The 69,624-nt window shown below is 47.4% G+C and overlaps 6 protein-coding genes across 19 annotated transcripts in view; 1 reads left to right on the forward strand and 5 right to left on the reverse strand.

The window, feature by feature from the left end:
• The first annotated feature begins 258 nt into the window (after positions 1 to 258).
• On the forward strand, positions 259 to 10,754 carry LOC103190296 (protein FAM166B-like). Its single transcript, XM_007911027.1, has 8 exons — positions 259 to 339; positions 661 to 698; positions 7,364 to 7,581; positions 8,246 to 8,394; positions 8,792 to 8,927; positions 9,374 to 9,468; positions 9,852 to 9,963; positions 10,699 to 10,754. The coding sequence occupies exons 1-8, from the start codon at positions 259 to 261 to the stop codon at positions 10,752 to 10,754; spliced, it is 885 nt and encodes a 294-aa protein (XP_007909218.1).
• A 1,287-nt stretch (positions 10,755 to 12,041) lies between these two features.
• LOC121848011 (tubulin beta-4B chain-like) lies at positions 12,042 to 15,587 on the reverse strand. Its single transcript, XM_007911020.2, has 4 exons — positions 15,422 to 15,587; positions 14,244 to 14,352; positions 14,054 to 14,164; positions 12,042 to 13,666 (listed from the first exon to the last, which is right to left on the reverse strand). Exons 1-4 carry the CDS (start codon positions 15,476 to 15,478, stop codon positions 12,606 to 12,608), a joined length of 1,338 nt encoding a protein of 445 aa, XP_007909211.1. The 5' UTR covers positions 15,479 to 15,587; the 3' UTR covers positions 12,042 to 12,605.
• A 520-nt stretch (positions 15,588 to 16,107) lies between these two features.
• Positions 16,108 to 22,701, reverse strand: LOC103190292 (tubulin beta-4B chain-like). Its single transcript, NM_001292179.1, is given in 4 exon segments — positions 16,108 to 17,292; positions 19,586 to 19,696; positions 19,787 to 19,895; positions 22,589 to 22,701. Coding segments are annotated over 4 exon segments (1,338 nt in total). The 5' UTR covers positions 22,646 to 22,701; the 3' UTR covers positions 16,108 to 16,231.
• Positions 22,702 to 25,657: 2,956 nt separating this feature from the next.
• On the reverse strand, positions 25,658 to 29,786 carry LOC103190291 (tubulin beta chain-like). 11 transcript variants are annotated; one of them, XM_042337761.1, is made up of 5 exons: positions 29,730 to 29,786; positions 27,698 to 27,806; positions 27,333 to 27,443; positions 26,711 to 26,778; positions 25,658 to 25,852 (listed from the first exon to the last, which is right to left on the reverse strand). In XM_042337761.1, exons 1-5 carry the CDS (start codon positions 29,784 to 29,786, stop codon positions 25,721 to 25,723), a joined length of 477 nt encoding a protein of 158 aa, XP_042193695.1. In that variant the 3' UTR covers positions 25,658 to 25,720. The 11 variants fall into 11 exon arrangements, with proteins under 11 accessions (XP_042193695.1, XP_042193693.1, XP_042193694.1 ...); XM_042337759.1 differs by having other exon boundaries at positions 25,658 to 26,080; positions 26,687 to 26,778; XM_042337760.1 differs by having other exon boundaries at positions 25,658 to 25,938; positions 26,638 to 26,778.
• A 2,398-nt stretch (positions 29,787 to 32,184) lies between these two features.
• LOC103190293 (tubulin beta chain) lies at positions 32,185 to 37,091 on the reverse strand. Its single transcript, XM_042337601.1, has 4 exons — positions 36,893 to 37,091; positions 34,763 to 34,871; positions 34,557 to 34,667; positions 32,185 to 34,114 (listed from the first exon to the last, which is right to left on the reverse strand). The coding sequence occupies exons 1-4, from the start codon at positions 36,947 to 36,949 to the stop codon at positions 33,060 to 33,062; spliced, it is 1,332 nt and encodes a 443-aa protein (XP_042193535.1). The 5' UTR covers positions 36,950 to 37,091; the 3' UTR covers positions 32,185 to 33,059.
• An 18,048-nt stretch (positions 37,092 to 55,139) lies between these two features.
• The window catches only part of ddr2l (discoidin domain receptor family, member 2, like), a 16,670-nt gene continuing 2,185 nt past the window's right edge, over positions 55,140 to 69,624 (reverse strand). The window contains exons 1-17 of one of the 4 annotated variants that reach the window (XM_007911025.2): positions 68,720 to 68,924; positions 66,013 to 66,158; positions 65,607 to 65,709; positions 65,137 to 65,365; positions 64,470 to 64,617; positions 63,989 to 64,094; positions 63,136 to 63,322; positions 62,416 to 62,671; positions 61,416 to 61,628; positions 61,060 to 61,217; positions 60,384 to 60,582; positions 59,859 to 60,103; positions 59,370 to 59,494; positions 58,522 to 58,719; positions 57,701 to 57,935; positions 57,248 to 57,397; positions 55,140 to 56,706 (exon numbers count right to left, since the gene is read on the reverse strand). In XM_007911025.2, the coding sequence (XP_007909216.1) occupies positions 56,566 to 56,706; positions 57,248 to 57,397; positions 57,701 to 57,935; positions 58,522 to 58,719; positions 59,370 to 59,494; positions 59,859 to 60,103; positions 60,384 to 60,582; positions 61,060 to 61,217; positions 61,416 to 61,628; positions 62,416 to 62,671; positions 63,136 to 63,322; positions 63,989 to 64,094; positions 64,470 to 64,617; positions 65,137 to 65,365; positions 65,607 to 65,709; positions 66,013 to 66,076 (2,757 nt within the window). In that variant the 5' untranslated portion in view covers positions 66,077 to 66,158; positions 68,720 to 68,924 and the 3' untranslated portion in view covers positions 55,140 to 56,565. Of the gene's footprint in view, positions 56,707 to 57,247; positions 57,398 to 57,700; positions 57,936 to 58,521; positions 58,720 to 59,369; positions 59,495 to 59,858; positions 60,104 to 60,383; positions 60,583 to 61,059; positions 61,218 to 61,415; positions 61,629 to 62,415; positions 62,672 to 63,135; positions 63,323 to 63,988; positions 64,095 to 64,469; positions 64,618 to 65,136; positions 65,366 to 65,606; positions 65,710 to 66,012; positions 66,159 to 68,090; positions 68,255 to 68,692; positions 68,925 to 69,624 lie in introns of those variants that run through there. The other 3 variants (XM_042337506.1, XM_007911024.2, XM_007911023.2) reach the window with 3 other exon arrangements.

Raw genomic sequence — 69,624 nt, forward strand, 5'->3', positions numbered from 1 at the left:
AGTAATAATAATAATAATAATAATGATGAATAATTATCCTGGCGTTCAGATTTTCGGTACGGCGTCTTCTCACGTCGGAAGGACACCTCCCGAAGCGGCTTTGCAGGGATTAGGGAAGGCGGCTTCTCTCAGGCGGTCCCGCGGCCAACTCGTGCATGTTTATAGTTGCGTCTATCAATATTTATGTTCATCAATATTTATATTTGTGTGTTTTCGTTTGCTTGTTTACAGCAGCACTTGTCTAACCAGCCCTAAGCTATGAGGCATCTGCGGGTCTGCCGCTGGTTCCTCAGCACGGTTTTCGTGCTCCCAGGAAGACAGTGGAACAAGAGGACACAGGTTTGGAGTTGCAAATTGCAATTTCGAAACTTGACACCGGGTCACTTTTTTTTTTTACCCGGGGGGTAGTTAACGAGTGGAACAGGTTGCCAGGATGGGTGAGTTGAGACCAGGGCGCTGGACTCATTTAAAAACGGCTTGATGCAACGAGATGGAAGACGATAGAATGAGTATTTTGGAAGAATTACATCAAATGGGCGAACGTACCTTCTTCGTTCAAACCAATTTTTCGATCTTGTAGGTCAGACAGCAACTTAATTTGTGTAGCAACCTTTAATAAAGGGTATCTCAGATATCTGTTCTTGTTGCTGTTGCCTCCAGGTTGACTCAACTGTGTTACCGGTACAAACAAAGCAGAGGTGAAACTTGCCCAACCAGTGCTTTTAAAAAAAGTAATTTACCTTAATTATTAAACATGCTTTTATTCATTTTTGTAACAAACCCAACAAACCTTCTGGACTCTTGAATAAAAGTCAACAGCATTACATGCCACCTCCGGAACATACTCTCCAGACACTACCATAATGGAAAAAGGTCAGTGGACTTATTCTCCCAGCTGGTAAGGACCTTTATTGGGTAATACTTTACACAGGTGGGATTTTTACATACATCGCTCAAATGTGTGTCACTGTTATCAAAAGACAAGTCTTCTCACTCTGAGTGAACAGCTTGACAACAGCACCCTGTTGGCTCCCCTGAAAGAGAATGCACAAGGTTTTATAATAATAATAATCCTTGCTTTTGATACAGCGCCTTATCACCTAATTGAGGCATCTCAAAGTGCTTCACAGGATATCCTGTAAAGTGGATTGACTATATTTTTGGAGGCAAAACACGGCAACCAATTGCGCACAGCAGTGGTGGATTGAGTGACCAGATTTTTTTTCTGGAGGGATCATTTCCCACATAAATAGTCACTGGCAAGGGATTGCATGGTTCAAATCTAATTGTGAACCTTGCCTTATCGAGTACTGTAGCACAGTTTCTTTCAATGAGTGGAATAAACTACTCAGGGACACAACAGAGGCAGAGAATGTCAACAAATTCAAGAGAGAATTGGTGAAGTTGCTGTATTAATTGAGGGGTAAGAGGCCCCAGAGATGAATATTGCAATGGTCTTATCCAGTTCTGTACCTTCCAATGTATCTATGTGTTGGCGGAACTTCCTTTGGATAATAATTGTCACAACTATATGGGGATAATTTGTTTGCTTACCAGAGTCTCTCTCTCAGTCTTCCCTTGTTCCAATGCCTTATACCTTAAAAATCCCTGGGACCAGACAATATTGAAAAACTCCCATCATAATTGGGCCTGTCAAAAAAATGCATTTCTATTACATATGCGTGTAATATTGTGGAGTGAAAAGTGTGATAGACACAATCCATTTAGAGACATTGGGTGGTGTGGTGGGTAAAACACTGGGGTCCATAATTTGCTGATTGCAAACTTCATTTTCACATAATAATAATCCTTATCTCGTCTTCAAGACGTCTCGACACGCTTCACAGAATATACTGTAAAGTGAATTGATTGTATATTGTGTGAGTGAAACAAGTAACTCTATTTAGTTCAAAACACAAAATACTGCAGATGCTGGAAATCTGAAACAAAAACAGAGAGAGAAGAGAAAAAAGAAAGTGAGTCAACGTCTCGGGTCCACGACCCTTCATCAGACCCAAAACGTTGACTCACTTTTCTTTCTCCATAGATGCTGCCTGACCTGCTGAGTTTTCCCAGCTCTCTCTGTTTTTGTTTCAACTCTAGTTGATCACCACACAACATTCCTACTATTCAATCAGTGGGACTGGCTTGTGCAGTGGAATAGAAGCTATTCTTCCAGGATCAGGAACTTTAACGGGTCAGTGAAACCATTCAAAATTTACAGGGCAAAATGGACAGTGCAGTAAGCTACAATATGCCACAGCTAACTTGGCAGTGGCAGACAGGATGACAGAAATCTTCAAGATCTATTTGATAAACGCAGCAATACAGTACTGCTCCAATATGCGTCACGTACATCATTCATAATGACGCCTTCCCCTTGTAATAAATGGGCTGAGGAGAAATTCTACCTGCGTCTAGATTTACTTTATTTAACTAACATGTCAGAGCATCAAAAAATTGTCAAATACTTAAATGCATTCTTGATTCTGAAGCCGCCTTTCTGTGCATTTCTTTGAAAAAAATACAAGGTGTAAATTCTGAAATGCTGCCGTGTGGAATTGCTCTCCATAGATACTGTATGTCAATGGAGTTGACTTCACATTCTGGGGTGAAATATGGAGTATCTGATAATGTGCTCCTTGTAATAATACAAAGAACACATTATGAATGATGCAAATATCACTCCTTTCTCTTTCGTTTCTTCCGCTGGCACCTCACTGTTGGTCACACCAAGGATTCCATGCTTCCCTCAAAGCTTGTATCAGCAGCTGGGATTGACTGGCACTGAACCAGGATTTAATGATTCGTTTTTGAGAGAAATGTCAAATCATTTTCAATCTCAGTCGCATTTCACATATCAAAGTTCACCAATGAGCACTCGTACTACCTGCAGATAACAGGAATGCAAATTTGAATTTCCATTGGCGCAGGGTTATCACACACCTTTAAATACTTTGGCTTTAAAGTGGATAAACAGGATACCTGATGACAAACAATGGATGCAGTTTGTATTCACTGCTTGTATTTATAAAATGCTTCATTGTTTTTCAGTTATTGAAGTCCAATATGTGGGTTGGGTTAATCATGGGGAAACTAACCCAGGAGCCCTCAATTCCGTACTTAATCACTGTAAGATTACAAAATCACCTGTAATTCCTTTTATTGTTCATTACATAATGAAGGGCACCTTACAACACAGCAAAAATAACTTGCATTTAGGTAGCACCTTTCACACTTCAAATCATTTTACAAAACACAGCAACTGATTCGAAATTAAGTTTATGTTGTTACATGGGTGAACATGGGAAGTTAATCTACACCGGCTCTGTCCCGAACACAACAGTGAGATGAGCATCTAGTTAATCAATTTGGGAGTAGATTTGGATTAGGAAATGCAAATCCATGAGAGAGATTCCATGTTTCTATGAAACAGCATTGCTCTGACCTCTATTCACGAGTGTTTGCATGTGGTTAAGGCAACCTGCAAGTTTTGCAAACAAGGTCTTAACCCCAACCCGCAAATTAAATCAGATTGATGTCAGACTCATTGCGTGACAGACAAACATGCACAATTGGCCGCCGCATTTCGCCCATTAAATATACAGTCAATTCACGTTATGGTACATTCTGTGAAGTGCTTTAGATGTCTCGAAGACGCGAGAAGGCGCTATATCAAATGCAAGGGTTATTATTATTCCCCAAACTGGAATAGCTTGTTTATCAAACAATGAGACTGACATCAATGTGCAGCCAATACTCCATCCCCTTTTCCTTTATGACGCCAAAGTAGCTCCTCTGATATCACCACAGCTTCCTCACGACGTCACAAAGCGGTTCAATCACATAACTTAAATAATATTCAGACAGGCTTAATTCAGCCGCTTCACACGTCACATCTTTCTTAATGATACATTGAAGGCAGTTATGTACAATGGCGTGCTTTAATTTCGTTCTCGTGCACTTGTCCTTATTATCGATCGTGCCGAGGATTTCAGGCTTCTACCACAGTTCGTTGCAGTGGTTGAGAGGAGAGTAACTGCAATGGTATATGATATTTTCTTTCAGTGTGAGAAACTCTAACCATCAATAACTGATCTAAACTGCCCTTAACATCTGGAACTCACTCCCTCAACCCCTCTGCCTCCCACCCTCTCTATCAGTCTTCAAGTCCCACCTTAAAACTTACCTCTTCGATCACCACCTCCCCCTCTCCCTTTCACCCTATTCCCCCTTCTTACTGCTAAGCACCCGTCCAACCCAACCACTGTAAAGCGCTCCAAGTTCTTTATCAAACCGGTTTCAAAATGATTACGAGGCATTTCAGGACTCTGAATTTTAAGTGCTTTTGGGATATGTTCTTATGTCCTTTGGGAGAAATTCATCCAACGTGTGATTACCTGATAGGGTTGAATCTGAGCTCTCTGGCAGTTAAGTAGTCATTCTGTCCAATTACACTGGTTGACCATTTGTAGGAGGATTGATCACCCCTGGCAATGGAGCAGGTTTTCTATTTGAGCACTCCAACTGTCCAGTGAGTGATGATTCTGTTGCCTGGTCATTTCTTGGGCAAAGTGCTTGGATGACTTGGGAATCCAGTGATGAAAGCGTGTTAGATCCTATACAACACTGTGGGCATTGTGACCGATTTCCCTGGCAGCTGAATGCTGGGCGCAGGACACCTCCCAGAGAGCCTCGTGGGCACAGTGTCCGATTACCCTGGCAATCTTGCGACGGGCGCAGTGTAGGTCCTGGACAAATCCGTGGGCATTGACTCCAAGATACTAGGCTGCCCTGTGATGGGCGCAGTGTAGCTCCTGGACAACAACCCTGTGGGCATTGAGTTCCTTGACCATCCTGTGATGGGCGCAGGTTGGGTCCTAGACAGCTTCGGGGGCACTGGCAATACTGTGATGGCCTCAAAGTAGCCCCTGAGCATTGTAACCAATTTCCCTGGCAATCCTGAGATGGCTGAATCTTGGGTTTTGGAGAGCTTGGTGGACATTGGATTTGAGTTCTCTGGTAATCCAGTGAGAAATATGCCTTATTTCCCTGATAGCCTGGTAAGGAAGGTGTATTAGTTCCCATGTTTCCTTGAGGCAGAATCACCTTAGTTCCATGGGAGTCCAGGAGAGAATGGTTCTTAACACCCTGACTGCTTGAGGGAAGAAACGTCTTTGTTCCTGGAGGGCCTATTGGGGGAAGCGTGTTAGATCCCTGTTCATCCACTGGGAGAACCACTGTAGCTTCTTGATTGTCTTGTACTAGATTCAGCTGAGTTTCTTGTCTCTCATGTGAGTAGTCAAGTGAGGGAATTTTGCAGCCAACCAGCTGAGGGTTCACCTGAGTTCCTTGGCTATCTAATGAAGGCTGTATCTGAAATGTCTTGCTGTCTCCTGAAGGAACTGTCTGAGGTTTGGGGTATTCTGTTGAGTTAACCACCTGAGTTATGAAAAAGTCTTTTGGATAATGTGTCTGATATGTTCGGAGATCTTGTATATAGCATGGCCCAGTTCCTCGGTGATTAAGGCACAGATTAACTTGGTAGGTTTGTTCTTTACTAGTCACAGCCCTTTGTCGTTCCCGTGGGATATCAATATGAATTCCTTTGCATTCCAGTGTTAGCTGCATCTGTTTTTTCATGTTATCTCGATGGGAAAGTCTTCTACCGTTGTTGGGACTGCCACGTGAGGGAGTTCTGTACCTGTCCCGAAAGGTCTGCGGGCGAGGTCTGTGGGTGTCTTGAACACATGTCTGATTTGTCAGGTACTCCAGCAAGACTATATTCCTTCTGATAGCTACTGGTGAGACCTTTTCAATGAGGGGGGCGCTTTTTGGGATCTGATAATTGGGAAACCTAAATTTCTGTTGCTTCAGAACTGTCCAATTATTCATCCCAGAGCCTGGCCAGGAACGCCGGCAAGGCACCGATGTGCCCATCTTATTCGTTAAATGGCCTAATACCTGACTCAGCCTCTCACAGAGGGTTACAAGGTGCTGACTGGCTATGGTGCTGATGTCACGAACACTGTAACGTAACAGCATATTGGTTGCTTGGTAACTGCCTGACACTGACAGTAGGAAATTTGCTGTGCAATGATAGTCCACCAGATACAGCAGTCAGGAGCAGCCTGACGACTGACAGGATGAATGTCGGGAAGCATAGCCTCTTCACCCCAGAACCACATTACATCCCTGGGTAGGTGATGCTTTCTATGGGCGCGTATTAGGATTGGGTTTAAAACATAAAACTACAGCCTTTAATATGAATTATTGCTTTATGACTATAATAAGAATATCAATGATCTGTTGTCAATACACCCTGACAACAGAGTCTATTGACCCCAAATTCCACCTCATCTTACATTAAGACTTGATTTCGAAGCCAGAACCGAGAAAAAAATGACTTCAAAATGAATATCACCAAGTCCCTTCTTGAAGATGAACTCTATTCGGTGATTGCTGAATACATGTCACTGGCAGTGTCCAGCAGAGAGAAATATTTTACTCTGCAGAGTTCAAAGTGTTCAAATGGCTTCAGGAGAGGAGAGAAGAGAGAAAATTGATGAGAAGAGAAAAAAAGGATATTCAAACACTGTGTTTATTTGCAATAATAATAAAAATCCTTGCTTTTGATATAGCGCCTTATCACGTTGTCAAGACGTCTCAAAGCGCTTCACAGGAATCGCTATAGCGTAAGAACTGTGTATTTGTATGTAAACGTGGTAGCCAATTTGCACGCAGCAATGTCTTACAAACAGCCGTGAAATGAATAACCAATTTTATCTCGGGGGTCGTGGCCAGGAATAATAATATAGACTTGATAATGAAGAAATCTAACATGGTTAACAGCTGTGGCCTTCACACTATTATGGAACAGGGTTATGCGGAATGGTGGTTGAGACCAGGATACTGGACTCACTTAAGAAATGGCTGAATGGGAGAATGGAAGGGTGGGGATCTTGGTAGGATAAGAACTCAGCCCCCTCTTCTTCTGACCTCTCTTACGATCTTATGCTATATAAACATAAATTTCTATTTTGTGTGCATGAGACACAAATACAAAGTCACTCCATTTCACAGTAAATCCCGAAGAGCGATTTGAGACATTCTTCTGATATAAGGCGCTATATCAAATACAAGGATTATTATTATTATACTGTCACATTGATTTCAAACTTTTTTTCCAAATAACACTGGACTTTCCTGGCCAAGCAACTAACTAAATATTCCTGCAGGCTGATTGACATTGGCCCAAAATATCTGGATGTGTAACTTATATATTCCGCTGTACTTATATTGTTGTGTGGGACACTGGGTGTGGAATTGTAATATATGTATAAATACCTTTGTTCACATGTAGATATGCAGGATATTGTCCCAAATATCCACATCAAACTGGGAAGACCTTTGGCAAAACCACATTGGATCTACTGGCTTCTCATGCCAATGAAGGATCACACTCTCTTCTGGCACCTATAAATGCGCCTCAGTACTACAGTGATGATGAGAACTGCATACCCTATTCACCGGGTGTATCAGACCAGATCTTTGGAGAAAAGCTCATTCCTGGCTACACCGGTGAGTCAGATATGGTATGAGTTTTATTCTGAATAGAAAACATTCCGTTTATGATATTGCTTTTGTTTTTTTTGGTCAGCTAATTGTCCAACACATGCAGAAGCTCATCTCCAAGCTTAAGGTATCCAAACCAGATTGAACGTTCCACGTATGTGTGCCACCAAACATGTGGGGTGATCCTAGCTGGACAACCAGTGGGAAGCTTGCCAGACAGCGCTTTCAATGAGAATCTGTGACGTTTTAGCTGGTTAAACCCCAGCAGTACCCCCACTGCACACTTGGGTCCCAAACCTTCGCTTTTTTCAGCCTGCACCTAATACTCTGCAGAATTAGACATGTAGAATGCATACCTCCAGGAAGAGAGTACTCATTCCATTCTAGATACAAGAAAATTAATATCATTGTGGTAGACAAGATTGCAGAGAATAAATAGATTTTGTTTGCTAAGAACTAATGCAATCGCCAACTACTTTATCTTTCCAACTTCAAACTGGATTGCTTCCTTCCACTTCCCAAATTGCTGTCATATTCCTGTAAAGTGTTCCAAGATGCTACCCTCATGAAGGGCATTAACCCTATGTTATAATGAACCAGATCAGTATCCTTGTTCCATACTTTCATATGTCCTTATTCTATATCATCAGACTTTTCCTTTACTCATCAGGATATGTTCCTCAGAGGATGTACAAGTTTGGGAATAGCTACAATAAGGAGTCTCTTGATTGTGGAATGGAATTATTGAAGAATAAAGTGGATTACCAGAGAAAAAAGAATGAACCGATACTCCTCACCTATAGAGATGGCGGAACAAGGGTATAAATTATGAGACACAGTGGGCATGTCATGGCAAGAGAAAACAATGTAGTCAATACTCATATGAACCTATACTGTCAATGGTAGGAAAGCAGTAGGAAGGGGATGGGGTACAGCAGAGATGTCAAACAGCATAACCAGAGCTTACACTGATGGGACATATTGGTAGAGGGTGCGGGGTACAAAATATATAACGACATTCAAGTACAGCTGGGAGGAATAGAGTATTTGCCTACAAATGCAATCACTCCACTTAACAATATTTACTGTGTTTTGAGTGTTTCAACATTATCGATGCTATATCAAATGTAAGAATTATTATTCCTGATATTAATAGTAAACACTCGCACTGGCAGTATACAGATTTATGTGTTCCACCCTGGCATTTCCTTCTCAGCTGGCAACCTCTGGTGAGAACAGGCCATTGAAAGCAGTGGCTTCAAAAGTTGATCCAGTGAGTTGGACTCATCTGTACAAGCACAAGCATCTCTTTACCACACAACCTCCTGAATTACAGAGGAGAGGGATTGCAGGTATGTTTTTACTATCACATTAGAATATAGTTTGGAGTAAGATGAAAGGTTAATCAATGTTTAAAAAATCCAGTCAATCAACGCATTATTTTACGACCACACAAGTGAGCTTCAAGTTTGCTGTGAAGGAACAACTGAAAAATAGTGTTCCTTCGTTGCTTGTCTGAGGATGCAGATAAATGCTTGTCTGAGCATAACATGCACTGCAACCCACTACTGACGCCATGTGGAAGTAGTTTCAGAAGCAGTGATCACAGCATAAATGTGGTGACTCTAAATGCCCTGGCCTTGCTCCCAGTGCTCCTTTCAAAGGTCTCAATTTGTCCGGCCTGAAAACGTTGAAAGGATTACTTTCAATATTGTTACTTTAGTGAAGTACTCAGCTGAGGACAGCGCTTTCTGTGGGGAAAAAAACATTGATAATCTCCTCTCACTGTTTAGTGTAGGTTACACAGGATTTGTTCCTGAAATATCAAAGATTTACTCGCATCCTTATTCTGAACGTGTGAAACAAGCCATGGATACGTTCCAGCATAAGCAGGTATTTACAACTATTCCTGCAAAGGTTCCTACTGAGCATTTTTCAGGAAGGAAGGTTTCTTGAAAAGTGCTATTGACACGGGGCTTGAAGCCACAACCGTCTGACTCAAGAGAGAGTGGTACTACTGAACCAGGTGCTAAATCAAATGCAAAGATTATTATTATATGTATTTGTTATCTAGCACCTATTGGTAATGTATTGATGGTTGTTTTTCAGTTCTCCAAACTGTTTGCTGTTGTGTTGATATGTTGTTAGTTTCATTATTCTATCGGTATATTTTTTAAAAATGTTGATTGAAATATTGTATTTTTAAGTTATGAAATTTCACGTAATGGAAATATGCTAATCGTGCAGTTTTCATGCCACGAACATTTTCATTTCAGTATTTTTCAAGGAACAAAATCAAATCTTGCCCAAAGCCTTTTGTCTCCCAAGTTGATAATGAGATTTACCACAAAGCAGGAATGGTCCCTCATTATGGAGGTCATATGCCAGGTATGTGTATCAATCTTTAAAAACCTCTGCATTGTAGTCACTAAATACATACTGTATCCAACAATTTGCAAGGGATTAGGGAAGACTTAATTAGACCTTCAGCAATTAAGAATTTAGAAAGATTTATAAAGCTACATTGAGGAATATGAAGGTGAAAAAGCTAAAAAAAAAAACTTATTGAACTTTACATTAAAAAGATTACAGACCTAATTTGAGAGGTAACTGGTTTGTCTATTTTGTGGGTGTGTTCTGATATACCTACATTAATAGTTATAGAATGACAGAATAATTCTTTATTTCAACAAATTCATGTTTGCAGGCAGTCAATTTGGTGTTGGAAACACATTTGGTCGGAATTCTAGGAATGCCTATCAGGAAATCCATATTCCTTAAAATTCCAAAATGTCATTGCATAAAATTGTACTATCAGGAAGTTTTTGAGTGGATGACTTTGGAGTTTTTGAGATGGAAACACAGAAAGGATGAAATAATACAGAACAGAAAGTGAAAGGTCAGAAATGAGCTTTAATGTGATGAATAAACAATACAGTAGTTGGAAGTATTGAACACTGTATAGAAAATATTACTCCTCAACTTTGTAATCCTGGTATGTCGGATGCTCAGATATGTATTAACAACTGAACTGCGATCTGGAAATTAACCCATAAAGTAATGTCATGAATAGTTTCTCCATGAGCTCTTGGTGATTTATAAGAACATTTGCTTGCACCAAAGAAAAATTTTCAATGCATAATGCTGATGAGAAATTTCCTCTGGGCGTGAGGTCATAAGCATTACTTCTGGGTTGAAAATAACGCTTGACCATCAACTCACATATATGTAGTTTGACATTCTATTGCATTGATTAGAGATGCACTTTAAATTGCTGCTGGATAATGCTTGCCAGTGAAAATATTGAGCGCATAATCTAGGCTGATACTCCCATTGAATTGCTGGGGGGTGGGGTGGGGGTTGCACTGTCAGATCTTCTGTTCTCTGATTGAGATGTTAAACCAAAGCCCCATCTGCATTGCCTGTAAAACAATTACCTGTGAAGTCTTTTGAGATGTTTACATATAGGTTTTCCTGATGTGAAAGATGCTATTTACTGTAAATGTAAATTTGCTTTGTTTTGGTGCTACATCACATGCAAGGTTTATTGTGCGCTCAACCATCCTTTTCAGACACCCTCCTGGAACACAGGATTATGCCAGTTATGGAACAAGTGAGGTGCATTAAATTATTTAGTAGCTGCATTAAATAGATTGATTCAGCTACAGGAACAAATACATTCTTGTATTTGAAATAATTGCTTATCATCATCAATATTATCCCAAACCTTATCAGAGCCTTCACAATACATAGTACTTTGAAGTGTACTATATTTACATAAACAAATGTGTTTTTTTCATGAATTTTGAATGAAAAATATTGGCCAGGACACATGGGATCTTTATGCTTAAGAGATAGAATCAGGACCACTTTCCTCCACCTTATCACCTTGCCAAGGTCCACTGGCATCCCACCACATACAAATTGACTTAATGATCGTGGAGTCCTGTAGCTTATTGGTTAGAGTACTCACCTCTCTCAAGAGAGGACTTGGGTTCAATTCCCTGGCGGGGAGAAATGTTAGACAAGTTTCTTTACTCCACGTGTGTCTGTTTACCGAGCAGTAAGTAGAAACCCAGTTGTTAGTCAACTGGCGGATTGGGTTTTCAGGAGCAATAATCCCCGATTGTTTGTGGGACATTGCTATGTGCAATTGGCTGCTGTGTTTCACCCCCAAAATATACCGTCAATTCACTTTACAGTATATTCATGAGAGCTTAATAACATATAGTCTCAAAAAAATTAAGTTAACAAAATTAGCTATCTGATCTTTAGAAAATATATACCGACTTATAGATCCTTTCCTATCTTTAAGAATTCAAGAATGGCATCTTGTATAATGGTCACTAGAAGTTTACCCACAACTGAGATAATACTGTATTTGGCCTACAATGTCATTTTATTCTTCTCTTGAGCAGGGATGTAACATTCACTAACTTGGGAAAACAAAAGGCAAAACCAAAATGTTAACAGATATAACAGATTTAATTCAAGTATTTCAGACCAACATTCAATACAAAAGAGAAGATATGAAAGTAGAACAGGAAGACATGAAATTCAGAAACAGGTTTCAATGTAACAAAGAGAAAAGCAAAGTAAAGTCCATAAGAATTTTTATTAAAGTATTCTTGTTAGAAAGAGCAAACTAAATACTTTCCCTATTGCAAGAGATTCCAACAATGCTGTCCCTTGGACCCACTCCTACTCAAGGGACCATTGTAAGGAGACTGAGCGAAGAGATTTGGACTGGTCCAAGAAACGATCCAAGCCACATGACTCGGGTAAGTACAGCAAGAAAAAACAGGTGATACTATACAAGCTCTATATTTCTAATCCAGGAAGTAAAAAATCACCAACACCTTCCTGAAATTATTCAAAATGCAACAATTTAAGATACCACTGGATCAAAAGCCCAAGTATGCATATAGGAAAAGTATTGTTTTGTAACTTTTCAGCCCCCATTAAAGAGAACACTGAACACCATTTGGATTTAATTTTCCCAACAGGCTCTAAATTATATACAACACTGCCTATGCAGCCTCTTCTTCAGCCTCCTCTTCAAATTCACCTTCATCTCCAACTGTGGCATCCTGGTATTGCTGGTACTCTGACACCAGATCATTCATGTTGCTCTCAGCCTCAGTGAACTCCATCTCATCCATGCCCTCACCAGTGTACCAATGCAGGAAAGCTTTCCTCCGGAACATGGCTGTGAACTGCTCAGAGATGCGTTTAAACAGCTCCTGGATGGCTGTGCTGTTGCCAATGAAGGTGGCAGACATCTTGAGGCCTCTGGGTGGGATGTCACAGACAGCTGTCTTGACATTGTTGGGGATCCATTCCACAAAATAGGTGCTATTTTTGTTCTGCACATTTAGCATCTGCTCATCCACCTCTTTCATGGACATACGGCCTCGGAAAATAGCAGCAACAGTAAGATAGCGCCCGTGTCGTGGGTCACAGGCAGCCATCATGTTCTTAGCATCAAACATTTGTTGAGTGAGCTCAGGCACTGTGAGGGCACGGTACTGCTGGCTTCCACGGCTGGTTAGAGGAGCAAAACCAGTCATGAAGAAGTGCAGACGGGGGAAGGGCACCATATTCACAGCCAGTTTACGCAGGTCAGCGTTGAGCTGTCCAGGGAAACGCAGGCAGGTTGTCACACCACTCATGGTGGCTGACATTAGATGGTTCAAGTCACCATAAGTGGGAGTTGTCAGTTTCAGTGTGTGAAAACAAATGTCATACAGGGCCTCATTATCAATACAGAATGTCTCATCAGTGTTCTCTACAAGCTGATGGACAGACAGTGTGGCATTATAAGGCTCTACTACAGTGTCCGACACCTTTGGTGAAGGTACAACGCTAAAAGTGTTCATGATTCTGTCAGGATATTCTTCACGGATCTTGCTAATGAGAAGTGTGCCCATACCAGAGCCAGTACCACCACCCAGTGAGTGGGTGAGCTGGAAGCCCTGGAGGCAATCACAGCCCTCTGCCTCTTTCCTCACCACATCCAGAACAGAGTCGATTAGTTCAGCGCCATCAGTGTAATGTCCTTTGGCCCAATTGTTACCGGCACCACTTTGCCCTAAAAACAGCAAGCAAAAACATGCGACAATACAATTTAAATACTATACACTGAATAAATATCATCGATAAGTCCAACTCTGGTCACAGTACAGAAAAAGTCATTTTGGTAAGCCCTTCAGAGTAATACTTTCTGATACAGCAAGCAGAAGAACATGAAGGTACAGGTTCAGGGTTCTAAAGGGTAGTTTATGGACAGATAGCAGAAGTATATTTCCACTTTTTTTAATTCTGTATTGAGAAAATAGGGTAGGCATTCTGTAACAATTAGATCAAAAGGATGAAGAGCCTCCATATCTCAGCAAGTGAACGTCTGAATATAGTTCCCCCTCCCCCGTCTTAAATTACCATTTAGGTCTAGACACATGTTGGCATAAAGAGTACCTACCAAAAACAAAGTTATCAGGTCTGAAAATCTGTCCAAAGGGTCCAGATCGAACAGAGTCCATTGTACCAGGCTCCAGATCCATGAGAATTGCACGAGGCACATATTTACCACCTGTTTAAAGACATTAAATTAATGCCTTGTTTTTACACTCATAATACATACCTAAAAATATTGTCAATGTTTTCAATACCTGTAGCCTCATTGTAATAAACATTAATCCTTTCCAACTGAAGATCACTGTCCCCATGGTAGGCTCCAGTGGGATCAATGCCATGTTCATCGCTGATGACTTCCCAGAACTGAATACAAAAAGTAAACTTACATTAACAATCAGCAAAGGAGAATAAAGTGTAGTCAAGGGCAACTTAAGAACAAAAACCAGATAATCACTATCTTGTTAAAGAAATGCTAACAACTGGAACAGGTTGCCAGGAAAGGTGGTTGGTCGAGGGCAATATTTAGGAAACAGCTTGAAGGGAGGATAATCTTCTGACAGTCCACCTTACAACTTCAGGAGTTACCCTCATTGTTGTTATTACCTTGGTCATTGACCTCCCTCCTTGGGCAAATAGCCTTGTTAAAAAGCCCTCACTATTTGGACACCTCCATCACGTTCCCTCCTCTGCCCTCTCACACCCCCCCCCCAATGAAAATAGACCCAATCTATAAAAGTCTGCGGATGCCGGATCCATTCACCTTCTCAAGACTTTGGTGGACAGATATTTGAGGGGATACGGGGCAAAGGCAGGTATTGGGCTTACCCTACATACCAGCCATAATCTCACAGGATGGCCGTACTCCGGGCTCCAGCTCAGACCGGAAGACCAGGAGAGGCTCGGGAGCACGTGGCGCTGCGCGCGCACTCTCCCACAGCTCCAGCGCATCGTCAGACGCCCTCGAACTCCGCGCATGCGTAGAGAAACGAGACTCGAAACCACTCGCGCGACCCTCCCGCCCCCCGCCCCCCCGCTAACGGTCGCTCGCACCCCCGAGGCCCGCGCGCTCAACTCCTCAAGTCGCGGGCTGCGGGCCTAACGGCCACACTAGGCCCCGACGGAGGCCGGCGTCGAAGCTCGAGCGCAGAGAGGTGTTTTTTTTCTCGGGTCTGCGGGCTCGACTTATTACCTCGGGGGGGGGGGGGGGGGGGGGTTCCCTACACGACGGCGGGGACGGGTGGGCGGATTTGCCCTCTTTTCCGTGACGCTTAATCGTTCGGAGTAGCCGTCCGTGAAGTTGTCCCCGCCGAGCTCCTCCAACCGCCACCACCCGCACGACTCGAAGACAGACAAAAAAAAACGCCCGCTCGGCAGAGTCTGCGAAACAATCCCCCCGCCCCCTCGCTTTCCACCCGTATCTCAGGGGACAGACCTTAGCACCAATTTGGTTGCCGCACTGGCCGGCCTGGAGGTGCACGATCTCTCTCATACTGGAAGGTTTGTCTGCCCGGTGATGTCTAAACTCAATGCCGTTACTCACAACCACCTTCGCTGGGCTGCGGCGGCTCAACTGACTTTCGACTGTTGGCGGGGCAGATTATATAGCCACATGTCGTCCCCGCCCACTTTACACGTCTCGCTGTCCCATTGGTCCGTTTGGGGCTCGCTCGCCTTCCATTGGTTGGCCGGTAATGGGCGACATGCGCAGTGGAGGTTTGCCCACGTGCTGCCTCGCCTGCCGGCCGTCGTGTTAAAGGGGAACAACAACGTCAGGACTGTGTGATTTGGGCCAAACTTTTATTATTAGGAGCGTTTGTTTTGAGGCCATTTATCATTGTTATTTGCTTCCCCTCTCGGAAGGCACCGCCTCTCAGGGTCTCCCTGGGAGAAAAGCAATGGTTTTAAGCATAAGTTTGTAAAAAGGGTATTAGATAAACATATGAAAATGGAAAAATGTAAAGGGGGGGAATGTGGGGAAAGGTGGAGTGTCAATTAAAAGCTCTTCCAGAGAGCCACCACAGGCACACAGGACAAAAACGACCTTCCGTGCTGTAAAATGCTATGTTTCTAGACAATCGGTGTTCATTTTAAACTTGGAATAAAATACTCCAATTAGGTGCTGATGAAATCATTTAAATTTATTCTCTTTAAAAAGTAGCATTCAATATGAAAACAAGAAAGTGTGGAATGGGAATTTAATAATGCACATCTGAAGCTCCGAATATAGTGTACACAATACATGTTACGCGGCTTCTTCTCCACCTGCTTCTTCCTCTTCAGCCTCCTCTCCAGATGTGGCATCCTGGTATTGCTGGTACTCTGACACCAGATCATTCATGTTGCTCTCAGCCTCAGTAAATTCTGTCTCTTCCATGCCCTCACCAGTGTACCAATGCAGGAAAGCTTTCCTCCGGAACATGGCTGTGAACTGCTCAGAGATGCGTTTAAACAGCTCCTGGATGGCTGTGGTGTTGCCGATGAAGGTGGCAGACATCTTGAGGCCTCTGGGTGGGATGTCACAGACAGCTGTCTTGACATTGTTGGGGATCCATTCCACAAAATAGGTGCTATTTTTGTTCTGTACATTGAGCATCTGCTCATCCACCTCTTTCATGGACATACGGCCTCGGAAAACGGCAGCAACAGTAAGATAGCGCCCGTGTCGTGGGTCACAGGCAGCCATCATGTTCTTAGCATCAAACATCTGTTGGGTGAGCTCAGGCACTGTGAGGGCACGGTACTGCTGGCTTCCACGGCTGGTTAGAGGAGTAAAGCCTGGGACAAAAAAGTGCAGCCGGGGGAAGGGCACCATGTTCACAGCCAGTTTACGTAGGTCAGCATTGAGCTGTCCAGGGAAACGCAGGCAGGTTGTCACACCACTCATGGTGGCTGACACAAGGTGGTTCAGATCACCGTAAGTGGGAGTTGTCAACTTGAGTGTACGGAAACAAATGTCATACAGGGCCTCATTATCAATACAGTAGGTTTCGTCAGTGTTCTCTACAAGCTGGTGCACAGACAGTGTGGCATTATAAGGCTCAACTACAGTGTCTGACACTTTGGGTGATGGCACGATACTAAAAGTGTTCATGATTCTGTCAGGATATTCTTCACGGATCTTGCTAATGAGAAGTGTGCCCATACCAGCACCAGTGCCACCACCCAGTGAGTGGGTGAGCTGGAAGCCCTGGAGACAATCACAGCTTTCAGCCTCCTTCCTCACTACATCCAGGACAGAGTCAACCAATTCAGCGCCTTCAGTGTAATGTCCTTTGGCCCAATTATTACCAGCACCACTCTGACCTGAAAGAAATGAAGGCAAGGAAATTCTTAAATCTCTTTCATAATGAATTAAACGTATGTTAGATCAGCAATATATGCTTTGGTGTTATTGGTGACTGTATTGTGGATGTAAAGTTCGTATCATCATGAGCTGTTATCAACTAGAAACTAAAAATAATGTAGGCTTTAGTTGGCTGATATTATGAGCTTATCACCTGAAAGTGATAATGAAGCATCGTGATAAACGTTCTAAAGGCCACTTATAGAGCTCTTTACTGTACAGCGAAGCTAGCTCAGTTGATTTTATTCTTGCCTGTGAGTCAGAATGCTGTGGGTTCATGCTTCTTGTTGGGATTTGGAACTCACATAGTCTAAGATGACACTCCAATGCAGTGTTGGGGGTGGGGATTGCATTGTTGGCAGTGCCATCCTTCAGATGAGACATTAAACTGAGCTGTTCATCTTAAGTGAGCTGTTCTGGCTGTTCAGCTTAAAAATCCCATGGCATTATTCAAAGAGGAGGGAATTTCTCCCAGTTTCTTGGCCAACAATCCCTCACTGAAATTAGTCATTCACTTCATCACTGTTTGCGGGACATTGCTGTGCACAAATTGACTAATGCATTCGCCCCCAAAACACGCAGGCATATATATATATATATATATACACATGTATCGACTTTGCATTAATATCCTGTGAAGCACTTTTGAGATGTACTCCTAACATTATAGCAATTTAGGGATTATTATTAGTAGTAGTTATTTCCAGAAACTAACACAACAAAATCTGTGTAGAAATCATCCAAGTATTCACCAAACAAAGAGTCTTTTTCAGTTGAAGCCAAGGGCTAGTTTGTAAACATGTTCTTCATGGAACAAAAAAATTCATAGGCAGGAAAAGCAGAGAAAATTATTAACCAGAAAAGTTCATTATTTTACAAACACAAAGATTTGAGTAGATCATTTTTTAAGAGGTTTCATGCATTAAATTTATTTAAAAAGTGATTACATTTGGGGGTGACACACTCTCAGTCAAGCTTACTCTTACCCCCTTGTTGTCAGCCTGGCTCAGTTGGTAGCAATCTCACCTCTGAGTCAGGAGATTGAGGGTTCAAACCCCATGCCAGGCCGTGGAACCCAAAAGACTATGCTGACACTTTAATGCAGTGCTGGGGGGGGATTCTGCATTGTCAGAGGTACCATCCTTCAGATGAGATGTTAACCCAAGGTCTTGTCTGCCTGTCCAGGTAGACGTTAAAGATCCCATAACACTATTCGAAAAAAGAAGGGTGTTTCTCCCGGTGTCCTAGCCAAAAACCCCCAAATAAAACTGGTCATTCACATGGCTGTTTTGGGGACATTGCTGTGTACAAATTGGCCCTGGCGTTCACTCACAAAATACACGTCAGACCACACTACAGTATGTCTTGTGAAGTGTTTTGAGATGTCTCAAGAATGCTATACCAAATGCAAGGATTATTGTTATTTTATTAACCTGAAACACAGCTGGATGGGTCAGTGAGTTTATCGGGTGAGTTTATTTGGTTAGTCATAAAGATCAGAAAGATCCCTGACTGAATTAGCTGGTCTGAGCTACGAAAATAATAAGGGTGCTATAATTTGCCTCAGAGCTTGGAACAACAACAACAACAACAGCAAAATGACATTTGTATAACACCTTTCATGTCAGGAAGAAATCCCAAGGCACTGGACAGTCAGAGTTTTGGACCCAAGCTGGCAGTCGGGATCGGGGAGGGTGGAGGGCAGTAGGGGAAGCAGGGTGATCGAAAGCACGGTTGAAGAGAACAGGAAGGGGAACACAATCAGCCCCTGATAACTATAGACAGTTTGTGAACCTCAGACAAGGAGAGCGATGATGCCCACATGCTCAAATAGTCTGCCAAGGTTCACCTATAAAAACATGCCATTGGGCACGGTATTTATTCTAGAGGACAACTTTATTTATGGCTATTAAGAAAATATAAAATATTTATTAAAATAAGTGCAACAGGATTCCAGTTATCATTTCCTCTGATTCTGAAATGACTTCTTATACAATCTCATATTATTTTTTTAAAAAGACTTTTTGTTACCAAGTCCTTTCCCTCTGATTTTACTCACACTACCCAAATTTGTCTATGGAAATATTACATTGTTGTATTACTTTACCTGACAATTGAATGTCTGCAGACCCAGAAATCCTTCACTCACTCAACAGCCAAGTATTTGAAATTATAATCCCTCCAGGTTAAAGTCCTAACACTGCAGACAAGATACCAAGCATTCTATGCTAGTCACTTACACATTTCACTTACCAAACACAAAGTTATCTGGTCGAAAAATCTGCCCAAAGGGTCCAGAACGGACAGAGTCCATGGTACCAGGCTCTAGATCCATGAGAACTGCACGAGGCACATACTTGCCACCTATATATTTTTAAAAAAACGTAAGTGTAAGAAATTGATAGAAACCTATATTATAAAACCAAAACTATCTCCAGCATACTCAATTGCTACCTGTCGCCTCATTGTAATAAACATTAATTCTCTCCAGCTGAAGATCGCTGTCTCCATGATACGTTCCAGTGGGATCAATACCATGTTCATCACTGATAACTTCCCAGAACTAAACAAAAAGAAAAGTCACATTAATAGAGGTAAACAAAACCTTAAAGTATGTAAAGGACGCAGGCATTGACTAAATCTGATTAGGAGGATCAGGCTCATCTTAATAGCCATTATATTATCACTTTTTAAAAGCACCCATCTTTCATCCTTTCACAAATTGAATGCACTCCCAGATCAAGAATATCAAACAGTATAATTGATAAACCTTGCATTTTAGGAGGATATCTAAATGCTTCACAGATTTACTGTAATATGCAAGAAAACACAAGACATAGCTTGGAAATTATAAACCACTCAGTCTCATACTTCATAAAGTTATTGAACTTCTTCAGGGAAGCAACAAAACTATTAGTTGAGAGATATTCATTGGATATATCTGAATTGTCTGAAGAGCTTTCCTAAAGTTGAGACATCTTTAGATTGAAAATTTGCTCAGCAATACAAGCAAAATTCATCTGTGGTGGTCAGTGCCTAAAACAGATCAGCAGGCACTATTCTGATTCCTCTCCTTATTCAGTTATTGTTTTATAAAATGTAAGGAGATGTAAAGACAGGGAAAGATACAATAGTAAATATAATTGAACACATTGACAATTATGTCTTGGACTTTTACCAAGAAAGGGCTCCTTCTAGAGGTCTGACCATAAAACATTATGAAAACTCAGTGGATCCTTTTGAAAGTGAATCCTGAAAGTGAAGTGGATATCTGTTTCCACACACTATTGCCATCTACTCTCTATTGCCTATTACAAGTTGGAGTCTGTACCTCACAAAAAGACCCATTGACAGCTTGAGTTTACTAGCAGAGCCATGGGACGTCCACCTGACGTGAAAGGCTCTTTATAAATTTGCTGTTGTTGTTCTGGGGAAATGTCAGGTCATTGAAATGTCTGCAGTGAGAATCCAGGTCTGATATAGAATGAAGTGCAGGAAAAAAGCGGTGTCTATCAGATCTTATTATAGAACAATGAGTTTGTGCTTGAATTGTACCAACTTTTAAATTTCCCTGAAGTTTAAGAATTTTACTGCTTACACTTTGAATATTTAAAGTTGCTATAACATTTTTTTAAAAACCATCATTGCATTATTATCTCTGTGAAAAAAGCACAATGGTTTTGGTTGACGGATTTGGTCAAAACTTTTAACTTTGAAGTCAAATAACCTTTTTATTAAAAGTCAAAATATTTTTCACACAGCTCATTAGTGATTCAGTATTGCTTGTGGAGTTTTATTGAACATCAGGGCTGACATCAACACTCATTTGGAATGGATTTATACAAGACCATTTGGCTCATTCTGTCCACAATGGCTTTCTGAAAGAACTACTCACTTTCTTGCCTTTTCTCCAGCCATTTATGGACTCTGTTGGTCAGTCTGGTGTCTGAGATATGCAGAAACTCATCACTATGCATAAGAGTACCCAAACCAAGCAGAGTTCCATGTACCCCACCTACACATGGAAATTCCAGGAAATTGGAATGAATGGAATGGACACTCTTTCCCTGGAGGGAAAAATCACGTTTACCTAATTAGGTGCTTTCCTACTGCTTATCCGGCTAGGACCACCCTACCCATTGGGGCTTTGGCTTGCAAGGCTAATGGGAGCCAAGCAGTGACTGGTCTGCCCTTCCAAGTCCTGCCGGTGAACCAGTTTTTGGAAGGGCCTTCCACAACAACCCATCTTTGCCACGTTTTCTCCCAATCTCCCTTGATGTGCTTATTGGGACGATCAAGCAAGACTTGCGACACCGGCGTCATTTCCCCTCTTGCCGGTTGAGACAGACCCCTGGGACCGTCCGGTTACGTAGCGGGCGAGCCGACTCGGGACACCTCAGACCGGAGAGGGGCGTCCACCGTCATCCAGTCTGGGGGCCTCCCCGGACGACTGGATCGGCGGTGTTGCAATTCCCTGTCTGTTCGAAGAGCCGCTGTCTCGGTCAAGGCGTTCACTCTCGGCCCTAAGGTTGTATCGTACATATATATATATATATTTTTTTTTGTCCTTCCCTCGGTTTTGTCGGACTACCAAGGACGGCTCGAGACGAATGACCCGAGTGTATTTGTCCCGCTCTAACCCCTCCAAGTGGATCGGGACCATCGAGCGAGGACAACCGAGGGACAAGACCGGTTCACTCCCTGCACAGTGAAGCCGCCCCCCCCCACCGTGTTAAGGCCGAGGGGGGGGGGGGGACTGACCCCAGGGGGGGAAACGGCGCCGCGGGAGGCGGCTGCGCGCGCACACGGGAGGCTTCGCCCGTTGCCATGGTTCCCGGCCACAATAACCCCGGCCGGCACTGCGCATGCCCAGCGCGGCCGTTGGGACCGCGTGCTGCGGTTGACGGTTGGGGCGCTCGCCATCGACTCGCCTCACACTGCCTCACACGGGGCCCCCCCCCCCCCCACCCTTACTCTCGTCCCGGTCCTGGCCGCTCACGGCCATGACAAGGCAGGACAGGAAAAAGGGCGCGAGGGGAGGGAGGGGGACATTCTTCTCACCCCCCCCCACCCGCCCGCCCGCACCGCTACACCCACACATACACCCCTGGGGGCCTGCTTCGCGCAAAATGACATCCAGGCCGCTCTTTTCCCGGTCCTTCGAAGATTCCCGGGCCTTGCGGATGACCTCCTCCGCCCCCCCCATTTTTTTTTTACACACTGCCTCCCTCTCCAAGCGGCTGCTGCACTACAGACCTTAGCTCCGATCTGGTTGCCGCACTGTCCGGCCTGCAGGTGCACGATCTCTCTCATGCTGACCGCTCGCTCTGGCTAAGCTACTCTCTCCCACGGAACCAAGCGGCTCGAAACGGCTGGCCGGCGCTCGCACGCTCCTTATATACCGACGCGTCATCGCTGGCCTCGGCCCCCACCCGCCCATTGGGCCGCGCCCCTGCCCATCAGCCGCGTCCGGCGGCCCCCATTGGTCCGATTCAAAGCGGGGCGTTCCGCGATTGGTTTTGAGTCGCCGTTGCCAGGCAACCACCGCCCCTCCCCCCGCCCCGCCCCCGCGTCACCATTGTTGGGCGTCTGTGGGCGCTTCCGCTGTCCAGGCACATGGCTGCCCCAGTGTCACAATAGCCTGAGCTCTGAGCTAACAGAGCTTCCCCCCCACCCCCACCACCTCGTCCATGTCACAAAGTCACCCAACTCCCTGCCCCCTCGCCCGGCTTCCCAAATAGCAATCATCATCATCATAATAATAATAATAATAACCATAATAATAATCCTCGCGTTTGACGTAGCGCTTCTCACGTCGGGAGGACGCCCCGAAGCGCCTCGCGGAACGCGCCGCCAAGCGAATCGACTTGCGTACTCGTGGGCGAACGCGGCAGCCAATTCATCGCGCGCGCACGGCAGCGTCCCCCCGCAGGCAGTCGTGGATTGAAAACGACCAATTTATTATTGTTTTGGGGTTTTTTTTTTGGAGGGATTATTATTGTTATTATTGCTTCCTCCCTTTCCTCCTTCAAGGCCGGTCTCAAAACCTTTCTCTTTGACCGTGCCTTCAGCTCCCCTCTCGACTCTCTTCCCCCTCCTCGCTCCCTCCCATCCCTCCCCTCACCCTGACCATTTCCCCCCTGCTCGGGTCATGATCCAACTGTGCAGCGCCTTGGGACGTCCTCCTGACGTGAAAGGCGCTTTATAAATGGAGTCTTGTTGTTGTTGTTGTTAGGCGCTGTGTGGGTGGAGTAAGGAAACTTGCCCAAGGTTTCGCCCTCTGCCTGGGATTGAACTCAGGTCTCTCGCTTGCAAAGCGAGTGCTCTAACCACTGAGCTACAGGACTCCCAATGTCACAACAGAACGCTTAAAAACACTTAAGCCAAACTGCTTGAAACATTTCAGGTGAATTGATTGATCTGTCTGCCTGATATAATAAAGAGCGGCCAAAGAAATCCCCCCCCCCCACCCCCACACCGCTGCCTCCGCCGCTTACGCGCAGCAATTGAGGGGAGAAGGGAGTAGAAGGGAGTTGAGGGAGTGATGGAGGCTCCCGTGGAGTGTCAGCCCAATCCTGTTTCCGAGGGAGTTGGAGCGACGAGCTGTTTCCGCGCTGCTGTGCAGCCCAATTAAGAGCAAAACAAATCGTAACTGAAGCGCACTCACGGTGCTCACAGCCCTCTAAGTGCGAATGGTAACATGTGCCGTAAAGGTTGAGAAGGGGCGGTAATTTCTGAAGCAGGAATGACTTCAACTCGAACGGTTGTTTGGGTTTGGAATTCATTGCCGCAAGGGGGCTGTGCCAATAGAATCACTGAAAGGAGAACTGGGTAGTAAATCTATTTGGGGATCTGGAAAATTGAATTAATAAGAGAGTGATTTAGTAATACAGGTAGTAGTGACGCAGTATCAGTAGACCAAGTGACCTAGTTATTCGATGAAAATATCTATATTTCTCTGGAATAGTGAGACATGAAATACCTACGTATCTATCACTGGAGATAATCCATAACATTCTCCCGATGTTGATGCTCATCATGTTGGTTATTCCCAACAATTAAGCATAATTCTGATGAGGCAATAATTGAACATCAAGTATATCAGAAAAAAGTATATCAAGAAAAAAAAGGATAATTTGGTCACTCATCCACGACTGTTTGTGGGACGCTGCTGTGCGCAATTGGCTGCCGCATTTCACCCACAAAATATACATTCAATTCACTTTACAGTATATTCTGTGAAGCACTTTGAGATGTCCAGAAGACGTGAAAAGCACGATATCAAATGCAAGCATTATTATTATTTATCAGCCTTTCACAAAGCTTGTAACTGTTGAGTATTGATCAGCAATTAGATAAATAACTTAAATCCTGCCATCTCAACATTCCTCTAATGGCTGGGACCACATTTATTGGTCTAAGCAGTTCGGGTGAATTGATTTTTTTGCCTGATATAAAGAGTGGGCAAAAACATTCCTCTTGCTGCTACACATAGCGATATTCACAGTGTATGCTAATAGGAATCCTATATCTCCAAATGGAAAAAAGACTCTCTCTGACCCAAGGTACAAGACAATCCTGCTATCATTCTCTCCCTCTCATGTCCAGTCTTTCCTTCTCCAGCCCATCTTTCTCTTATCTTTATTTAATCATTACCATCATGGTCATTGCTTTTCTGACCTTTGGTTCTCTTGTTCATCCCAAGTTCCAAATACACTGTCTTGCATGCCCCTCCACCAAATACGTTTAATCACTTGTTTATACGGGAATAAAATAAATAGTAACTACCTCTGTCCACAATCTAAGATATCTCTCATCATTTGTACTGTAAAAAAAAGTCTGTGTTTTCAGGGTCAAAGACTGGTCACATCCATTTCACTGGTTGAAGCCAGCTTTTCTGTTGAATTGATTATTCAGATCATTGGTTTTCTCAAGTGCCCATTCAACATTCCTGCTTGGCTGAATGGAGATTAAAAAGCTTATTACCTGCCAATCCTGCACCCCTCACGATGATACATATCCAGTGAAGGGCCTGTCCTATACTTTAATGAAGCAGTGTGCTTTGACTGGAATACCCAGAAAGATAGGGGTCCACAATGCAGTCACTTTCCGGTTGAAAACAACATTTCTGGATAACCTCTGAATAACTATACTGACAGTTGAGGGAGAAGACAAGTGATTTTGATTGGAAGCAGTCTTAACAAGTGTCCATATTGATTCCAACCTTATAAGTAAATATTCCCAAATGCTTCTGGTAGGTTTAATCATAGTCAATGCAGCAGTGAAGTATCAAACAAATGAACAGTGACTAACCGATCAAGTACAGAGAAACCATGACATGTCTTAGTGTAACGATCCAGTCATTCTTAGGTCTGAACAGAATCCTGCTCAGTCTTCATCATTATTGTACTCCTCATAAGCAACCTCATCTCCAATTGTGGCATCCTGGTAATGCTGATACTCAGATATCAGGTCGATCATATTACCCTCAGCCTCAATGAATTCAGCTTCATCCATGCCCTCACCAGTGTACCAATGCAGAAAAGCCTTCCTGCGGAACATAGCACTGTACTGCTCACCGATGCGCTTAAACAGCTCCTGGATGGCTGTGGTGTTGCCGATGAAGGTGGCAGCCATCCTGAGGCCTCTGGGTGGGATGTCACAGACAGCTGTCTTGACATTGTTAGGGATCCATTCCACAAAGTAGGCACTGTTCTTGTTCTGTACATTGAGCATCTGCTCATCCACCTCTTTCATGGACATACGGCCTCGGAAAACGGCAGCAACAGTAAGATAGCGGCCATGTCGTGGGTCACAGGCAGCCATCATGTTCTTAGCATCAAACATCTGTTGGGTGAGCTGAGGTACAGTGATGGCACGGTACTGCTGGCTTCCACGGCTGGTTAGAGGAGCAAAACCTGGGACAAAAAAGTGCAGACGGGGGAAGGGCACCATGTTCACAGCCAGTTTACGCAGGTCAGCGTTGAGCTGTCCAGGGAAACGAAGGCAGGTTGTGATACCACTCATGGTGGCCGAGATGAGGTGGTTCATGTCACCATAAGTGGGAGCTGTCAGTTTGAGTGTACGGAAACAAATGTCAAACAGGGCCTCATTGTCAATACAGAATGTCTCATCTGAGTTCTCTATAAGTTGATGGATAGACAGTGTGGCATTATAAGGCTCTACCACAGTGTCTGACACTTTGGGTGATGGGATAACACTGAAAGACACTAAGATTCTGTCGGGATATTCCTCTCGGATCTTGTTAAGAAGAAGTGTGCCCATACCGGCACCTGTACCACCACCCAGGGAGTGGGTGAGCTGGAAGCCCTGGAGACAATCACAGCTCTCAGCCTCCTTCCTCAGCACATCCATCACAGAATCAACCAGTTCAGCACCTTCAGTGTAATGTCCTTTGGCCCAGTTATTAGCAGCACCACTCTGACCTGCAACAAAGGAAAACAAAATATTCTGACTAACGGACCGTATATCCTCATGTTGTATAAATGTCAAATATTTTAGGGATGGAAACGTTTTGTGATACTGTACATCAGGTGTTGTGTTGGTACAGTTTTTGAATTTGATTCTTTTTGATCAACCAGGTGTCTGACACTTGCAGAAAGCCATTGCCATGCTTTATAGTATTCAAACTAGACTCAGAGTTCCACGTATGTCACATACACATGGACATATCCGTGTCTGGAATGGAGTGTGCACTCTCGCCCCAGAAGTCACTGTACAAATGTAAGGATTGTTCAGATTATTTATTATTGTTATTATTATAATTCAGACTATTCGCCCACACAATACAGTCAATTCACTTTACAGTGGTTCTGTGAAGCGCTTTGAGACGTCTCGAAAATATGATTAAGCACTTCATTGAATGCAAGGATTATCATTGTTATTATTATTATTTGTTGGATTTTCTGACCCTTTTCTTATCCATCCAAAAGCAAAAAAAAATTCTGCGATGCTAACCACTTACACAGATTTTACCCACCGAACACAAAGTTATCAGGCCTGAAGATCTGTCCAAAGGGTCCAGAGCGAACAGAGTCCATAGTGCCAGGCTCCAAATCTACCATAATAGCACGGGGTACAAACTTGCCACCTGTTCAGGAGAGATGTAAAATTAAGGCATAGCAAGAAGCTACAGTTGTGCATCTAAATCCAAGATGTGATTAAAATGTTTGATTAATACTGACTGTTTGTGGGGACGCTGCTGTACCGGTTGGCTGCCGCGTTTCGCCCACAAAATATAGTCAATTCCCTTTACAGTATATTTTGTGAAGCGCTTTGAGACGTCTTGAAGATGTGATAAGGCGCTATATCAAATGCAGGATTATTATTTATTATTATTAATACCTGTGGCTTCATTATAATATACATTTATCCTTTCTAGTTGCAGATCACTGTCTCCATGGTAAGTTCCAGTTGGATCAACTCCATGCTCATCGCTGATAACTTCCCAGAACTAAACAAACAGAGAGGAACAGAAACATTAATGTGAACTGACTATACTAAAGTTCCAGTGTTGACCGTAGCACAGTTGGTGTACTTGGCCGCTAGTATGATTTCCCCATTTTAATCAATCGCACATTGCCACGGTTAAATACATGTAACATGCACCAGAATTTCGCCCCCCCCCCTCCCCCCAAGAGACTGTTCACTTATCTTCGACAGAACTGGAAAGAGCATAAGGTGTATGCAGCCTGTGAGCTCACACTTAGATACTTTCAGTGGATATACACTGATGTCGTTAGTGCTTTCAACTCAATTTCATTTGAGGACAAGAAAAACAATTCTAATGTAACTAACCCAAAAGCAATCCAATGCCTTACCTGTTCGACGTTTCCAGAGTGTAAATATTTATATCTGCTGTTAGTTAGCAGTTGATATGACTCCCCTTGTCTTCATTTCTCTAACATCTCTTACAAGTGTTTTCTTTATTTTATCAAATGCATCTTTGAGCATCGGTCTGAGCTCCTGTAAGTAGCATCCCTCTGGAGCATTATAGACTTGGAGACTTCCCTGATTTAAGATCCTCCTCAGCTTGGTGTAACTTAGATTTACAACATGTAAATTCCTTAACATGCAATGCAGCCTCTTCGGGTAGAAAAGAAATGACACACTTTGGGAATGGGAAAAGCTGTTTCTTTGGCCATGTTACTGAGCTCCAATGCACCACAGCACACTCAGATAGTTATATTCAACCCTCCGATAAGAACGCACATTTATTCCGGTGGAGCATCACATGGAGTCTTACCTTTTGGTCATACTGCACTAAGAGGATCTCCCAATGCATAAAGCCTAGGCGACGAGATGAACCCATGAAAGGGGGTCAGGGGAAGGGGAATCGTATGAGTTTTCACCCATCAATTTACTTGAAACTAAAAGACTATCCAACCCAGGTCAGGAGGCCTCAGGAAGGTCTTGTTCACAGTGAAAGGCAAACAAGGTACACTCTGTACTGTACAGGGTGGCCAACAGATTGGTTCCACACCTTGGATCCAATCTGATTGCCACACTGCCCGGCCTGTAATTGGGCCATCTCCCTCATATTGACTCTCTCACACTGCCACAAGTCATGATATCTATCCTGTTATCTAAAAAGCACCAACATATCATAAATTCCTTCAGACTTATTGGACGTTGGAATGGCGTCACGACTTTTTGGGTCACCCTGTAACTATTAGGAGAGAACAAAGTCTGCACAGCATTGTGTTGTAAATTGTATTGTATTATATTGTATGAGAGAGACTGTAATCTGTAATCTCTTGAAACTGCATTCTGGAAAACAGCCAAACACTTCTTCTCTGTGATCACTTGCTTTTTATGATCGTTTGTAGATTTTTATGGTCTATCTTTTACACTCTGGGCTGCATATAATATTTCTAATATCCTCCAATGTGCATTCTGCCCACTTGTCTGACAGCAATGCTGGGATTTCACTGGGGACACTTTGACTCTGGGATTAGAAGGCTGCCTTTTTTTTTCGCGAGAGGGGAAATGCAATTCAATTTAAGTGCTGCACTAAATGCAACAAAAAGAAAAACGCTGTGCAGGCTCCATTCGGTGTTTCACATCCAGTAACGTTCCCACATTTGCTTACTTGCACATTTGCAACGTTGCTTGGACTCCCTGATAAGCTGAGTTTGCTGGGAATAGCTCGCAATCAGCAGTAACTTGCGACTCAGACGATTCGCAAACACATGAATGCGACACTAAACACTCGTCCCAACCATCTCCTGCGTGCACTTGCAATAATAATAATAATAATAATAATCCTTGCATTTGCAAGGGCTCCCTGGCTGCACCTATATATGTGTGTGTGTGTGGGTGTGTGTTAGCACAGACCCTCAGGTAAATACTCACTGCTTCACTGCACAATACCCACCTTGGATCCAATCTGATTGCCACACTGCCCAGCCTGAATATGGACGATCTCCCTCATATTGACTCCCTCCAGCTGCCCAGGAGCCTTCCCTTTGCTAGGATATGATGGAGGTTTTTTTCTTTTGGGGGGGAGAGGGGGGTTGTAACCACACCGTTACTCCCTTACCTTAAACCCCATCCTGTTAATAACCTGTCACAATGTTATGGGGCAAACGATGACGTTACACTGTCCAACTGCTTTTCATCATTTTCAGGAAACTACTCTTGACTGCCTCTTCACAAGCAATTTATCTCTCTCTCTCTCTCTCTCTCCCCAGAGGTCAAAATGATTTGAGCAATTTTAAAGAAAAAGAATTGCATGCTTCCTTACTGACCTATGCATTGAAATCACTACCTGTCTCTGTCTGGCACCCTCTCTGGAATGATGCATTCTTCCTTCATCTCATCTCCAAGAGAGATTGGGCGGAGGTTGGTGAGAGCCAAGGCTCGGGGACTTCAGAGTGCATTGGCAGTACCGCTTTTCAGTTCACCTTTCCAATGCTTGTCCAGCTTAGGCCAACCCTACCCTTTAGGGCTTTGGCTTGCAAGGAGTTGACTTGGATACAACCTCTGTGACCTCTTAACCGCATACCAACCGGTCCGCTCCCTCCATTTGGCCTGCTCCATGTCCCCCTGCCTGTCTGCCCCAGTGTCGGCTCAGTTAATAGTCACCCTGGACAGATTTTGCAATAATAAACCACCTGTTTAATGCAACTCTTGGCCACTCTTTGTTTGCCCTTTGACACCCCGTGCCTTTGCACCGACACCCTTTTCAGAGGCCAAGCTTTCCGAGAAACAGTCGGAAAACAGCAAGCGAGCGCCCACCAGAAAACAATTATGGACTTCTCCAGCAAACATAACGACTTGTGATTGTAATTTAATTACTTGTAATATTTAAGTAATGCATGACTAATTTAATTTATGGGTTCATATATGCACTGTAGTTTTTTATACACTTAGATTTTAGATGACACCTTACCTTGCATTATTCTTCCCACAGGTAACGTAAAGGCAGCCATTTCAGAAAGAAAACACATTGTTGCAGATCTTTACAAGAAATTTGGTCAATAAAATGGCTCCCGATATATAGGCTAGTCCTTTTCCCCCACCTCTTCCTGGGTGACTAAAGCTTGTCACTGGTGCCTAATGTTAGACTTATGGGTGGATGTCTCTGCTTTTGACAATAATGCACACATAATGATAAATTAACACATATTGCTCCTCCGGTGATTCAGGCGATGGAAATTTCACTTGAAGGTATAAGGTGTGCTTAATTACTTCTTTGATATGTCCTTTTCTTGCATTCTATGCCATTGCTGTATCCATCTGTGCACCCACTAATAATTACAATTTTATGAATATCAAGTCCCCCACACCTTACCTCCCAGATCCTCTGTAGAATTCTGAACAGATGACACACAAAATGCATTACCTGTCTCCCCAATTTAAGCAGTCTAGAGCAATAATGCTGGGTGGGGTGGGGGGGGAGGGGGGGAAGAGAGAAGATAAGCAGATTGGATAGGTAGGGACGTGCGAGGGCATGAAATGATTTGAAAATGAGTGAGAATATCTTGAAATTGATCCATTCAGCAATCGAGAGCCGGTGGAGCCTGGCAAAGACTGGTTTGATGAGAGGAGTTTTGTGGGGGAGCATCGGGGTAAGTCTTGGATTCATTGGATTTTGTGAGGTAGGGACACCAGCACGGAGGGCTTTGGAATAGTCCAGCCAGGAAGTGATGAAGGAAGGCACGGGTGAGGGTTTCTAGTGTTGTACAGATGGGGGCAGCTAATGTGATGATGCACTTGGGTACTAAGGATGTCTTCAAGGATGTTAATGTAATAAAGTGCCGCTGCGCGAGGCCACCAGCACATGGGTCAAAGGCAATCTGTGTCAATTAGCTCCGTCGCAGTACACACACCTTCCAGAAACTCCTTCAATCCAAGGTTCTTCAGTGGAAATCATTCATGGTGAAAATCAGTAAGTTTAAAGACCTTTAGTCGTGTGACATGTTGATTTGGCTGCAGTTGGTAACTATGCTCTGTAAGGGCAGGTTTTAATCTGAACAGATGCCATACATGGAAAGGCCACAGCACCTCCAAGGTTGGACAGATGTGGGACTGGAGATAGATAGGGAAATTTTCCTTCATTTATTTTTGAGGGGGCCAGGGGGAGAGAAAGTGTTAAAAGAATGCCAAGTGACAGCTTGTTAAATCATTTAAGGGACATTTTGCTCTGAGGCCGGCATAACGTACTTGCAATCAGAGCAATGCCTGGCCTCATCTTCCTAGATTTAAAGAAAAACATAATAATCACTCATGTTACGTGAATGTTGTGTCACTTATTGTTCTTCCATTATGTAACTGGGCTGTATGAAGATTGTGTGGTAGAGAAAAATGAAGAATTTTCAAAATGTAAATCGTGCTGAACTGATTTAATGGCCATCCAAGTTTCACAGGAGTCAACCTCCCTCCATACAAAGGTTTACAGGAGTCTGTTTCTCCGTACAAAGGTTCCAGAATATTGACCATCACATGCAATGCCTCAACTTGTGATCTCTCATAAAGTTCAAGATCTTGGTAAAATGCAAATACATTGAGAAATTGAGTTCTGGTCGTAACCTGCAAACCACTGTTTTACTTTCTTGCACAATTGTACCATTAGGCAAATATACACAGCCAGAGTAGCAGCATTTGCAGGACCAACAAAGTGTTCCAGACCCATAGTTACAGAAATACACTGAACAAAAAAAACCTTAACACTTCACAGGCTTTCAGTTTGACCATGATCAATATTTGTCCAGAGTTCCAGGATCATTTTGAGAGAACAGGAAGGAAAGACCTGTACGTCTGTACAGCTCCTGCCTTCCACCCCAATACATTTACATTGGGGAGAGGGGGGGGATAAGAAAGATTTAAAAAGCAATTTTCCACACTAAACATGATTGAGACTTTCAATGAAGGCAGCTGCTTTGACATTACTTGTGGAATGTTCCAACCAAAATGTAGCACAACCGGCAGATTCCAAAATAAATCAAAAAGGTTAGTGCTAGCCAAACCTCGGTTCTCACAGAAGGAAATGATTCCGGGAATCTCCAGACAATTTTGCCGCGTGATTTGTGTAAGGGAAGAATCTAGATCTCTCTAGGGAATGCAGCATTCAGGAAGGGAGCACAGAATACAACAATACAAAAGCAGGAGGAACAAACATGATCAGACAAGTCTTTGTGAAAGGACATGATCAGATAGGTAGGTCTTGACTGAAACAAAAAGGAATATTTAGCTCTAAAAATACTTAAGCAATGTCTTCATCCTCTTCAAATTCACCCTCTTCCTCAGCTGTGGCATCCTGGTATTGCTGGTACTCTGACACCAGATCATTCATGTTGCTCTCAGCCTCAGTGAATTCCATCTCATCCATGCCCTCACCAGTGTACCAATGCAGGAAAGCTTTCCTCCGGAACATGGCCGTGAACTGCTCAGAGATGCGTTTAAACAGCTCCTGGATGGCTGTGCTGTTGCCAATGAAGGTGGCAGACATCTTGAGGCCTCTGGGTGGGATGTCACAGACAGCTGTCTTGACATTGTTGGGGATCCATTCCACAAAGTAACTGCTGTTCTTGTTCTGCACATTTAGCATCTGCTCATCCACCTCTTTCATGGACATACGGCCTCGGAAAATAGCAGCAACAGTAAGATAGCGCCCGTGTCGTGGGTCACAGGCAGCCATCATGTTCTTAGCATCAAACATTTGTTGAGTGAGCTCAGGTACTGAGAGGGCACGGTACTGCTGGCTTCCACGGCTGGTTAGAGGAGCAAAACCTGGCATGAAGAAGTGCAGACGGGGGAAGGGCACCATGTTCACAGCCAGTTTACGCAGGTCAGCGTTGAGCTGTCCAGGGAAACGCAGGCAGGTTGTCACACCACTCATGGTGGCTGACACAAGGTGGTTCAGATCACCATAAGTGGGAGTTGTCAACTTGAGTGTACGGAAACAAATGTCATACAGGGCCTCATTATCAATACAGAATGTCTCATCAGTGTTCTCTACAAGCTGATGGACAGACAATGTGGCATTATAAGGCTCTACTACAGTGTCCGACACCTTTGGTGAAGGTACAACGCTAAAAGTGTTCATGATTCTGTCAGGATATTCTTCACGGATCTTGCTAATGAGAAGTGTGCCCATACCAGAGCCAGTACCACCACCCAGTGAGTGGGTGAGCTGGAAGCCCTGGAGACAATCACAGCCCTCTGCCTCTTTCCTCACCACATCCAGGACAGAGTCAACCAGCTCAGCACCTTCAGTGTAATGTCCTTTGGCCCAGTTGTTACCAGCACCACTCTGACCTGCAACAAAGGAAGTCAAAAACACACAAAAAAATGCTTAAAGGCCACAAACTTGAGACAACTAACTATGTGTAAACTTAGGGTTAAGTTAACATGTGGAAATGCACCTTCAAATCAATGTAAAGGATTACAGAATCACCAACAATATTCTACAGGAGTTTTATTCTAATGACAGGAGGGGAAATAGGTTTGGGACTTGCTAGAACCAAAGCGCGTCCTACCTTGCTCAGTGTTGAAGCCAGCCACTGTGCAGCACTCCTAGATGCTATCCAGCACAGAAGGATCTATACAAATGCACTTTGTTGATCCCCAGAATAACCCCTGCACAACCCCAAATTAACTCAACTTCCCACAATAGGTTCTTGCTTTGATTTCTGCAAACTAGGGCAAAGTTAACATCTCACACAAGCAGTTAGTTCTGGGTAATAAGAACTTTACGTACCAAACACAAAATTATCAGGCCTGAAGATCTGCCCAAAAGGTCCAGAGCGAACAGAGTCCATAGTACCAGGCTCCAAATCTACAAGTATAGCACGGGGAACATACTTGCCACCTGTTCAGAAAAGAGATGAGAAAATTACATGTTAATTACACGTTGTACAATTGAGGCTATTCAATTGGGAATGTTAAAAAAATGTTAATTTGTACCTGAAGCCTCATTGTAATACACATTAATCCTCTCAAGCTGAAGGTCACCATCTCCATGATAGGTTCCAGTTGGATCAATACCGTGCTCATCACTGATAACTTCCCAGAACTGGAGAGAAAAAGGACAATACAAAACAAAATTTATATAGCACCTTACACATAGGAGGATGTCTCAAGTCACTTAATACTGACTTGGCAACCATGATGGGGGTGGGACGGTAAGATAGCTGAAAAGGCAGTCAAAGGGGACTAATGCACGTGAATAATAGGGGTTCTGAAGGACTCCTCTTTGAAAGCACAGTATCAAGTTAGTGGTGTAAACTGAAAACCTCCCACTTGACTAAAGGGGAGAATCTGTCAAATTACAGCCCTGCTAGCCTATTAATTGTGAGGAAAATTGTTTAAAGTGGGTAGTTGGTGTCTGCAGTTGAAAAACATTCTGTATTCCAATTCCATTTTAAAATAGATTTAACATTCAACCCACATCGTGATTAATTCAGCTTTCCTAAGCGTCATCGGTTTGGGAGACATGTAACCTCCTCCCACGGGGAAAATCAGTGGTACCCATCTGCCTGTTCCAGCATCACCACTTAAGTAATTGCCACGTCATCCTTTTGCCAGACACAAGTGCCTGAAATCACCGCAGAGGGGGGCTGGGGGGGGGGAAGAAAGACAAGGACGACCACACCTTAATGGAACACCCAGACATCAAACCACCGTTTTCCCCCCACTAACCCTCTCCCCACACACCAGACCTTGTCCTGCCCAACCAGATGACCGCATCACACTCTGTCATAGCCCTTTGTGCCTCGCGGAGCCCGTCTACGTGGGACACACCCACAGCCAAGGGGTAGGCTCGCGGCTCACCCTGGGAACAATCAAAACCCAAACCGCCCTCCCCTTACTACGCGGGTACTTTACGGCATGAAATCTAAGCAGTCAGGAGCATGCCTGGATTGCCCCCCCCCCCATTCCCCTCCCAATCCCAAGGTCACAGAGGACAATAGCTGCAAAGCTTATCACAGCCCTCAGCGAAAACCATAAAGCGAGGAGGTAACACGCAGCGTTAGAAGAAGAGACAAAGAGCCTCATTCACGTCCCGGGAAAGCAGGTGGGAGGGAGCGATGGCGGAACAATAGCCCAAACCCAGCCCACTGGGAGCGATTCAATTCCTTACAAAAGCCTGGAGCGCGAGGCGGCGAAGTGGAAAAAAAAAAGGAGGAGGGAGGAGGGGTGGGGAGGGGGATGCGGCATCGAGATTCCCACTCTGCGGCAGGATCTCGTGGGGGGGGGAAAAAAACAGTGGGTCCGGGTCAACCAGGGACGGCGGCGTCAGCCTCGCGCTAACCGGGCGGCAGAAGCTGACTCACTCCTGCGGGAATGGGGAGGAGGAGGGAGAGAGAGGGAGAGAGCCAGGAAAGGGAATGAGAACAAGGGAGCAGCAGCAGCAGCTGGTGGTGGTGGTGGTGGCGGCGGATGGTGGGAGGAGAGAGAGAGAGAGAGAGAGAAAAAAAAAGCGGATGAAGTCACCTCATGCGTTTCCCCCCCTCCCCTCAGCCTCGCCCCAGCGCGCGCGCTCCAACCGCCCGCCCGCGCGCGCGCGCGCGCGGCCTCTGCGCAGAAAGGCGCGGGGCGGCGGCCACCGCCCCACCAGCCGCCCCCCCCCCCCCCTCCTCTCTCCTCTCCCCTCATTGTCGAGTGTCAACCTCTTCTTTCCTCCTCCATCTTGTGTCCCCCCACCACCACCCACCCACCCACCTCCTCCCTTCCCCTTCCCCGCCCGGGACCCGAGTCTCCTTCACCCGCGCCGGCCCCACCCCATTTCCCCACCGCAGAGGGCGACTGAGGCGGGGGGGAGGAACCCCCGATGCCCGACCGACCTGACTCGACCCGCCCGAGCGGGCGCGCGCAAAACCAGGCCCCGGAGGCGCCAACCCCACCCCACCCGCCCGCCCGCCCTATAGTATATTTTTTCTCTCTCTCTCTTCTTCTTCTTCTTCGCCGCCGTCTCTCTCTGTCTCTCCGTTCACCCCCTCAGCCCTCTCTCTCTCTCTCCTCCTCCTCCCTCTCTCTCTCTCCCCCTCACCCCCACTGTTCTTTTCCCCGCCCCCCACCCCGACGGGCACAGACCTTGGCTCCGATCTGGTTGCCGCACTGGCCGGCCTGCAGATGCACGATTTCCCTCATGATGATTATTATTATTATTGATGATGATGGCGGCGCTCTTTCGTGGGTTTTCTTCTTTTTTTTTTCTTTTTAAAAAGGTCCTCCTCCTCTGGAACCAGTCCGTCCAAACTGCAGCACCAACCGCCGCGGCGCCGCCTTATATAGCCCCGCGTCACCGGGGCCAGCCCCGCCTCCGGTGGGGGGGGGGCGTGACGACCCGTCTCCGTTTCTATTGGCCGGGAAGGCCGTCAATCCGAGCCGTCGGGTGGGGGGGGCGGGGAGGGCGCGGCGTCCGCTCCGCCATTGGTCCGCGTTGGCCGTCGATCCCACCCCCCCCGCCCACGTGGTCGGGTCTGGCGCTCCTCCCATTGGTTCGATTCGATTGTAGCCTGAGGTGGCTCGTCCAATCGCCGCGGGGCCGCTGGTGGCGAACCAATGCACTTGTGCTTCCAGGGGCTTTGCCTGCACTGTGGAGGGGGGGTCTGTGTGTGTGTCCCCCCCCCACCCCCTCCCCACCCCCCTCCCCATCTCTCTCCAATCTGGGCTGAGATCCAGTGCAGTCCAGTCTGTGCAGTGCACTCACGTAATGCTGCATTGCTGAACAATGCAATGTCATGCATTGCGGGTTAACTCCCCCACACCACCACCACACCCCACACACCGACCCCCCCACCCCCCGCGCCGACCCTCCCCGCAACCTCAGGCAAAGCGAAGCAGACGGCCGCGTCGGGACCCCCACCCCACCCCCCCACCCCGGCGGCGGCGGCGGCGGCGCTCCGGGGCCGGACGGCGTTCGCGGCGGCTTTCCCGATGAATCGTTGCCGGTCCTTGCGTTTTTTTTTTTTTTTTTGGCGGCGCCTGATCGCCCGGTCGGGACCTGGCCGAGCGCTTGCTTCAGGGCGAATTGGCTGCGTTATTTTCCGGGGCGGGGCGGGGCGCGACACGGCGGGTGGGCGGGCGGGGCGGGGCAGCCAATTTGCACGGCGGTGCCCCCTCCACCCCGTCCCGTCCCCCCCCCCCACAAACGGTCGTGGGTTGAGCGACGGCGTTATTTCTTTTTATTTTCTTTTCTTCGGAGGGGTTGTTTTCTTCGGAAGGCGATTAGACAATCAGCTTAACACCCAGGTTCCTGCCGGCTGGCGGACAAAACCGAAGCGTGCGGAGTCCGGAAACGCACCCAAGGTTTCGCTCTGCCCCGGGAATCGAACCCGGGTCCCCTCGCTCGCGAGGTGAGTGCTCTTACCGGTACGCTGCAGGCTTGGTTGCCCACCTGCTGCCTCGATGCAGTCTTTTCCGGCCGATACCTTCTCCCTTGATAAACGTAACCTTATAGCATTTGACGTACAGTACAGTACAGTACAGCACGGAGTTATATTGATGTGGTGCCGTTCCCGTCGGGAGGACATCTCGAAGCGCTTCTCACCGAATTTACTGTGAAGTGAATTGACTGTATACTTGCGGGCGCAACGCGGCGGCCAATTGCGCGCAGCAGCGCAGCGTCCCGCAAACAGCCGTGGATTGAAAATGACTCATTTATTATTATTTTTTTTGGAGGGATTATTATTAGGCGCGTGTGTGGAGTAAGGAAACTTGCCCGAGGTTTCGTCCTGTCTGGAATTGGACTCGGGTCTCTCGCTGGCAAAGCGAGTGCTCTAACCCCTGAGCTACGGGATCTCACCTGAAGGACGATACCTCTGATAATGCAGCATCCTCCACACTGCATTGGAGTGTCACGCTGGACTGAGAGTTCAAAGTACTGACGTTGAACATTAACCCACATCATTCTGATTCACAGATGAGAGTGCTACCCACTGAGCCAGGCTGACGCCTCAATTCTGGTCCGTTGCTCTGTGAGCCGATCACCCCCATACTCTCTGGCTTCGCCGGCTCCCAATCCCCCAAGTAAAACACAAACCACATCGCAGCCAGTGAAGCCAGAGGGTACATTGTTGTTTGTGGAACTTCGCTGGGCGTGCAAACTGGCTGCAGCGAAGCCGAGCACTGCGCCGGAGCACCAACCTAGACGGTGAACTCAAAAGTTCCTGATATGGCTCGGAGCGACAACCTTCAGACCCAGAGGTCAGAGTGACGCAAACAACAGGCCGACACCAGTTGGTAAATGTTCCAGAATATTTTACAGTATGTAGTTTATCGAAAGGGTGGAGAGAAAGTCACATTTAGGTCATTTGGGTCATTGCCTCTCCTGCAATTTTTTTTTTTAACGGCAGTCCTGTAATTATATTCATGGAAAGGGGAGTTCAGGAGATATACTTACGTGCAGTTTCCAGAGGCACTTTAGGAAATTTTGGAGCATTTTAAGGGGAATTTGATATGCCAGCTGTTTTGAAACTGATTTGGCAACAGGGAAGAAAAGGCCACAACAACAACAAATTACACTTACACAGTGCCTTTCACGTCGGGAGGGCATCCCAAGGTGCTGGACAGTCAGGGATTTGGACCCGAGCTGGGGGTTGGGATCAGGAGAGGTGGAGGGGGAGGCGAAGGCGCGGTCGAAGAGGAGGGTGTTGAGATGGGTCTTGAAAGAGGCAATGGAGGGAGCGAGGCGAAGGGGGATGGAGTTTCAAAGGGGTGGGGGCAGAACGGCTGAAGGGCCGACCGCCGCTGGTGGAAGGAGAAGACAGCGACAAACTGACAACTTCAATTGAGAGACGACGGATCCGTGGAATTTTACACAAGTCCGTACCGTCCCCCTAACCTTGTGCCCGCAGTACAGTGTTAGGAGTTCTTCAAAAGGACTGTGGTAAACCGGCGTCCAGGTTAAAGCTGAATTTTTAAAAAAATCTCAAATTCTGTATGTTCTTAAATTTTAAGGCATGAGGCATTACAGGGCTCTGATGTGCACTAATGTACTTACACACCTATACACACGCTCAGCATAGTCACACGCACGCGCGCGTACAACAACAACAACTTGCATTTATAGAACTAATGTTTCAGACACATACACATGTTCACACATTCAAATAGATACAGTATATACATGATGCACACACATCTTATCTATATATATATATATAAACACCCGTACACATGTTAGCCTGACAAATCTGGTGGCGTTTTAATAGCAAATAACACACTCAGTGGTTAAGGGGAAACACAATTCATTCCACATATTCGTTGCTGCTCTGTGTCAAGTCAAAGTTACCTCTATAAACCTCTCACATGCTTCCTTCATTTGTGAATAAATTCTCCACTCTCCCCTTGACCTTGGAGCCTATAACTGATTTCAACGGTTAGTTCATCCCGACTGCTTCGAACCATAACAAGCTTACAATACAGGGAACCATTCGGCCTATTGTGTCTCTGCCGGTGCGAGCTCCCTCACAGGAATTATCTACTGCAATCCTAATCCTTGGCTCTTGTCCCTTAAGTATTATTTTTCCTTAGGTATTTATATAATTCCCTCTTATGGTCTCCACTTCAGTAGCTAGTTGGAGTTTTAACAACATTCTGTGAAAAAAAATTCTGCCCTCTCCCCTTTCTCTTACATTGGCTACTACCACTATTCCTGGTAATGTAATAAATAAAATAATAATCCTTGCATTTGATATAGCTCCTTATCACATCATCGAGACATCTCAAAGCGCTTCGCAGAATATACCGTGAACTGACTGTATATTTTGTGGGTGAAATGCGGCAGCAGCGTCCCACAAGCAGTCGTGGATTGAGTGACCAAATTATTTTTTTAAGGGATTATTACCCCCAAAAAGGCGTTCCCCCCCAATCAACTAATAACTGGGTTCCTACTTCCTGCAAGGCAAACAGAGGTGTGCGGAGTAAGGAAACTTGTCTAATTTTTCGCCCTGCCCGCCCTGCTTTTGATAGACATTTATCCACCTCCTTTACCACATTCCTCTTGCAGGTGTGGTGTTACCGAGTGCAGATGAGTAACACAAAGAAATGTGTAGGTACAGTTACACAGAGTTTATGTGTAGGTGGAGTAACAGATTGTGCCAAAATTTTGCAGAAACGGTTATTGACATTCAACAACAGTTACTTTGTGCTCCAGTAACTCGGAGTAACGGGTAAGGAATGAATACCATAGAGGTGCGGTGTAGATCGTGTGAGCTGCATTAATGTACTGATACTCAGCGGTATAACACAGTACTTAATACTGCAATCTGCGCAACATTGGGGGCTTCATTGTGTGGCACAGTATTACATCCATTCACCAGTTTATAGAAGATTAATTTAGTGAGCGACTGTCTAGGTGCAAAATATTCAGAGCTAGGAATACCCTTGACTACAGAGACACATATTACTCTACAGCAGAGCCATTTATTGCTTGTGGCGGTTCGCTGGCTGTTTGCAGATGCCGGTGGCTGGAATTTGTGGTTTGAGACGTCTCATCAGTTGCACGGGCTTCGTTCTGCTTTCTTTAGTTTGGGGTCTTTCTTTTTGGGGCAATGACGAGACCCTGGCAACTTCCTCTTGGATTCTGCGTGACAATAAACCAGTCAATAACCTCACAATAAACCACTGAATAACCTCACAATAAACAGGTCAATCACCTCACAATCACCCCAGCTCGGGTGCCCAGCCAGCATTGTTGAGCTCTTTGAGACATCCTCCCGACGTGAGAAGCACTTGTGTAAATTGTACAAAACGTGTGTGTAAGTGCATGTGAAAATATGTTCACTCTGGTGCTTTTCAATCTGGTCACGTCAGAGCATTAAATCCTTCTTCGCCATCCTGAATAATAAATGTATCATTGTGCTTATAAAGTGACCTGTTGATTTTAACGCTCATCGATCTGTAAGAGACCGAGATTCCTCTCTGTCTTTAGCTGGGGTACCTGCTCCGTGGCGATGCTCTGCTTTAGCGACAGGGGCTGGAGTTGGGGACGGAAGCTTCTCTTCGGGAGCTTTTTCTTCTGGAGGAAACACAATGGAACAGCACTGTTGATATGTGTAAACGACTACATGCCACGGCAATTTGAACATCTCATATAGACCTACGTATGTGTAAGGAGATTAGAAATAGCAGCGATGCACAAAGAGACCCAGATCATAGAATTAAACAGCACAGAAAGGAGGCCATTCGGCCCATCGTGTCTGTGTCGGCTCTTTGAAAAGAGCTTCCAAATCAATCCCCCTCCCCCGCTCTCTCACCGTAGCCCTGAAAAGTTGTCCTCCCCAAATAATTATCTACTCTCTTAAAAATTGTTATCGAATCGATCTGAAACATTAACTCAATTTCCTCTCTCCATAAATGCTGCCTGACCCGCTGAGTGTTCCCAGCGACTTCTGTTTTTAATTCAGATTTCCAGCATCTACCAATATTTTGCCTCTTACCTGGGGTCTCTGCAGGCACCTCAGCAGCTGGAGGCACCTCAGCAGCTGGAGCCACCTCAGCAGCTGGAGGCACCTCAGCAGCTGGAGGCTCCTCAGCAGCTGGAGGCTCCTCAGCAGCTGGAGGCACCTCAGCAGCTGGAGGCTCCTCAGCAGCTGGAGGCACCTCAGCAGCTGGAGGCACGTCAGCAGCTGGAGGCACCTCAGCAGCTGGAAGCTCCTCTGCAGCTGGAGGTTCTTCTGTGACGGCAGCCTCCTTGGCCGCCGCAATGGAAGATTCTGACGGCAGCACGTTGGCCTCAAAGCTGTTGGGTTTGGTGACGTTCCCATGCGGGCTGTACTGTGCCACCACGAATGCCCCCTTGTTACTGACTGAGTACGCAATCCCCATCTCTTTGGTTTCCTGCCACACCAGCTGGGTAAAATGCTCTGGTGGGAGCAAGAACAAATAAAACGTTTAACAGGTGTGTGTGTGCGCGCATAAGGGCACGGACAAAGAGCTTTCGCCCACAAAATGTGCAGTCAATTTACTTCACGGTATATTCTCTGAAGTGCTTTGAGGCGGCTCAAAGACCTGATGAAGGACTATATCAAATGTAAGTATTATTATTATTACAGAGAGTGAAACACATACCTGTAACTTCATTAAGACCAGGTTTTTCAAAGTCATAGTATTTATTTTCAGCATACCAGGCGTCCACGGGCTCATTGCCTGAAATGAAACAATATATTGTCACTTTTCTTAAAGATTCATTCAGAGAATTTCACATCAAAGGATTTGAGACTGTCACTGTAACATACAGTTGCATTGCACAGGATGCCTGGGAGAATACATTGGCACATCAAGATTGGTGGCACACTGGCTGGGCTGTTGAAGAGTTGTTATCTATTTGATCAGACTCCCTGAGGTCTGCTGGGATGAGGAGGAACATGGTCCTCTGCCTACATGCAATGCAATGGTTCACTCCCATTTGCCCCAGGACTTGTGGTTAACGTAGCTCCCCATTGTGAGATGGTCCAAAATAGTTGTGTCCAGGGACATGAACATTGAGAACACTGGCAAGCTTCTGGCTACTTGATCAGTGAGGACCACCCTCACTTGGCTCGCAGCGTTAACAGAAGCTGAATGTGAAGAATCCCAGCTCTCCGAGACTTCAAGGTGGGACCTTGTACTCCTGTAGTGGAGACCTTCCTGTGAACAGAAGACAGTTTTCAACATTGGATCCTGGATTATTGATGAACTGCAGAACTTGTTACAATGATTATTTGCGCAGACTGACAATCCATAACTCATTTGTGTAATCCGAGAGTCAGGAAGGATATTGTTCTCAAGAATTTAGAATTGCTGCTATGCGTATTAAAGATGTTTTACAATATTTATTTGTGAATCAATATTAATGAATCGCTTACCAGCATGAGTGCTCTCCGGTTCCTGATGAGTAGTTTCACTGTGACCTTCTTGGCATAGTCTTTAAATAGCTTTTAACTGGAGCTCAGTCAAGATGCAAGGATTATTATTACGATATAGGACTAGAAGGCTCCTGTTTAGTCCACTCAGCACTCATCCTATTGAATAGTCGGTACAATGTCTAAAAATATCCTCGGTGAGTGGGTCGAGGCGAGTAAGCAAATAAGCAATAAATAAGTAAGATCTACTTAGAGTTGAACTGGCCTAAGCAAACCCAAGGATTAATTCAATTACTGCTGGTTGTTCACTAGAAAACGATTAATGAATGAGATGTAAAGGTGTAAACGGATTCCCAAAACTACAAGCCAAAGGCCTAACAAGTATGGTGGCCCGAGGTGGATATTACTAGTATCCTACAGCTACCCTTTGAAATTGCTTCATATCTCTGACTATGTGTAGTTTAGTCTCATTCTATGTGCTGGATTTCATTCAGCTTTTTGTCCTCTGCACTCTTCAGTCTTCGTCATTTTGGACGCTTTGTCGCCTCTTCACACTTTTCCGTGAACCTCTCAATCGGTAAAGTTGCTGTTCTTCCAAAACCATAAAGGGGTTGAATCTCAGCACTAAACACATCTACGTAAATTGGAAGAGTAAAGGAACAAACACGGTCATTTTACTTGTCCATTTGGTTTGAACTGTTAAACCGAGGCCCCATCTGTCTGTCCAGATGGACTTTAAAAATCCCTATTCGTACAGAGAAGAGAGTTTCTCCTCAGTGTTTTGGTCAACAATTCTTTAGTTAAATTGATCATTCCCTTCGTGGCTTCTCTTGGGACACTGCTGTGTGCAATCTGTCTGCCTGCCTCACCGACAAATACAGTCACTACACTGGACTCCAATTCCCTGCAAAGCACTTTGAAACATTTTGAACATTATAGGTACTGTATACATTATTATTAACAAGGAAGATTTTAAAGCTATGTTATAAAGGGAGATTCTTAGAATAACACTTTTTTTTGAGTTGAGCACATGATTCATAGCTTTAAAATGAAGAGAGACAAATATAACATCAACGTAAGCAGGCTGCTTATCTTGGCCTTGGAACAGAGAACTGGCAGTCTCAAGTAAAGAATCAACAAGCATTAGGCAAGACAAGAGACTCATTCTTTTTCACTCAGAAGCATAGATGTACATAACAGACTTCACTGAAACCAGTTACTGAATCGTTTCAAAAACAATGGGTAAATGTTTTGTTTGGAATAGGATTGAAGACGACAGGGGTCAATAAGGAAAGAGATAATGCCATGAAACACAATGTTCTCTGTGCGTTTTGGACGATGAAAAGGTCTTCTGTGTGATACACATAATCAGGGACCTCGGTCTACAAATATACAGTCACCAGTTCACAGTATATCCTGCGAAGCAGTTTGAGACATTTCAATGACGTGATAAGGCGTTATGTCAAATGCAAAGATTACCATTAAGTATAAGTGATGGAGCTGTAAGGATTGTACAATATAAAGAGACAAGTGTCAGCTTGGCTCAGTTGAGAGGTACACTCCAGCCATCACACATGTACAGGAAGGAGGAAGGATAAATGAACAACCCAAAAAATGAGGGAATGACCTACCAGACAACTGATTTTCCTCAGTGATGTCCATTTTGGCCCAAATGTTTTCTCCATTGTTGGTAGGACTTTGCTCGATGACTCCACCAGGCGCCAGGACATCCGCCCACACCTTGCAATCATTGCTGAGCTCCTTACTGTAAGTGAGCAACGGTGCATTGTGAAGCTGCCTGTACTTATTGTGAGCCTCCAATGCCTCCAATTCAAACCTAGTCATCTGGGTACCTGCGAGAGAAAACGCAGACCTTTCAGAACGATAGCATTTGTCGAAAACACGAACGAGAAGAGCAAGGTGACATCTACAGAGTCCAGACACATGTTTGCCATCCAGTGGTCAGAGCGGAATCTATTAGGAAGAACATTCCCACCCCAAGCCCCGTGTAAGCTTTGACCTGCCCCTAACTTTCCCACTGGCTATCTATAAACTTTATCTTTAACATGGTTTTGTACCTGTGATGTCCAGGGGCACATTTTGGTCAGAGAGAGACTCCGAGGTTGATCCCAATATTTCCAAGGGAGTTTTGGTTTCTGACAGCACATTGCTGGCAAAGACGCGTGGGTTTTTGCTGTTTCCAGCAGGCCTGTACTGAGCTACCACAAACAAGCCAGCTTCGCCCACCGAATAACTTATTCCCATGTGAGTGGTTTCCTTCCAAATGAGCTGGGTAAATTTGCCTGATGGGGGAAAAAAAAGCAAATCAATTAGACAACTAATTCTTCTGCAAGTAAGTACCTGCCAGTTTGGCTCATTTGGTAGCATTCTGGGTCAGAAGCTTATTAGTCCTGCACATAAGAATATAAGGAATGCTCGGCAAAAAAAAGACCAAGGTCCATCTAATTCGCCTTCCACCTTCCTGACGATCGCATGCACGTATGTCCCGAACTCCCTATGTACTATGTCCCGTAATGTTATTTCCTAAAAGAAAACTATCTAATCTGTGTTTGAAAGAATCCACACTTCCTGCTCCCTAGGGAGCCTGTTCCACAGATTCACTATTTGCTCAATACGAGCGCTCAGTTTAGCTCAGCGCTTAGCGCGCTCGCCTAGCGAGTGAGAGGACCCAGGTTTGACTCCCGAGCAGAGCAAAATCTTAGGCAAGTTTCCTTACTTGACACATCTCTGTTTACCTAGCAGTAAGTAGGTAAGTTGCCCCTGAGGAACCTGCCCCTACTGAACCCGGTTGTTAGTTGATTGAAGGATCACTTTCCGGGGGTAATAATCCGTCAAAAAAAATTGGTCACTCAATTCACAGCTGTACACAATTGGCTGCCGCGTTTCACCAGCAAAATACACAGTTAATTCACTTTACAATATATTTCTGTGAAGCATCCTGAGACACCTCGACGACGTGATTAGGCACTAGATCAGATGCAAGAAGTATTTATCATATCATTTACTAATGATAAGCTTGGACTGCCTACCACTTGGGCATTCCTAGTTTATATTATGCCAGAAAGCGGTGACACACAAGTCACACTTTCTGTCTCCATTCACAAACAATATGAAAACATACTTGTGAGGCTGCTAAAGCCAGGACTGCTGAAGTCATAGTCGTTAATTTCTTCATACCAGGAGTCCACCGGCTCCTTGCCTAAAAACAAAGCAACATGTTGATATTCTTTGCATGACACATCAACAAGATGACAGAATAGGATGGGTACAAGTCACTTTACTTATCAAGCATCAACTCCACAGATAGAAACATATCCAAGTAAATTTTCCACTGGGAAGCGGAAAGATTAATACGATTCCAACATCCCAGTTGAACAAACAATGAGGGAATTCTGAGGTGAAACAGGACGTGGGTGACAGTTTATTCTAGGAAAGCTATAGGCAGGGGAATCACAAGCGAAGTGACTGTGATGATGTGTAATAGAGATGCGCAGCGTATCTAGCCAAAGAACATCACAATACAAAATTACATTTGTATAGCGCTTTTCGCATCGGGAGGACGTCCCAAGGTGTTGGACATTGGTCAGAGATGGGTACCAGATCGCTTCGACAGAACAATCAATAAGGTCTATCACCAAGATCCCTGGTTCAGAACATGGGTAAGAGAGCATGGGTGACTGGACCCACATCTCAGAACATAAGTCAAAAGCAAAAATAAAAATAAAAAAAAGCTTTTCACACCTAAAACTTCTGTAGCATTTGGCTTGAACCAGATATTCTCTCCATTTTTGGAAGCACTATCCTCAATTGTTCCTGTAGCAGCAATGGCGTCTGCCCATGTTTTGCATTGGTCTCTCAATTCCTGATCAAACACAAGCTCCGTTGCTTTGTGAATCTTCCGATAGTCATTGTGAGCAATCAATGCTTCCGTCTCAAATGGAGTCAATTGATACTCTGGGGAGAAAACGGAGTGAAGCAACAATTATATTGGACTTCAAGGTGAATGTCAAAGGAAAATCCAAAGATCCGGCAATCTGCAAAGACAGCGATAACCAATCACTCACCAATACCCAATCACTCACTAATATCCACTCACTCATCAATGAATCACTCAATGTCACCAACTTCCTCACCAATACGCAATCAAACCTGTGTTGCTCTCTACCCACATGAGTTCCTACCTGAGGGCTCTTGTTCCTTTTCTACAATTTCCTCAGCTGGAGCTGCTTCCTCTGTAGGGGCAGTCTCTTCCACAGGGGCAACTTCCTCAGGGGCAACTTCCTCTGGGGCAGGTTCCTCTGGGGCAGGTTCCTCAGTTGCGACAGGCTCTTCAACAGGGGCGGGTTCTTCAACGGGGGTGGGCTCTTCAACAGGGGCGGGCTCTTCAACAGGGGCGGGCTCTTCAACGGGGGTGGGCTCTTCAACAGGGGCGGGCTCTTCAGTGGGTGCGGGCTCTTCCTCAGGAGGTGGAGCCTCTTCAGCTGGTTCCTCAACAGGGGCGGACTCTTCAGTAGGGGCAGGTTCCTCAGGGGCAACTTCCTCAGTAGGGACGGGCTCTTCAATAGGGATAGGTTCTTCCTCAGAGGCGGGCTCTTCCTCAGGTGGTGGAGCCTCTTCAGCTGGTTCCTCAACAGGGGCCGGCTCTTCAACAGGGATGGGCTCTTCAGTGGGGGCTGGGTCCTCAGCTGTGGCTGGTGGAAGCACATTTTCCTCAAAGAACGATGGGTTAGTGATGTTACCAGCAGGGCTGTACTGTGCCACTGCAATCGCTACATTTTCATGCACTGCATATGCAATTCCCATTTCGGTGGTGGACTTCCACACCAACTGGGTAAAATGACCTAATGGGAATACATTGAACATTTAATGTAAAGCATATTAATGTCCTTTCAGCCACTACACCCCAAAACTCTGGAACACTCTTCCTCAATCCCTTTGCCTCGCCCCATGCTTCCCCATCTTCAGGTTGCGCCTGAAGACCTTCCTCTTGACCATGCCTACGGTTACCTCCCCTCTCCCCCTGGCTCGGCGTCATGCTCTGCCACTGTCAAGCCATCTGGGATGCTAACCTGCGTGAGGAGTAACACTGTTGAAGAGGAAGGTCTTCAAGTATGACCTAAAGGTGGGGAAGGGGGTGGGGGAGGGGGGGCAACGTGGCGGGATAGAGGGAAAGTGTTCCAGAGCTTTGTGTCACTGAAGAGCCAGATAGGTTGTTGGCTATCCATCAACAGTGTCCATCATTATTATGGATCCCCATTTGAGAACCTGATTAACCACAAGAAGGATATTTCAAAATGTGTTTATCAACTTCAAAATGAGGATCTACTGAGCTCTAAACCCAGAGCCTTGGTACAGAGGAACTTAGGAACATAGGAATTGCTCGACATAAAAAGACCAAGGTCCATCCAATTCACCTTCCACCATCCTGGCGATCGTTTGTACATTGGTCTTGATTCCTTGTTCAACCTATGAAGCCACAATAATGAAGTATTTGTAAGAATTGGTCATCGGAATTATCTGCACCATTCACTTGTTCACAAGAGGGAATTGGATAAAGACCTTCAGCCCATTTGATCTCAACCTTCCAGAATAACAACCCGACGCTACTCCCATCCTCTCATCACAGAATCAAGCAGTTTCTTTCTTAGGTCCTGTGTCCTGGCCGCAACGACGCCTCCTGGTAACCCTGTTCCCCATCGTTAATTGTCTTGTTTCGCCCACAAAATATACAATTCAATTTACAATAAATCCTGTGAAGCGCTTTGAGACGGCTCAAAGATGTGATAAGACGCTACACCAAATGCAAAATTATTAATTATTATTGTTACCCTTCTGGTGTCTGCTGTCCTCCCAATGTGAAAGGCGCTATACAAATGTAATTTGTTGTTGTTGTTTTGAAATTGCCCTTTGCAACCCCAAAAAATGTGTCCGCTGCTGCCTTGCCTTACATTAAAGTATGACGCAATGTGTGCTTCATACTTTCCTTAATTGATCTGTTAATTGATTACTTTTATGTGAAGACGCTTGATATATCCAAGTTATTATGGTGTAATTATCAGGCCCACACCAACATCATATCACGTGGTCAGAGCTGGACTAATTTCTCCATGTTCACCCATTTGCACAAGAAGGTAAAACACTCACCTGTTTCACTCTTAAAGCCTGGCTCATTGAAGTTGTAATCTTTGATTTCATTGTACCAGGCATCCACAGCTTCCTTGCCTGAATGAAAACATAATATAATAATAATCCTTGCATTTGATACAGCACCTTATCATGTCTTCGAGAAATCTCAAAGCGCTTCACAGGATATACTTTTGATTGATTCGTTAATTTAGAACCTGCGTACAATACCAACAAAACTGCGTGGAGTTATATGTAAGATGAGGTGATGTGCCTAACTCACAATTCAGCTGGAGTTTAATGGATTCCCTCCATTCCCTCCCCGCCCTCCCCACCTCTGCTGTTATTTCAACAAATCATCTTTCTCACGGTTACCCTGGTTCACACACACATTCTCTCACGCGCACACTGAAATCCAAAGCCACACATAGACACTCTTACATACTTGCATTCATACAACACACACACACACACAGAATGTGGCTTCATACACACATACAACCACACACTGACCAGTACTGTACACACTGAACGGTACTCATATGCACAATCGCTCACAAGCACATTGATGAATGGACTGTGAACATGGACCCGGATGCGTTAAGTCCGTGTGTGAATTTTTAAATTCAATGTAAAATCATTTCTCTGCATTCGGTACTCATCAGACTGTGCCCCGAGCAAAGGCTGGAAGAATAAAACACAAACAGTGCAGAGAAAACGACATACCAAAAACTTCTCCCAGGTCCGTGGCCCATTTGTACCAGATGTTCTCTCCGTTTTTGGTGGTGCTGTGTTCCATCTTGCCTGCTGGCGCCAGGTAATTTGCCCATTCTTGGCATTCCTTGGTTATCTCTTTATTGTATGTGAGCGGTGGTGCTTGATGGATTTTCCTGTAGGAATTGTGAGCCTCCAATGCTTCCAACTCATATTTACTGAGCTCTGAAGATGCAACAGAAGAGCTTACATTGTTTCTTGGCATTTTAGAGGGTGAGTGCAGAATTATTATTATATAATAATCCTTGCATTTGATATAGCGCCTTATCACATCATTGGGACGTCTCAACGAGCTTCACAGGATACACTGTAAAGTGCAGTGACTGTGCATTTTGTGGGCGAAACGGGCAGAGAGTTTGCGCACTGCAATGTCCCACAAACAGCCGTGAAGTGAGCGATCAATTTTATTGGGGGATTTGTTGGTCAGGACACCGGGAGAAAGAATTTCCCTAATTTTCATCGTCCATCTGAACAGGCAGACGGGACCTCAGTTGAACATCTCATCCGAAGGATGGCACCTCTAACACTGCAACACCCCACCCAGCACTGCGCTGCACCCCTGGACTGTGAGTTCAAAGTCCCGACGTGTAGCTTGAATCTGCAGCCTTTTGACTCAGATGCGAGAGAGCTACCGACTGTAATCCCTTCTTTGGAAGGACAGCAGCACCCAGAAAGTAATTGATGGCTATTTTCATGATGCATTAGTCATACCGTTATCCTCGCTCATGTCTGAAAGGCCTCACTCAGTCTTCTGACAACTTGGATGTCAAGTGGCACCAAAGGCTGTGTCTGAGAAGCGTTTCTTCTGTTGAAACAAGGAGCGGTCGACACTGCAGAAGGCAGATTTTTTTTTCAGCTAAAACAGAAGCTCAGTAAAACCCACGTGTGGGATGGGTGGTCTTAGTTGGGCAACAGGCGGGGAGCGCGACAATGACTATTTGAGATAGTGTGAAGCTGTTTAAATTCCAGCAGTTACCCCAACACTCACTCTGGTTGGCCCCAAGTCAAAATGCTTGGGAGAAAGTGCGCATTCCATCCCGGATAACGGGAAATTTCCACGCCTTTGTGGAGCTCTCAGTTAATTTGGTTTGGAGACTCTTAAGCACAGCCATGGGGGGATTTCAGGTCTCAGTCTCCTCCAGCTGGACAAGGTGAATGGCCAAATACTGTTCCTGTCTGCACTATTGATCAGCTGTTGGAAATGTGGCTCCCCCCCACCCCCTCCACCCCCCATTTCAGGTAGTTAAATGTTTCAAAGAACATCATGGAGTTGGAGTGCAAACTGCAGCAAAGTGAGAAACAGGGGGTAAAAAGGGAGTCACTGAAGGTGCAATTGGAGACGTGGAACACAGTAAGAGGGGGAATCCCTATCATTGTGGTACAGGAGGAGAGGGGGAATCAACATCATCCATATACACACAGTGAGAGGGGGAATCAACATCATCCATATACACACAGTGAGAGGGGGAATCAACATCATCCATATACACACAGTGAGAGGGGGAATCAACATCATCCATATACACACAGTGAGAGGGGGAATCAACATCGTCCATATACACACAGTGAGAGGGGGAATCAACATCATCCAAATAGACACACAGTGAGAGGGGGAATCAATATCATTTTGATACACAGTGAGAGGGGGAATCAATATCATTTTGATACACAGTGAGAGGGGGAATCAATATCATTCCGATACACAGTGAGAGAGGGAATCAATATCATTCCGATACACAGTGAGAGAGGGGATCAATATCATTCAGTTTCCCATCCACGTGGATGTATGTAACAATGGCTCTTGGGCGCTGGGTATCTGCCCCCAGAGCCCCTGACCCTGACCCTGACCCTGAGCCCCAGAGCCCCTGACCCTGAGCCCCAGACCCTGAGCCCCTGACCCTGAGCCCCTGACCCTCTGGTGCTTCTAACCTGGCGTCTCACTGATCGGATCAAATCATTCGGGTACCTATTGTGTCCGATGTCCGACTTCATCAGATCCCCCCCTGTGGGCTCGGGCTGTGCTGTTTGTCGGCTCCGTCCCTCTGCGGTCAGTTGTTGTGGTGTTGTTTGGCTGTCACTCCCTCGTCACTATCGCTGTCTCTCGCCCGTCACCCCTCACAGTGCCTTGTGCCGCCTGTGTCAACCCCCTCACTGTGCAAAGCCCCAGTGATGAGCTTCCCACCAGTCTCACTCTCCCCTCACTCTCCCCTCACTCCCTAAGCCAACAGCATCCCTCTTGCTCAGTCCTGTTGGGGATGAGCATCACCCTTTCCCCGTCACTCCTCTCTCACTCTCTGCTGCACTTCCTCCCTCCCTCCCAAGTATCTCAACTGGATCTCACTGCCCTCTTGGAACTCCCCATCATCAGTGACCCTGCCATCGCCCCCCCCTCCACCGCTCCCCACCCCCACCCCCACCGCCCCCCTGGAAACCCCATCACTCGCTCAGTCCCCGCCATCTCAGGTCAGTAAAGACACTTTTTAAGAGTCTCCCTCTGTGGTTTTCCTGCCCTCGGCCGCGTCACTCGACCACTTCGGATGACGGCCCGGCTCCCCTCTGCTCTCGGCGATAAATTGTTATTGGAACGTAGTAAAAATGATCAGTATTAGGATAATGCTCGGGTTTGATGTAGCGCCTGATCGCGGCATCGAGAGACGTCTCAAAACACTCGCCCGGGATATACGGTAAAGTGGTTGGGTGAACCGCCGTGTTAACCGGTGTCGAGAGAGAGCCGCGGTCAGGGGTACGGTTAACAGCTGGTCCTCACAGACGGGCTTTACCGTGGGACTCGTCACCACTTCCCACTTTCATTGTAAAGAAACGCGTCAAGAGATTTTGTGCCGGAGGCGAGAGGGTGGTGTATATTTACCAGGATGTCTCTGGGATGACAGGATACCACCATGAGGAAAGGAACTCATATTGGGATTTCCCCCCTGGAGGCGAGAAGGTTGATACCGCGGGTGAGGCGGCGTTTAGTAATACGGTGAGGCGAGAAAGTGGAACTCATTGCCAGAATCATCAGTTAATTTCTCCTTCTCCCGGTATCCTGGCCAACGGTCCTCCAGATAACATCGTGGAATCCCGTCGAGTGTCGGTTAGAACGCTAGCCTTGCAATCAAGAGCACCCGGGTTTGCTTCCCGATCGGGGTGAAACCTTACTCCACACTCCTCTGTTTACCTGACAGGAAGTAGGATCCTGGTTGTTAGTCGATTGGCAGATCACTTTCCGGGGATAATAATCCCTTAGAAAAAGAATCGGGTCACTCAAGCCCACGGCTGTTTGCGGGACGCTGCTGTGCACAATTGGCTGCCGTGCGATGCTCACAAGTATACAGTCAGACAGCTCGATGATGTGATAAGGCGGGTTATCAAATGCAAGAATTATTATTATCGAGTTCATGGCTGCGGGTAGATAGGACTGTGCGCTGTGAGCAAATTGGGTGCCTCCTTCGTCTACAAAACACAAAGTCCCTACACTTTACAGTAAAATCCTGAAGCCCTTTGAGATGTTTTGACAGCGGAGCCCATTATCTGGTGGGAGATTATTACTCCTCGATGGGAAGGAGAGGGGAAGAACCGACCAACATTATCTGCGAGAAACTCCGCAGTCCGCTTACCTCGTCACATTCACTCACACGCCTCCCGCTGCTGGCCACGAGCTCCTCTCCGAGGGCAGGTAGGAAAACAGGGGGAAAATACGGCAATTCCCGGGAAAGAAGATATACCGGGAAACTTTCTGCTGGGGATCGGTCAACATCAGCATCGCTCAATATCTCCTTTACCCTGACACACCCTGTAACAGGATAAATGGTACGCTATTCCGCGTGAAGGATGCTATATAAATGCAAGTTGTTGTTTTTGTTGTAACACTACGGTGTACATCACGTGGCCCCCAAAAAAAACTTTTGGTCGCTCAATCCACAGCTGTTTATGGGACACCGCTGTGTGGAATTGGCTGCCACGTTTCACTCACAAAATACACAGTCGATCCACTTTACAGTGTGTTTTGTGAAACGCTTTCAGACGTCTCAAAGACACGATAAGACGCTGTATCAAATGGAAGGATTATTATTATTATATAAAGATTTACTCAGGGCTGAGGTCCACACTGGACAGAACAGAGTGAATCCAAACTACTTTTATTTCAATTTGCTTAAACTCCGAAAGCAGTGAGAGTTCTGAAGGAAAGACTCCACGAATCCCAATATATTACCTTAGAAATTTGCTCTGAATATAATATGTACAGGACATGAATAAAATCTAAACATATCATAGATCCGCCGTAGCCCAGGAACGGCTTCTCCCACTAAAGGGACAAGTGTACCTTTCGTTCCCTTCGCTGGCGGCTTGTCCAGGCTGACCTCTGAACTGCTCTGGGCGAGGAGCTGAGGTTTAAGGAGGAGATTCGGGTGTGCAACATACTGGAAAAACAGCCGTAATCTTCCTAAAACAGCGTGCGAGGGTTCAATCCCCTGCCCCCAAAACTGGGGACGATTCGAATAGTTCGTCAACATTCTCCCCCCTAATCCTTCCGCCTTGCCCCCTCCTTCCCCTCTTTTAGATCATGACTTGAAGACCTTCCTCTTGGACGGTGCTTTAGGTCATATCCTCCCTCCTCCACCCCCGCCTCCGCCGTTGTTAAGCGCTCTTTGACGCCGCCCCGCCTGAAGGCTGCTGTGTAAGTACAAGTTGTTGCTGCTAACTTTCAACTCATTGAAATTCACAGACACTGTCCGCACACACTGACTACAAACATCGTATCTCTGTACCAAAGCCGCTCCGTTCCCAGGCCCCTTCCCACCCGCTTTCCACAGCCCCCTCCCCTCCTCCTCGTACCTGGGCCTAAGCACACAGCACCCCCCGCCCCACCCCCGCCTAGAGCCCACAGACGTTCTTTGGGAAGGTTCTTTGGGAAGGCTCCTGGATTATACACATTGCGAAGATTTTTAAGGGATGCTCAGGATTCGGGATGTCGACATGCTGCTTCAGCTTAGAAACTAAAAGTGGGAAAAGAGTGAGCATCAGTGCGGATGCAACGTGCATCAAATGTCTATACAAAGCGTCGGAAACTAACTCGTCCTGAGGACATCAGGGCTTCTCTCGCTCTCTCACCATTAGTCCATTGCACATCAGTCCATTGTAATAAAAAATATACAAAAAGGTTCTAAATTAAACAATACAGTGATAGCAGTTCAGTAAAACCCCCCCCAGGCCTTGACAGCGATGGCGTGTGGCAGTGGATGGCAAACAGGCATGGCTAGTGCCAGCCCAGTCAGCAGGTTCTCTGTTCGCTCAGTCCCATTCGTCTCTCTGGTGGAACTCCAGTGTGGGGAAGCAATGGCTTTTCTGGTCCACAGGACAGGACAGGGGAGAGAAAGTCGCCTTGTCGATTCACGTTTAACATTGTGCACAGCACTGGCCTCCACCGATTCCGGTCCTGATCTTCCAGTGAAAGTGAGAGAGCTTCCAATTGTCCGCAAGAAAGACCACGGTCTCAAAAGTCCGTCCCCAACACAGTGAAGCTCCAATGGCCGCCACACCCGAGTGTGGTCCTGTTCGAGTGAGTGGTCAGATGTGACCCGAGATTAAAATATGAACCCCGTCCTACGGATGAGACGTTAAACTGAGGTCCCGCCCGCGTCTGTCCAGGCGCATGTTAAAGACCTCATGGCACAACTCAAAAAGAGAAGGGAGTTTCTCTCTCCCGGTGTCCTGGCCGACAATGACCCAGATCAGATTCACCTCGTGCTCATTTTGGGAGGCGCTGCAGGGCACGCAATCGGCTGCCGCGTTGCCCTACAAAACACACAGTCACTCCATTGGACACTGATTCCTGTGAAGCCCGTTGAGGCGTTTTGACTTTATAATCAAACGCAAAGGCAAGTGTTATCGATGTGAACGGCCAATGCGGCCGATTGGGGCACGAGGGACTGGGTGAGGCCGCAGAGGCTGAGATGTCCTTCAGTGTTCAACCCTAACCCTAACCTCGGTGGGCGAGCACTAGGACAGGCTGACCAGCTGCTCCTGGAAGAAATGGTGGATGCGCTCGAAGACCGGTCGATCCTTGATATCTCGGCTCCAGCAGCCGACCATAACCTCGAAGATATGCTTCGGGCAGATGGAGGGCTGCGACAGGTAGGTCTGCGGAGAGAGAGTTAGCAGTTAGCAGCACAGTGCTGGGGCAGCCCGGCATTCGCCCATTCACCTGACAGGTCCACCTGCTTGTGCTCTAGCCCCACCCACTCAAGCACTGGCCCCACTTGATGACTGGCCCCACACGCCTGATCACTGGCTGCACCCACTCTCACTGGTCACACTCACTCTATCACTGGTCACACTCACTCTCTCGATCACTGGCCACAGGCACACTCTCGATCACTGGCCACACCCACTCTAGCACTGGCCGCACCAACTCTAGCACTGGCCGCACACACTCAGGCACTGGCCGCACACACTGGCACTGGCCGCACCCACTCTAGCACTGGCCGCACCCACTCTAGCAGTGGTCGCACCCACTCTAGCACTGGCTGCACCCACTCTAGCACTGGCCGCACCCACTCTAGCACTGGCCGCACCCACTCTAGCACTGGCCGCACCCATTCTAGCACTGGCCACACCTGCTCAACCACTGATCACACCCATCCACTGGCCATGCTTGCTCACCATGTTCCCGTGAGTTTACCTGCCGGCCTTGATTCCGGAAAAATTCTCCCGTGTTCTCGATGATCTGCTCGTCGGTCAGCTGGGAATACGGTTGCTCTTTACAGAAGGTGAACATCTCCCACAGAGTGACTCCAAACGCCCACACATCACTTGCGGTCGTGAATTTCCCCTGTGAAAATAAACACCGTCAGCTTCTCCTGTGGATCCAGCATCAGCCAGGATCTTCCCCCCCGCCCCCTACACCCCTCCACAGCCCCCTCAATCAGCCATAAACACCCACAAACAGTCCCCCCATCACAATCAGCCAGAAACCCCCCCCACCCTCCCCACTTACACAACCCCCCCATCACAGCCAGCCTCAGCCAGTAACTGCCTGCACACCCTACACTCTACCTCATTCCTGACAAGCCACCATCCCATCCCCCACCCCCCCACTGCTGGCTGGAGCTTGTGGTCCTGCCCAAACACTCACCAGCAAGATGCTCTCCCAGGCCATCCAGCGGATGGGCAGCACGGCACGGCCCTGGATGCGATAGTAATCCCCGCTGTATAGGTTGCGGCTCATGCCGAAGTCAGCGATCTTGATGGTGGAATGATGGCCCACCAGGCAGTTGCGGGTTGCCAGGTCCCTGTGCACAAACTTGAGAGAGGACAGGTACTGCATGCCCGAGGCAATCTGCGTGCCCATGTGCAGCAGGCACCGGTAACTGCGGGGGAGAGAAGCCATGGCATCAACTACAAAGTCAGCCCCGGGCGCCTCATCCCCCCCACACCTGCCCCCGCCCGCTCGCACTGTGAATTAGGAGAAATGTCAATTGTCTATGTTTTGCACTTCGATTTCTTCAATGCTAACTCCCTGCTCGTCGGTCGTCCCAACTCTTCCCTCCGCAAGCTAATGCATTGTTCAGAATTCCACAGCTCATGTCCTCTCCCGGACCAAGCTCTGCGACATTATCATCCCCACCCTCGCCCAACTCCACTGGCTCCCCATCCCCCAGAGGATGGAGTTCAAAATCGTCCTTGCTTTCAAGGGCTTACTCCTCCCTACCTCTGCGGCCAACTAAAACGTGACCAACCTGTCCGCTCGCTCAGCCTGCTGCATGTTCCCTGCCTGCCTTCCATCTCCTCCCAACTCCAACCCCCAGCTCGGATGCAAACCCTCCGCTGTCCAGCGCATTATGCGGGAAGACCTCCTGATGCGAAAGGCGCTGTGTAAATGCAATTTGTTGCTTTGTTTTGTTGTTGCTGCTGTATGTTATCGGGTGGTTGGTGTGGAGGACAGGAGCCTCCTACCTGACACTGGGGATGTTGTTGGCCAGGGTGAATTGGTTCTCTAGCTCCCGCTGATACAGGAACTGGTTGAGATCCCCATTCTCCATGTACTCGGTGACCATGCAGAGAGGATCATCGTGGATGCAGACTCCCAGCAGACGGATGATGTTGGGGTTGTTGAGCCGGGACATGACCTTCACCTCCTTGAGGAAGTTGTTCCTGAAAACGCAAGACACGTGGTTAACAAGAGAGGCCCGGCTGGTGTACAGCCTGGCTCAGCGGGGAGCGCTTTCGCCACTGGGGAAGAAGGTTGTGGGTTCAAGCCCCAGGTCAGGACTTTGAGCTCACAGTCTCACATCAAGACTGATTGCTTTCCGGGAATGATAATCCCTCAGAAAATAATTTGGTCACTCACTCCACGATTGTTTGAGGGACACAGATATGTAGAATTGGCTGACATCTTTTGCCCACAAATTACACAGGATATCCAGTGAAACGCTTTGAGACGTCTCAATGATAAAGCGCTGTTATCAAATACAAGGATTATTATTATTATTAATAACAAAATTACATTTATATAGTGCCTTTCATGTCAGAAGGACACCCTAAAGTGCTGGACAGTTAAGGGTTTGCACCCGAGCTAGGTGGGAGGTTGAGAGTGGGGGGGTGGGGGTGGGGGGAAAGGGTAGGAGGGTGATCGAAAGCAGGATCAAAGAGGAACGTCTTGAGATGGGCCTTGAAGGAGGCGAGGGAGGAGGCGAGGCAGAGGCATTCCAGGATGGAGATCCAGAGAAAAGGGAACGGTGTTGGGCGTGCGCTGCATTGGCAAAGATACCGATACTGGGCGAAGACACGGGGGTCTGCTCTACCTGGCATTTTTGGTGGCGTCCGAACGAAGCATCTTCACAGCCACCAGAACAGGTTTGTGACGGCCACTGAAACACAGCTCGGGTCCTGGGCTCTCCTGCAGACCCTGGGCTTCACACAGGTGAACCTGGACAGAAGGGGGAGAGGAGGGTGGGGCGGAGGGAAAGGCAATCAGCACGGTCCAGGGCAGGTTACGCTCACACGCACCAGGGCATCAGGCTCACACTCGCCATCCCCACACTTGACCCCACTATGGAACAGGCTCCCTCAGGAGGCAGATGGTGGAAGCAGAAAGCGTTGATTCTCTTAAAAGCGAAGTGAGGTAAGATTTATTTTAGTAAATAATATCTAGGGATTCAGTGTATAGTTTGGGTACACGACATGACCTTTTGTCCAGCAATTCTTAAGTTAGCACTCACACTTATCTCTGTTTGACACTCACACTCCCCCACTCCCCCTACCTCGCCTCACACGGTTAAAAGGACACTCACCTCCCCAAACTGCCCCTCCCCCAGCTTCTCCTTGAAGCGCAGCTGGTGTCGAGAGATCTCGCCCACCGCCAGCTCCAACTTGATGAGGGAGTCCACGGTTACCGCGGGAACGGCGTAGGTGTTGTTGCCGGTCACGCCCTGCAGGTTAACGATGTCGGCCTCGGCGTAGTGCGGCACCTTGTTCTGGAAGCCCTGGTGCGGGGTGGCCTTGGTCACGTCTGGCTCTGCGTAGTCACCGCTGCACACTGAGCCGGAGCAGTCAACACTCAGCACCAACTTCAGTCTCACACAGTACCCTGACACAACTCCTCAACCCAACGCCTCCACCCAATGCATCAAACCAGGGCTCACAACAGAGCCTCCCCTGCGTATCGCCTCCCATATACCCCTAACCCCACCCACACCCTCCTCAGCCCGTCCCCATTCCCAATCACCAGCCTCACTCACCTACCCGATCCCTGGGTCCGACCCGATCACATGACCCCAACCCCCACCCCTTCCCCACACCAACTCTACGACACTTACCCGAGTCCTCGGCGCTCTGAGAAAGTTCCGGCAGCTTGCGTAACAGCCTGGCTGGCTCCTGGTACTGCAAGTCGAGGGGAAAGACCGTCTCGTACGTGGGGTTGGTCTGGAATATCTGAGTCTGGCTGTTGATGATGATGGAATCGTCACACAGGGACAGGTGCACAGTGACGTCCTCCTCCAGGATACGCCGGGGAGCCTGTGGGGGAGGAGAGGGGAGGGGGCACAGCTTATAGACGTGGCAGGGGATTGCACACCCGAGCCCAGCACAACCCCTTGTGTACCCACTGCCACTTGTACCTCAAGACGGTTTGTGGGTTGAAGTCCCACGGTGAGAGGTTGAACTAAATGACGCATCCGCGGTGTAGATTCTTTAATGAATCGGATTTGAGATGACTTGATGGCTTGTACAGTTTACCTGCAACTCCGACCTCGGTAAGTCATGTTATGGTCCAGACTGATACGATTTAATGTGAGTTTTACTGCGTTATTAACAATGCGGCAGATAAAGACGGTTTGTGGGATACTGTTTTTCCCAAGGGTGAGAGAGTGTGTGTGTGTATGTGTGTGGTGTGTGTGCGCGCAAGGGGTGGAGGAGGGAGGGAGCGGGTTGCCAGGAGGGGGGGGGGTCGTGGGTTTCCGGGGGGGGTTATTGCCATGGTAATGGACCTCACACCTTCTCCAGCAGCCGCCGCCAGTGCTGCCGCCACAGGATGACGATGATGATGATGATGAGGAGGAGGATGATGGTCACCAGGCAGCCAATCAGAATGGAGGTGTTGCTTTCGTCAGCTCGGTGCTCGGGGCCGGTGACGGCCGAAGGGGCGACGGTGACTGGAGAGGGACCGAGCAATACGTCAACACACGGAAATCCATGGCAACACACATCAACGCATACCAACATACTTCCAACACATGCCAATGCACGGCAACACAGATCAACACGTCAACACAGTGAGAGGGGGGAGAGCGGGACTGCGGGGAGATGGGGGAGGAGAGAGTGGGAGTGCAGAATGTCAGAGAGGACCTTACCCAGCATTACATTCTGCGTCTGTGTTGGAGTTGGGGTGGGCTTGGAGCTGCAGTTGAGGCTGGGGTTTGGGGTGGGGCTGGTGAGGAGGTAGGGGAGGGAGCTGAGGGGGGGCGATGACGGTTTGGGGGACGTCAGCTCCTCCGCAGCTCGGCCGTTCTCCTCTCTGCGGGAAGGGTGCGGATTCTCCACCAAAGGATTCATTCCACCAGAATCTGCAACAAACAGGACCAAAGCTTCACTGTGACACCATCACCCCAACACTGAGCATCGCCAGAGAAACTGCCCATTCGCACGACCCGTTCCCCCACCCCCTACCCCCCCTTCCGCCTGCACACAATAGGGAGCCCCACCTGGAGAATCCCTCCCACCCACACCAACACGCACCCTGAGGCCTGAACCACAAAAATTTAACATAGTGGCTTTCACCTCGAGAGGATGTCCCAAGGTATTGAGGCATTAAATTAGGCACCAATAGAAAGACCTGCGGAAATCCGACTTCCAAAATTAAGAGTGAATTTAGGATTTTTTCTAAAATCCCAAACACACTCCTGTGAAGTGAGTGATGGGCATTTTTTTCTTTTTAACTTGGGGGGGGACTTGTTAATAATAATGATAATAATCCTCGCATTTGATATCGCGCCTTGTCACGTCATTGAGACGTATCAAAGCGCTTAACGGGATCTCCTGTAGAGTGCAGTGACTTGTGTATTTTGCCGGCGAAAATTGTTCGCTCCAGCCTTCTGCATGTCCCTCGTCCACTCCGTTCCACCATCGGCGGCCGCGCTTTCGGCCACTACACCCTGAAACTCTTCCTCTATCCCTCCGCTTTGCTCCTTCCTTCTTCTTCTACCGTGCCTACGATCACCTCCCCCCTTTACCCCGGCTCAGCATCAGGCTCTGCCACCGTCAAGCGCACTGGGATACTTCTCTGCGTGAGGGGCGCTGTGTAAATGCAAGTTGTTGTTTTTGTTCTAGTGCGTTGAGATGCGATTGCCTCACCCATGACCTGGGACTGGAAGGAGATCTCGCTGAACATCAGCCAGGTGTCTGCGAAGTGGAAGCGGCAGCGGATGGCCTTGCCCACCCGGTGCTGTAACGGGACCATCACGAAGCGGGCGCTGGGGTTCTTGTCGTCGATCACCGTGCCCACCCCCACCGCCTCCCGCTCCCAGTTTGCCACCAGCTGCTGCTTGAAGAAGCAATCCACCTTGCGGAAGATTTTCACCGCCTTGGAGAACAGGTTGTTACAGTGCACCTACAGTGGACAGGGTGTGGGAGGGGAGAGACATCGAGACACTGAGCACTGAGCAAACCGTGCACATGCCGTGCCGTGTGCCATGTGGTCAACCTCACGTTGAAAGAGTTACACAACTCACCCCCTCACTCTCTGACCTCTCACTGGGTTGATCTGTGTCGACACGCATTGGCATGTGATCATGTGCGTTGATCTGTGGTTCCACGGATTGGAGCGTGTTGACGTGTTAGGGTGCGAGAGTGTCTGTAATTAAGCAATTAAGCCCTGCCTATCCTGTGTACCCTGAATGTGTTACGTACCAAGTGTGTGCTTGATGTCTCGTTTGCGTTGTATGCTCCAGCTGCCCTGTATCTGCTGTATACCCTGTGTATGCTGTGAGTGCCTTGTGTGTACTGTGTGGGGCCTGTATGCCCTGTACGCTCTGTGCACTATGTCACAGTAGGAAGCTGCCCCTCTTGACTTGCCTTCATCGAGGTGAAGTTTCTCCGCTGGTCGAACTCGAACTCCAGCTCCACGTAGCCTTGGCGATGGCTGCGGTTGGTCCAGCCCACGTAGTCATAGCCCGGCCACACCCGGTACTCATGGCTCTGGGTAAAGTCATCCAGGCCCAGCACTCCGTCAGTCAGCTGTCCCAGGCCCCCGTGTCTACGTCTGTTAGCAACACACACAGTCAGTCAGCCGGGGGGTGGGAGTGGGGGGGGAAGAAAGGGCTCACAGGAGAGGCAGCCTCAGGCTACAGGACTCCACACAGAGGATTGGGTATTGGGCACAGGCAGTGTCAAGCAGAGGTAACAACCATCCCTCGGGGTGGGGGAGACAGGTCTGGGGAGAGTGTCAGGGGAACCTCAGGCTCCTCGACAAATTGCAAGTCAAGAGCAGTAGAGCCCTCCCTGGACCAGGCAGAACGGAAAGAGCAAGAGCTGGCTGCACTATCATGGATCCACCACAAGATGTCACCAGCGATTCATTGAGTTGCCAGTGATTACACTTCAACTAAATGGGACGAGTTCGTAATTTGTAGGCGAACAGCAGTGTCCTGCAAACAGTCATGAAGTGAGCGACCAATTTTATGTGGGGGATTGTCGGCCAGGACATTGGGAGAGAGAACCTCCCCTCTCTTTTCGAATAGCGCCGTGGGATCTTTCACATCCACCCGAACAGGCAGGAGATGGGACCTCGGTTTAACGTCTCATCCAAGGGACGTCTTGACGTGGGGGTTTGAACACACAAGCTCCTGACTGGGAGGCGAGAGAGTGCTTGTGTCTGGGGGCAGACAGCGAGGGGCAGAACGTGACCTTGAACCTTCTCTCCTCTCACCTGGCGTCTCGGAACCCGTCGTAAGTGGAGTCATTCAGGTAAACAATGGCCGAACCCGGGTTGGCGATGATCTGTCCCACAGGCTCGCTGTACGAGGAGAGACCGTCTGAAAGACACCACCCTGCGAATCAGATACACTCTGGAGCCGTCTCCACCTCATCTCGCTACCACCCACCACCTCGCCCCCATCTCCATACCTCCCTAAACGTGCCTCTGTGAACAACCCGTATCCCCGCCACGCACAGTGCCCACCCCCACACCACCCCCACCCCCAACTCAACTGAAACCTCAACAGTCCGTTGAGGCTCCAATACCTAAATCAGGGTATTAGCTAGATTGCACCTTCCCCAACCCCCCTCCCTCCCACCCTCCACAATGTCCCCCACCCCCCCCCCCCACTCCACAACATCCTCAGCAGCTGAGACGCCGGAGACGGTCTCGACACCCTCCTCACCCCCCCCCCCCCCAACCCCCCACTCACCGGCCCACACACAGCCGTACAGCTCGAGCCTCATACACACGCTCATCGGCTGCTTTGTGACCGGAATGACCCTCACGTAGCGGGCGATGATCGGCGGCCGCAGATCCTTCAGGACGATCTCGTACGTGTTACTGTTCCCTTCGATCAGCTGCAAACAGCGAAAGATGTCACCCAGCGGTCGGCCAGGCAGCCCCTTACCGCCCACTGCCCACCCACTGGCCGCTCAAAACCCCCACCCCACCCACCCACCCACACACACACACCATCCTCTCCCCCTGACCAGCAAAGCGCCCACGGACGTCTCCAATGCTGGGCTGAGCTGCTCTCAGCCCTGGACAAGAAGAGACAGTCTGAAAAAACACCAGCAGGTGAATTAACCAATAATTAAGTAATAATAATCCTGCGTTTGATACAGTGCCTTATCCTGTTGTTGAGAATACACCGTAAAGTGAATTGACTTATGTATTTTGTGGGCGAAACGCAGCAGCCAATTGCTCGCAGCAGCGTCCCCGCAAACAGCGGTGGATTTAGTGACCCAAGTGTTATTTCTGCGAGAGAAAAAAATTTCGACTGTAACCTTGAAGAGGATTGGAGCTCTCCCCACCTTCCCCTCCCCTCCTCACCTCCCCCTCTCCCTCTCCCCATGCCCCTTGGCCCCACCGCTCACCCGCCTCCCCTGCCGATCTCTCCAGGACAGCCAGCGTTCCCCGTCACGGCTGTAGTCCAGCTGGTAGGCTCGGGCAAACTCGTTGCCGCTGCCGTAGGCGTGCCGGCCCTGGGTGCCCATCAGGGTGATGAAGTTGAGGGAGTGCAGGTCGATCTGCAGGTACTCCACGCTGTCCGGGTACAGGAGGCCGACCGGACACCAGGCTCCGTCCCCGTCCTCCTTCTCCAGTCTGCGACCGCACAGTCCTCCAGTCACAAGAGCCTCAGCACCGATCCCCACCCACACACACACACACGCTCCAGCCCCAACCACCCACAGAAACTACTCCTTCTCCCACCCACACACACACACCCCTCTCCCCCACACATATACCCCTCCCCCACTGCCCACCCACACATACGGTCCCCCCACACAGACATCCCCCCACCACACAAAGACAACCCCCTTTCTCCCCCCACACACACATTTACCTGCCAAATCGGGCTCCCGTAGACTCGTACCACTCGCTGGACGCTGTGATGTCTTTGTCCCCGATCGTCCCATCTTGCATCCCCAGTGCATAGCGGCACAAGCCTGGCAGAGGCAGAGGGTAGCTCAGTCACACTCAGACCATCACCAGCGCTGAGACAGAGCCCTTCACACAGGATCACAACACGGCCTTCTCCCCCTACCCCAGAGCCTCCCTCCGCATACACACTCTCTCTCCTTCCCTTCCACAACCTCCCACCACCTCCAGCCTCCCTCCACCTCCCACCCCACCCCTCCTGACCCGCAGAATCAATTCCTCCCCACTGCTCTCCTCGTAGCCTTTAACCAAGGAGACCGGACTGTGCTGGAGGGTTCTGCACCCAGTGATGACCCAGAGCAGCTCCTCACCAGGGTTAACTTGTGCTTTGGAATTTCCGGAGTAATGAAGAAACAGCAGGAAGCAGAGAAGCATTGTGCGTTGGAAGAGCGTCTCGTTCAGCGAGAGACTAGACCCCTGGTTTAGGATTTAGTGAAGGACGTCCCGCTCTACATCTCTGGAAGAGGGGGGGAAAAAAAAGCATTTAACAAGCGGTAAATACAGAACAGTACAACTTTTTCCGTGTCCAGCATTTTGGTCCACACTGGAGTCTTGCCTTATACTGGTCCCTTGCCTTAACTCTTCCCAGCTATTCCCTCTCCCACACCTTGCAGCTCACTGCGCTGCATCGATGCAATTTGTTGTTGTTGTTGATGCTTCAACTCCAGGCTGTGAATCCAAAGTCAGCACAATTGTACACCAGGCGCTACCCTGGAGTGTAGCTTTGCAGCTCGCGAAGGGTTAACGGTTGAGTTGTATGCGGGGTGGGGAGTGGGGGGAAGAGAGGGAGAGGGAGAGTGAGAGAGAGAGAGGGAGAGAGAGTAGGGATACAGGCTAATTGAATGCAGATGAAGTGAAGAACACAACGGCATTGGAAACGGCCTGGGGGCACGTCAGGAACACAGGCCAAGCACAGGGCCCAGGATGTGCAACAGATGGAAAAGTTCAGAGAATTGGTTCCCTCTGCTGTAAAAAATGGTCACAAATTATGTATCTCTCTCTCTCTCTCCCCCCCCGCCCCCCCCCCCCACCCAGCCCACCCCCGTGGCTAAACAGTTGGAAGAATTCAAAGTCTTGGCTTGGTGAAGCTGGAGGGAGCGGGAAGCCGTTCCCGTCCTGCCCAGCGTGAGGCTAACGCACACTGTTAACCAAACAGACACTGTTTGGTCCCATCCGGTCACGGAGCTCGCATTGAACACTGCTCAGCCGGATGTCCGACACTTGTGGAAACCCATCACCGTGCTTAAAGAGTATCCAAGCCAAGCTGAGAACTCCACGTATCCGACCTAGACATGGAAATTCTAACTTCATCCTTTATGTTTCCAGTAAATAATCGCGAGTTGATGCCCCCTTGTTAACCATTCGCCAACCAAAGGAAATAATCTTTCACTCTTTACCCTCTCGAAACGCTTACGCAATTTGTAACACTTGCATTAAATCTCCTCTTAACCTTCTCTCCTACACTGAACCCAGCCAATGTGCAGCTGCCGAACAGTACCACAACATCAACATTGTCTTGTATTCCACTTGGCTCCGATCCTCTTGGCCGACAGTCCCCCAGATAAAATCGATCATCCGCTTCACAAAATCCAATTAATCTTAAAACTCCGTACCCCCATCACACCAGTCCTTGCCATGCTCCACTGGCTCCTCATAACTGAATGGATAGGTTTCAAGATTCTCTCTCTCGTCTACAAATCCAGTCATGCCCTGGCACCTCCCTACCTCTCCGACCAGCTTACTCCCCAACCCACTACCCGCTGCCTCTGCTTGACTGGCTCCAGCCTCCTGCTTGTCCCCCGTGCCCTCCGTTCCACTATCGGTGGCTGCGCTTTTCAGCCGCTAAGTCCCAAAACTCTGAAACACTCTTTCTCTATCCCTCCTCCTTGCCCACGCCTTTCCCATCTTCTGTTGACATCAAAGGTCCTATCTCAAATGCAAGGATAATTATGATTATAATTCCTTGGGAAGTGCTTTATATGGTTCAATGCCAACTCCTTCCAGGGAAGGGGAGAGGAGAGATGGGAGGAGTGGGGGGGAGAAAGGCTCGGGGTGGAGGGGTGAGAGGGAGAGAAGGAGAGGGGTCGGGAGGGGAAAGGGCAGGCTGGTAGGGAAGGGTGGGCGGAGGTATCTGGGACCAGGGGAGTTGAGGCTCTCAGTGACTGTGATGAATCGAGCGGCTTTGGCCAGGATCCAGGGCAGATTAGCCGTGGAATGTGCAACAACAAACAGTTAAACACCCGGCTGCAACCTCAGCCACAGGGGAAAAAGCTTACTGAGCAAGTCACTCAGACTGCACTCCCCACCCCTCCTCCTCCAAAACAGGGACCCCCCACCAATACAGGCCCCCACCTCCCGCCTCCCCCCTTGCAGAGACCACACCACTCACCGTGTGCCAAACCCTTTCGGTCACCATTGCGCTGAGCCCCCTCCCCTCCCAGTTAATTGCTGGAGTAAGAGTGCGAATTAGCGTGCGAGACGGAGTGCGACATTGAGTGTGAGTGCGGGGGAAGAGTGAGAGCGCATGTGTGTGTGTGTGTGTGTGTGTGTGTTCACCGAGTGTCCCCGGCCGGCACAGACCCCCCCCTCCCCCTGCTGATCGTACCCCCGTCCCACAACGTGACCGGTTCGGGCAGCACACGTGCACACACATGCACGCACACACACACACGCACACACACATAAACACACACGTGTCCCAGGTTTCTCATCGCTGATCACACGCTCTGCTTTGCCGTGTCTTAAGAGGTGATCTGCGAGCAGATTTTCGTGGAAAAGCAGCTGGATTAGGGGTGGGGGGCGGCGGGATTCAGTTTCCTCAAACCTCAGTGCAGCCCAGCAAATGCATGAAACACACACACACACACACACACACACAGGACAGCCATCAGCCATGTTTCACTTATGTTTCCCATACCATCCTAGATTATAAGCAAGGGAATTTTCCACTCCCTGCCCCCCACACCTCCCTGGCCACAGTGAAGCCCTCACCCTTGGAGACAGAGTTGAGACACAAACCAGAGGCGAGGTTTGGGAATCCAGTACCGGCTGACTCCGAGCTCCTTCACTCGCGCTCTCTCGTTCCGGAAACCAGTGAAATCTGAAACTTTCCCCTTTTCCTTCCTTCCATCCAGCAATTAATCTTCACGTCTCCGTCCCGCCTCCTTCTTACCACAGAGTTTAAATGATCCCCTTCCTCTCTCCCCCACAACACCACCCACCCCCATCCAGCCCCTCCCTCCCTCCCCTCTCCCTCAGGGCTGTGTCAGCTCTGCTCCAGAGAAACTAATGAGCTGTCAGATTTCAGCTGAACTTTTCCGAGGCGAGCCTATACATTAAGATGCCAAGCATGGCTCTCTCTCCCTCTCCCATTTCACGAGGGACTCTCTCTCTCTCTCTCTCTCGCTGGCAGCCAGCCCAGACCTCCAGCTGGAGCTCAGCCACAGCTCCAACAACTCAAAACAAATGTCCAAACCACAACACTCTCACACACACACTCACATAAACACACACACACACACACACACAAAGAAATATGCAAACACACACACACCCACTCCCACAAAGATATGCACACAGAGAGATACGCACACACACACACAGACACACACGCATACACTCACACAAAATTTGCACACACACATACACACACACACAGATACGCACATGCACTTACACAGACACATGCACAGGTTGCACACATACACACACAGGGATATGTACACAAACACACACACACACACACAAATTATGAGAACACTTTTCCAGGCCACGATCAGTGCAGAGGTTGGGAGAAACTCTTGCATCGTTTCGAATGTTGTCCCTTGCTATAATAATATTAATAACAAAAATCCTTGCATTGAGACTTCTGAAATCGCTTCACAGAATATATTCTGAAGCGGATTGACTATGCATTTTGCGGG

The sequence above is a fragment of the Callorhinchus milii genome, unplaced genomic scaffold (assembly GCF_018977255.1).
Source record: "Callorhinchus milii isolate IMCB2004 unplaced genomic scaffold, IMCB_Cmil_1.0 Scaffold8, whole genome shotgun sequence".
NCBI lineage: Eukaryota > Metazoa > Chordata > Chondrichthyes > Chimaeriformes > Callorhinchidae > Callorhinchus > Callorhinchus milii.

Excerpts from the sequence above, each read along its gene's own strand:
- LOC103190296 (XM_007911027.1), top strand. The coding sequence starts at position 259 with ATGAGGCATCTGCGGGTCTGCCGCTGGTTCCTCAGCACGGTTTTCGTG. Across the intron at positions 7,582-8,245 it reads GCTCATTCCTGGCTACACCG|GATATGTTCCTCAGAGGATG; the intron begins GTGAGTCAGATA and ends TTTACTCATCAG. Across the intron at positions 9,964-10,698 it reads TTATGGAGGTCATATGCCAG|AAAAATTTTCAATGCATAAT; the intron begins GTATGTGTATCA and ends CTTGCACCAAAG.
- LOC121848011 (XM_007911020.2), bottom strand. The coding sequence starts at position 15,478 with ATGAGAGAGATCGTGCACCTCCAGGCCGGCCAGTGCGGCAACCAAATT. Across the intron at positions 14,165-14,243 it reads TTATTACAATGAGGCTACAG|GTGGTAAATATGTGCCTCGT; the intron begins GTATTGAAAACA and ends GTCTTTAAACAG. Across the intron at positions 13,667-14,053 it reads ACCTGATAACTTTGTTTTTG|GGCAAAGTGGTGCCGGTAAC; the intron begins GTAGGTACTCTT and ends TGCTGTTTTTAG.
- LOC103190291 (XM_042337754.1), bottom strand. The coding sequence starts at position 29,786 with ATGAGGGAGATCGTCCATATTCAGGCTGGGCAGTGTGGCAATCAGATT. Across the intron at positions 27,807-29,729 it reads GCAATCAGATTGGATCCAAG|TTCTGGGAAGTTATCAGCGA; the intron begins GTGGGTATTGTG and ends CTGTTTGTTTAG. Across the intron at positions 27,446-27,681 it reads ACAGGTATTAATAATAATAA|AGGTGGCAAGTTTGTACCCC; the intron begins ATAATAATCCTG and ends TCTCTCCTGAAC.
- LOC103190293 (XM_042337601.1), bottom strand. The coding sequence starts at position 36,949 with ATGAGGGAAATCGTGCATCTGCAGGCCGGCCAGTGCGGCAACCAGATC. Across the intron at positions 34,668-34,762 it reads GTATTACAATGAGGCTTCAG|GTGGCAAGTATGTTCCCCGT; the intron begins GTACAAATTAAC and ends TTTTCTGAACAG. Across the intron at positions 34,115-34,556 it reads GCCTGATAATTTTGTGTTTG|GTCAGAGTGGTGCTGGTAAC; the intron begins GTACGTAAAGTT and ends CCTTTGTTGCAG.